This window comes from Cryptomeria japonica, chromosome 11, assembly GCF_030272615.1.
Source record: "Cryptomeria japonica chromosome 11, Sugi_1.0, whole genome shotgun sequence".
In the NCBI taxonomy this organism is placed as follows: Eukaryota; Viridiplantae; Streptophyta; class Pinopsida; order Cupressales; family Cupressaceae; genus Cryptomeria; species Cryptomeria japonica.
The window spans coordinates 176,992,130-177,064,218 of NC_081415.1; the positions used below are offsets into that span (position 1 = coordinate 176,992,130).

Here is a 72,089-nt window from a genome sequence, read left to right on the forward strand (position 1 = left end):
AAAATAATAGAGAGGTAGAGAGGAGATAGAAGGGAGATGAAACTAGAGAGGGAAGGAGAGAGAGGTGGAGAGGTAGAAATGGAGAGAGAGAGATCATAGGTGGAAGAGAGATGTACATGTAGATATAGATAAGTTTATAGGGAGAGTAAGAAAGATATGTAGAGAGAGATGAAGAGGTATATGTAGAGAAATATAGGTAGGTAGGGAGTGAGGGGAGGTGTGTAGAGAGAGACGAGAGAAATAGTAGAGAGTTAAGGATGTGTTTGTGAGAGAGAGAGAGAGAGAGAGATAGCTCCAGATTTTGGGAGAGAGAGGAGAGTGTGAGATAAAGAGGTAGAGAGGGGATAGAGGAAGGTTGATATGGAGAGAGATGGGTCTAGATCTCAAGGAAGACAAGGAGAGTGAGATAAAGAGAGCAATATTGAAATTTGAGCAAGTCTTAAAATTTGTAGGATCTTCTAAAATCTAGAATTTACATTATAAACCACTCTCAAACATAATGTCAATATATGCATGAAATATAACTTAAAGTAGAAGAAATGAATAAGACATATTGAAATGTGACTTATGCTTGAATGTTATATTTCAAGTATATATAGGTCATTTTTAATATATGAAAAAACAATATAAAAAGAAATAGGATCCTATTTTATTTTTGAAATGGGATCTCGTTTGAAATTTTGGCTCAAGACCCCAAAGCATAATAGGATCTTGTTTTGTTTGACACACTTTCATTCTTTTAGCTAAGTCTCAAAATTCCACTCCAAGTGGACTCAAATTTGTGCACTTACCCTTATCCCAACTCAAGAGTTTGTAGAATCAACCATAACTCGACATGGAAGAGTTTTTTTTTTTTTTTAAATTTTTTTGGAGTTGGGGGGGGCGGGGGGGGGGGGGGGTGGTAGAGACTTCCTTTTTGCCTATGACAAACAATAGTCCAAGTAATACTATTATTAGGAACATCATTGCAAGTGGGATGAAGTGGAGAAATTCCTCAAAGTGTTTATCTACATCTGGAGTAGACTCACCAGGAGTAGATTGTTGATCCAAAACAAGAGTAATAGGAGTAAAACGCCTAAGGCTTGAGGAGGCCACATCAATAGTATCTAGGGGGCTAGAGAAGGTCGCAACAATAATAAGGCACAACCTCTTCATGGGAGGAGGAGTCGTATGCATGTGAAGAGTAAACAAAATCATGAGCCTTGAATGTAAAATGATCAACACTATCATCTTTCCACCAAGTAGTAGCACCTTTATGGCATGAGACAGAACAATTTGAAGCTAAGTGACCCATTGACAAGCATCTATGATAATGAAAGGGGAGGCCCTCATAATTTAATGATTGAGTCCATGGCCTATCCCCAACCATAAGAACCACATACCCAGGAAGAGGCATAGAGATCTTAATGTTGATTAAAATGCGAGCAAAAGTAGAATGGCCCATGAAGGATGTGGAATTATCAATCGTCAAGAATCAGTTGATAGAGTTACCAATGGCCTCATAACAAGAATGCTCCCAAAAATGAAGTATTGGGAAGGTGAACCCATACTAGATGCACATTGAGTGATCGAATAAGAGGGTTAGAAGTTGTTCAAGGTTCGATTGAGAGAGATTCAAGCCCACAACTTTCCAAACACCAAGTCACGATCGTCAAAAGAAGCAAAGGGAGCAACAAAAAAACCTTTAGCATAGGAGAAAAACTCATTGTTATAAAAAACCAAAGGCTTCCAAGAATCACTCACCCAACAATGTAGATCAAGGAGAGAAGGCTAGAACCAAGCAAATATACACACCAACCCACAATGTTGGTAGAAATCAACATTTTCTACCACATCTTGCCCATAAACCACCATATGGGAAGTCTTGGCACAAGGAAGAGGATGAGATTTCCCCTTGGGAGGATGAGTAGTAGTAGATTTGGTCATAGGAGCAAAGCTTTGCCCACTAGCAGTGGAAAAGGTCTGGGAGGGGGGACCCCAACACTAGTAGAAACCCTGACTAGACCACCATCAGCAGCAACAACCGACCCACCCATAGCTCGAGGTGAAGGTGGAGGGGTAGGCGCAAGAGGAGGAGTCATCAAACTAGGTAGACCCATAGTCCTCGCATCCCCATTTGAAATAGTAGTTGTTGCAATGGTAGTGGAAAGGGAAATGAAAATAGTTGTGATTGCACACATAGATGGAGCTACGGTAGACGTTGATCTCGATTTCAAATAATTAATGTATAATTATCACAATTGTTGAGTAATTAAATTTATGCAGTAATTTGTTTGTTTTAATTTATGGCAAAGTTGTATCTATATGTTCATGTTATATTTTTTGAATGATCAAGTGCTAACAACCTTGCATTGACTGATATGTGAGAAATTTGAGTGGTTTTGAAAGTGCCAAAGGTGCAAGAAAAGTGGACCTAAAAAATTGTCTTGAGAATAACCCTGAATACTTTCAAACCTACCTTTGTAACCATGAGCGTGAATCACACTAAATGAATTTTCCAACTGTAAATGTATCCATTGATTGTAAATTGTGTCTTTGACCTGTGGTTGGTCACTTCACTCTAGAAGGATAATTGATTGAATCTCTCACATCCATACAAATATCCTACAAGAGCTATCAATAATTGGCCAATGAATTTCACGGTTCCATTGATCAAATATGAATTGGCTAATATGATATAAAAATAATGTAAGCCTAATTGACCAAGCCAATGAATGATATTGACAATTAAAAATGTGTGTATATAAATAATTAGATAGATATAAAGCACCTTAAAAATAAAATAAAACAAAAAAAAAAAGTAAAAGTAAAATAAATAAAATTTAGCTAGGTTGTGGCATTTTTCACTAGCAACAGGGTGTCATTAATGGGAGGAGACAATGGGCATGGTGTGGATATGCCGAATGGGGTGTTCGTGCCATTGAAAGGCATGGTGATCCTCCACTCTTAGACCCTAAAATAAATTGGGATGAAGTATAGACCCTAAACCCCCACAACCTTCAAAAAACTATGTTTTGGGTAGAGAATTGAAGGAAGAACAATAAAGAATGTGTTCATTGGTGTGCTTAGAGTGATTAAAGTTGGAACCCAATAACTTAAAAAGCTTCATTACTTGTAAAAATATGTTTTTTCCTAAATGACCATTTGGGAATGAGGATGGACCCCCAATATAGTATGGGATGCACCTAAGTCCTCATCCTACCCTTTTTCTTAGATTTCTCCCCTCACCTAAGTTTGCAACCTTGAAACTATCACTACAAGATTATTCTCTAGGATATCTTACACAATCCACTTGGTGGGGTGGACTAGACAATAACCCACCTAATTGTGTTTGTTGCACCCTCAAGTTGAGTAACAAGAACCCATGCATCTAGTTGCTAAGCATGACTAATTAAGCTCTTATTCTTCACTAGGTATTATGGAGTTATGAGGTTTGTTCTTTGATCCTCGCTTATAAATTATGGTATAAATTGAATAAGGTCACATTATATTTATGATATTGATTAAAAATTGCTTTGTACTTTACTTTTTTGGTTTTAAAAATTATTAAATTATGTCTATTCTTCTCATCAAATTTACATTGCTTGTACCTTGTAATCACTATCATATTGAGAAAAATAATAATTTTTTGAATAGGTGTTGGATGGTCTTTAACTCTCCTCTATGTAATAACTATGAGGTTCAATTATACTTTTTAAAATAACTTTACAGTGACTTTGTCTTTTAAGAATTCTCAATTATTTTAATATGAGAGTGTTTCAAGGTAGAGGTGGATGCTTTTCAAAAGATATATTATGAGCTCATTAGCTATTGAGCATTCCATAAAGACCAATAGCCCAAAAATCTATACATCATGTAATGGTTCCATTAATCATTGAGGAAACTATGGAGATGCCTACTCTTCATACCATTACTAATCTTGCACACACCCTTATATAGAATGACACATAGATTTTCCAACCTTGTGATTTAGCAGATGGTTAGGTTGAAGGACCATCAAGATCTAGTGTTGCTACCTCCCACCTAAGATATAGCTATTATCATTTTGATCTGGGAGCATCTAGTGGTGTAAGGGCAATCTTGCATCACCCAAAAAAGAATATTCTTTTGTTTTGTTTTGTATGTTTTTTAATTTTTCTTGGGAACCCATGACAATTTAGAGGTGTAGGATAGTCTAAATTTTGAAACAAGAAAAATTTATCACCGACTATTTTAGTAAGTCAGCCTTTTTATCTGTACATGGACATTAAACTTACCCTAAGGAGTAGAATGAAAAAATGAATTGAATGATGAAAGAATCATCTCAATATCTTGTGTCATTTTGGAGATATTGTTTTTTTTGTCACAAGCAATTTTTCCTATAAAGTTTTAAACTCAAATTTGAAGCCTTTAGAAGCCTCATAAAAAACTCAAAAATTGGATGAAATGATATTTAAATAATTTTAGATTGTAGACCTCTTTGCAAGATTTCCAACAATATATTATAATACTCAATCAGACACTACAATCAAAAGTTATGGCTCTTGAAAGTTTACTACCAAAACACAAGTTTCAAATGATTGTGTGTGTGTGTGTGTGTGTGAGATATATATATATATATATATATATATATATATATATATATATATATATATATATATATATATATATATATATATATATATATATATATATATAGGTTTTATATAGAGGGTCCCTACATCTACCTATAAATCCACATGGAACATTCTCAGGCTCTATGAACATTGAGAACTACTATGTCAGAGTTGGAGAATTTTTAACTCTTAGGACTAATAAAAGAGTTCCAAAACTATGTAATCCAAATGAACAAGACACCTAGGGAACAAAGTGGTTAAAGTGGTTCCTTCCCTAGCATTTATCCACTCACCTTGACATGTTGGCATAATTGGTTTAGTCTCACAAATGCGAAGAATATAAAATATGCTTCTTAGTCACAATAGACAAGAAAATGAGGCAATTTGCAAGAATGCATTTTTGTTAGTATGGTGTAATGTCTATGAGTTGACAAAAACTAAGAGAGGTTATTATGGAGAGACCTCACATCCATATGTAGGTCTAAAAAAAATCATAAGCTCCATGAACCTTGAGAACTACTTTGTCAAAGTTTGGTACTTTTTGCTCTTAACTCTTTCAAGAGACGTGGCTACAACCACGAAGCCCAAATGAATTAATACACTTAGAGATTGAAATGAGACCTCCCCTAGCAATCATCCACCCATCCTAGCATGTTGGCATAGTTAATTTAGTATCATGATGTGAAGAATGCAAAACATGGCTCTTGGAAACATTTTCAAGAATGCAAATGAGGCATTTTACAAAAACGCATTTGTTGTTTGCATGGTCAAACGGTTTTGAGATGATAAAAACTTAGAGAGGGTGTTGTTGAGGGGCTTTGCATCCTCTTATCTATCCACATAGAATATTATTAGGCACCATGAACTTCGACAAATACTTCATCAACATTTCATAGTTTTTTTTCTCTTGAATCTCTCAAAAGATTTTAATAGAACCATGTAGCCTAGATGGATCAAGACACTTAGTGAATGAAATGGTATCACCACTAGTATTCATCTACCCATCCCAATATGTTGTTGTAGTTTGTTAGGTCCCACGACATGAAGGAGGCAAAATATGTCTCTTGACAATATTATGCTAAACTTAAATGAAGTATTTTGTAGTAATGTTTTAGTTATATGCATGGTCAAATGATTTCAAGTTAACAAGAATTAAGGGATTTTATTGTGGTTTAAACCAACATCCAACTAAAGTTTCACACAAAACATTTGTAGGCCCCACAAATTTTCAAAACTACTTCAAAATTTGACAATTTTTTGCTCTTAGATCTCTTAAAGGAATTTTGGCAAAATTGTGTAACTTGGATAGTTTGAAACACAAGGGAAAAAAATTAGTCCTTCCCTAGCATTCACTCACCCACCCTAACATGTTGGTGTAGTCACTTTGGACCTATGATGTTAAGAACATAAATATGGCTCTTAGCAATAATACACTAATGCAACTAAGGCATTTTGAAAGAATGCTTTTGTTCTTTACACAGTTCAATGGTTTTATTTTCATAAAAATTGAGAGAGCTCATTTTGGAGGGACCCCACATCTATCTATAGGTTCATATGGAAGATTCCTTGACCCTTAAAAGGTCCAAAGACTACTTCGTGAAATTTTAGCATACTTTTGTTCATAGCTCTCTTAATAGACTCTTCTCCATACTAGTGTGGCATGGATAGATCAAGACACTTGGGGAAACAACATAGGGCCTACCCTAGAAACAAAGATATTATTATACTCACATACACGTCAATATGTATCAAATGTAAACAATAGTCTACATAAATATTTCTGTGTCTAATAGATTTTTTTATTTGTATTATTTAAACATTGAATATGAATATGTATCAAATGTGAACATTAATCAAAATATACAATAACATTTAAAATATAAAAGTCACAAAAACAATGAGACACAAAGAAATGTGTATTTAGATTAATATCCACTTTTGATACATATTAATATGTATGTGAATATGAATATTTTTTTGTCTAATTGTGTTTGTGACTTTTATATTTTGAATATTTGGAGTGTAAATGGAATGAAACTAAACAAAAGTGTCTTAGGGATTTTATCTCTTTTACTACCTAAATTCAAATATATTTTTAGTTGATGATAATTGAATAGTCAATAAATTGAATTAAAATATTGCTATTGTAACGTGAATAGACCTAATAATCAAGTAAAATTAATTAACAAGTGTGAGTATGATTAATAAAAAAGATATAGATTTTTTGATATTGTTTTTTCCTTTTATAAAATGAATATGAAATCAACAATGCAATTTTTCAAATAGAGAGAAAATTTGGTGAAAACTTTTTTTCCATCTATTAAAAGTTGGCCAGCTCAAGGGAAGAGGTGTTCTACACTAGAAACAAGACAAGGAGTGTCATCATGATTGTGTACATAATAATTTAAACCTAGTTGATAGATATTTTAAAAAATAGAATGTACACAAAATATTCAAAATATATGTGACAAAAACAATCAGACAAAGAAATATTTATATTCACATACATTTTAAACAATCACAAGATAACAATGTTTTACATATGAAATAATCAAACATCAAGCTCAAATTATTCAACAAAGAAGAAATAAAGCAAGTGACATCAACACTTTGCTTCTAGTTTAAACAATTAACAAATTTAAATTAGCAAAACTACAATCAAAACATTGAATTCAAACAACCAAGCAAAAATATTTGAGCATTAACACATCTCAACTCATCAATATTCAATCAAAGTAATTAAATCAAGCATCCAAACTATCCTCAAAGCATACAACACCACATAATTTGACCAACAAGAGCTATCTTGTGTGAGCCAATTTCAAATCATTGAGGCTCAATTTGATCTTATTGTCGTTTATGTAATGATAACTACATGAGAAGAGAAATTTCTACTAAAACAAGCACACAAACCAAATCTTACTCCCCACTACACTCATTCTTGGGACCAATTTTGATCGTCAATTTATCTATTTCCTACCTCCATTCAAATCCATAACTTGTAAGATTAATATAAGACAATGTTGCAATTTGTCAAATAAAATTTAAATATTCAAATTCAAAGTTGGGCCAACTAAACCCTAAGTAATCATTATGTGTCAATTGAAAGCATAAAACATTTCACTTGCCACGTTTACATTTCTCTTTAAAGACTAACCCTGATTCATTTCAAAACGTCTAAAAATAGCATTCAAGCTACATACATAGAATAATCAAAGTGTCATTCCTACATTAATTGCTTGTATCAAGATCTACAATATTCTCTACACAACTATCTTTTCAAAAGATCACTAAATCAATATCTTAACGATTTGAGCAAATGTGAACCAACCATTTCCTAGCAAACTCCTTGAAGGTGTTCCTCACACCACTAATTAGCTAAATCATATCAGACATTAAAAAAAGTAAAAAAGTAAATATCATAAATTAGTAGACATTCAAATCAATGCAACAAAGTATAGATTTGCAAGTCTAAATCAGATCTACAATTTTACCCACTCCAATGATCACAAATGTAACTTGGAATGACAAGCAAACAATTTTCAATTTTTGAATAATTCATTCAACGACACCTTATATTCCTACACACTATTGAATCAATCATAAACGCCCTATACTACATTTTTTAGAGATCAAATCCTAACTAAATACTATTTATTAATTTATTTCCACGATTATTTAAATACATTGATCCATATAGTTTTAAAAACAACCCATTGCTTAAAATATATTTTATTGATTTATTTATTTAATCCATCCTATATTTTTAGGAGTGTTTTATTCCCTTATAGATATCAAGGTTTATAGTCAAAGAGGTAGTGTAAACTTAATTCCACCATTTGGTTGGATCGAGGATCTTGTTCTAAGGCAAAATAAAAAGCAATTGCAAATCAAAATTGTGACTATCCAAGAATGACACACAAAAAACATTGGCTAAAACAGCATTCATTCATGACAAAGTCATCCATGACCATCCATATTTAAAGGGACACATGGAAGACGTCCCCCACTATGCAAGAAAGAAAGAAAGATTATTTTATAGTTCATGATATCAAGTGATCGAATGGTCTGTATATTGGTCTACAAAAGGCTTTTTCTTTGGAGCTACCCGTACTCCTTGTGAGAGGCACAATCATGTTCACATCCCTAGGCAAGTCTTAGAGATTGATTGGTCAACAATATAAATTGAAATAACTCTTGTTTGGGGACAAACAAACAAAAAAATTGAGAACCAAAAATATCACAACTCTAAATACTTATTGTGAGATGATTTTTTTAATACATTATCTAAAAAATTCACAATTATAAATAATATTTCATAAAAATATATTTAAATTTGTTTGAGTATTTAGCATTAATAGTATTGAATAACTATTTAAGTTTTGATTTATTATACAAATAAAACATAAAATGACAAGCAATGAAATATTACAACGATCGTAAATTTTTATTTGACAAACATCGTTACTTTGAGATTTGTAACTTCATTATTTCATTCTTCATTTGAGACAACAATACAAAAGCTATTATATGTATAATATACTCTTCCCAAAATTTCCCTTCAAAATAATATATCATTGTTAATAAACCTAAAGTCATTACATGTTTCCACTTATATCTTAGTTTCAACAATTGAGTGCATTGTCCACCAAGTTTACTCTTTTGCCAAATCATCTAATATAACAAATAAGCAAACAAAAACAATGACCAAACAGGTTAAACCTGTACATAAATCTTGTTCGTCCATAAAAACACCTCCTTATAAGTGATCTTGACATTTTGCTAAATGCTCTCAAAAATCTTGGTTTTTCATCACTTTACCACTAAATTGTCTAATATATCAATTTAAACTATTTTATTTAACTTAAAATTATTTTCTTTTACTTTAAATTATATTACATCTATATTGTTTAATTTTCCATAATTGACATCTAATATTTTATAATTAAATTTAAACTTCTTAACTTCTTATCATTATCCAAAAAAATCATTTAAAAAAAAATTATAGAACATATTTTTTAGAAAGAATGTTGTAATTATAAAATAGTAGACTTTTAAAAAATATCTTTATTTTTATTTTAAATTTATAATTTCAATGATGGTAATATTTTGATTTATATAGTATTTATTTTAAAAATATAGGTTTATAATTAATATTAATTCTGATATGTTAATCGTTGTCAAATTTAAAGTAAAAGGTAAATTACACTTCACCCCTTGCTACCATTGTAGAATGCCTCTCGACATTAATAAGTAGAAAAATTATGACAAAAAAAACAATCTAAATTTTAAACTTTGCAAAATCATGTTTGTCCATCTCAAAGCCTCCTATTAAATGCAGAAAAATTATGACAAAAAAAACAATCTAAATTTTAAACCTTGCAAAATCATGTTTGTCAAAAACAATCTAAATTTTAAACCTTGCAAAATCATGTTTGTCCATCTCAAAGCCTCCTATTAAATGCATTCAACATTCTGTTGACCAACCCACCAACATATGGAGCTTACAATGCCCTGTTATGTTGTGCACCCTAACTTCACGCTTCTCAAAATCGTATGTGGACATTTCAAAAAAAAATGGATTTTACACAATAGCTTACTTGTCAAGTCCCCTACTCAAAAACAAAATTTCAAGTCCATATGGTCAAATATGATGCCACGTCAGCATGCATTTTTGTTCAAGTGTCCAAAATGACCCCAAATTGTCATAAAACCCATAGGTGTGCACTAAGAGATGTTTACTTGTGCGTAGATATGGCATCACATCATTGGTTATTTTTTGAATTTTAGAGGTACTTTTTTGGGGAAAAGCATGAAATGACATTTTTAGAGCACCACTATTGGTCTCATTTTGTCTATGTACTATAACATGTATTGGTACCCGCACACGTATTGGCTCCTCTCCCCTAGTACTCATAAAAGGGCATATGCATGGAATGCAAATCATGATGTTTCTCAAATCAGCATATGCTAAGTTCGAGGCACGAGCAGAACTATAGAAGTTAATCAAATATTTGGATGTAAATGTGAAGATTTACATCCACTTCCACACTAAGATATGTCCGCTTGCTGAAAAACAGTCAAGAAAAGTGGATTTTACGCCAATTCCAGCACAACGATTGTGAATGAAAAATTTAATTCATTTTCAAAACTTCATGGATCCAAGAAAAATATTGTTCTTCCCATTCAAATTATCAAATTGTTGTGATTGGCTTGCAACCTGTTGACATCATGTTCTCGACTTTATGCAAAGCATTTGATTTGAAGAACTGTGTTCTATTGGATACATGGTTACACCATGCACATAATCCTGATGCTCGGCAGCAGCCTTTCTAAGCCATGAAGACTTTTTCAAGATTCCCCTTGAACGATATTGCATGATAGCACAGGACGCAAGAGGATCTCCTGTGCCTCGAGCATTCTTCCTGTATTTCATTAAACAAACCAATTACAAAGTGCAATTAGATGATCAAATAGACCATACAACTAGCAGATCACATATTTCTTGCTCAAAATTTAATCCAACGAGTTACCAAAAATAAGAGAACTTAACCTGAGAACCCGCTCAGAAGCAATTCTTGCAGCATAAAGAATAGTCTTGTCTGGAATATCCTTTAAAATGCGATCCGGTTCAGACCTCATTGGAGAATGAATCCTGATGAGCTGTAATTTGAAATCCATTAATCAATTCCATGCACAATTAAGATAAAACTATTGATCAAAGTACCTTCTCATAAGTTCTTAAACCTGGAACTGTAGTTAATTCGAAGGACCCACCCCCAAACATTCCATCATTTGATAATATGCTCTTCCTTGAAGAGGAGTATGACCTTGTCTTGACTCAGAAAAATATCTAGTCCTGAATAAAAAATATTTAAAACAGGGAACACTTTAGAGGCTTCCAAATGATCAAAATAGGTTCCTCTAAAGACATACCTGATGAAAATAAACATTAGATATTCTAGAGAACAGCCTTTTATGTCAGAAAATACTAGCTAAGCAGTTCTATGAGTAATTAAATTAGACTCTGCAACAGACTTTACCATTCTGTGTAACCAGGGTCCACAGTAAATCCATAAATATCAACCGAATCACATACAGAGAGCGCAAACTCAAGAGCTCTGACTCCAGTGCCTTTGGCTGAGGAGCCAAAAGATGTACCTAACATAAGATACACTGGATTGAGAATTGGAACTTCCTGTAAGAAAAAAAAATCTCACATTAGTACACAGGAAAGCTTGCTTAAGCAGCATTCCAAACCCATAAACCTTGATTCCATTGCATTAGATGACAGTTGTAACAAATTAACATCCTTTATTTGAAGCTTGTATAGACATACTTTAAGCTAAGACACCAATCACTTACTCGGATCATTTTACTCATAATGTCATGAATGGTCGTTTTGATAATTAGAACCTCCTTTCCAGTTTCTACAACAAAGATAAACAAGCCAAAATTATAAGACGGAATTTATCTCATGGATATGAAAGGTTGGGATCATAATTGTGTAAGGTCAGACTGTTAGGAAATTCCATCCATGAAGCATTACCATCCAGAGCTGCAACTTTATCAAGAGCCTTTGCAGATCCCCTGTTGAGCAGTCGGAATGTAGATTTGTGGCCCACATATTGTGTATAGTTCTGAAATGCACAAGAACGTACCATCAAAAAATGTATATAAATATTAAAATTTAACAAATGATCTCCTCGGCAATCAGCATGTCTGTATAGAGTAAGCTCAAGGACGTTCTCTCTTGTATCCCTATAATTAGTTTATTATCTTGTTATCTAATCTCGACTCTCTTTATTAGGCAGGTAAAGTATCAAAGCATAATTCTAGACATTGAGATCTTAATCGATGCTCACTGACCTGTATGGGAGCTCCATTCCCTCGTATAATAGCATCATGACTGTCGATCTCTTTTCCAAACTTTGTTTTCAAAAGATCACCTGAATTACCCACTACAGCACAACGCCCAAACTGTCTTGGCAGAAAAGGCGGTGTGTCTGGAAGTACTAATGCGAGCTTCTCCATACAGAGTGTCTTGTTTTCGCAATTATTACTGCATTATAAGAGAGATAAAACAAAAAAGATGTTACACACATTTATTAGCCTCAAAATGACTATATGATTAAATAACTAAGAAAATAATATATTCTAATTAGCAATTTTCTTATTACAACTAAGCAACTATTTGTTTTCAAACACTCATTGAGCTCTGCCACAATATCCAATTTCACAATCTCCCAAAATTCTTTGAAAAATTTAATGGCAAAAACATTGAAGCCCAGTGTTTTCCCCTTTTGCCTATGAAAGCTTACTTTTTTCAAGTTACTCCAAGGAGATAGAGCTCATGAGTGTCGCAATCATATGTGAGGTAACTAAGGAAGAATGCACTCAACGATTCCTTCTTTGCCACCCAAAGGGACACTTGCCTAAAAGAGGGAGGAGAAATGACGGGATATCCTAAAAGGAAGATAATTGAGTTCCTTGAGCCAAGAGTAGCAAGGAAAAGAAATTCCTCGATCTTCTATCCTTGACCATCTTATGGAAAAAGGAAGTATTTTGGTCTCGGGCTTAAAGCCAGTCAATTATTGATTTTTGCTTCCAAAAGATTTTTTCACACAAATCTCATTCATTAAGTTCATTGGACAGGAGAGATTCCGGAGTATGCTGTTCAAGAGTCATGTCATTCTCCCTGATTTGGGAGGCTACGTTATCCAATTTGTCTTGCACCTACTTCCTTTACTAAAAAAATGTTGGCCCAAATGGAATTTATTCCACCCTTTGAGCTTGAGCTTAACATATTGAAATCATTTTTAAAAAGAAGTACATGTCATCCCAAAAGGAAGCTTACAATCTAACCACAAATCAGCAATGAGATCATGTAGCAGTGCTCATGAAGCCACAACAACTGGATCTTGAAAGGGGTTTTCTTAGGTTGGAGAAGACAGAAGATGAAAGCTTGATCGACCAGATTCAATCCTCTCCATTGAAAGATTTCAAAAGAAGAAACCAAAGAATCACATAACCAGTCATTACAGAGCAAAAATCTATCAAGAGGCTTCACATTTTCTATTGTTCTAAGTAAAAAGACCAGATTTGGGTTTAATATCCAAAACATTAAGGAATGGAATATTATCTCTAAACATAGAAGAGAGGTATAACTAGTTCAAGCCACCTTTCTTTACTTCCAAGCTGAGAAAAGCATTAATATCACCTACTAAAACCCAAGAAGAAGGAAACGAAGAATGGACAAATCTAATATGAGCCCATTAAATTATAATTGTTCGATTGCTATATTAACAAAGGAGAGGAATACTCCTTACTATAAGCAATTATAGAAGATCTTTCCATAACGGATATGATTGAGGAGTAAAAACAGAATAGAAAGATATTAAATACTGACTGACTTAATGAATAGAAAGTTACTAAAACTAACAAAATGACTTAAACGGCCATTATAAGCTAAATATTACAATATTACTTTAATAGCCCAGAGGTAATTCTTCCTTTGAGAATCAAAAGAAGCATAGACATTGGAAAGGAAAATTGAATTGTGCAAGTCAAAACATGAGGTGATTAGAGAGAGAATTTCTGCCCACTCTCGAAACAGTTGTCAATCTATAGGGATCCTAGAGACAAGCCAAGCCACTGAAAGCTCCTTGAACGTCAATACAGTAGCAATGCTTGTATTTTCATAATTGAGAACAGAGAGAGCTCATTTCTTCAACAGAAAGTTTGGTTTCTTGAAGAAAAACAATGTGAGGGCAGTGCTCACAAAATCATATCACAAACAGCTTTTTGACAATGGGGCATTGCCCAAATCCCATGTATTCCAAGAAAAAATAATCATTTCAAGGGAGTGGAGAAGCAAGAGTCCAGGGTCCTAACTATAAATTCTTTCACTTAAATGATATTATAGTTTCTATTTTTCTCTGCTTAAATAATTTGATTGTTACACATATCATAACACCCATATTGGGTGGCAGCAAGTCTTGTCATTGTATTGTGACTACTATTTGGTAGAAAGATCTTGGTTCGGATAACCGATTCTTCATCTTATTTTGGGGCTCAACCATAAAAGACTGACCGGTTTCGTGATGAGGATTGCCATCATTATGTCGCAATAAGCTCATATTGAAAAAAAGTACAGTGGTCAGTCTTGCGGAGAAAAGGAGGTTGGAAGCTCTTACCCGGAGGATTGAGTCCTTATCTGGGGAGCTACATCATCATATCGACACTGCCAAGCTTAATAACAGCCATGTTTCATTAACATATTCCGCTCTTTATCGAGCTTATTAGGCAGTTAATAATAATCATTGCATCGAAAGGTTTCATTATAATACTTGTAAGGTAATTGATTGATATCAAATGAAGCTAGTCAAATGACCAACTTAATAGTATAACAATCTTTCCTTAAGTATGACTATATGGATACTTTGTGTTATCATTGTTTCAAAATAGTATTAATGGTAGTACAGAACTCTTGTTACAGTCAATTAATAGAGGCTTGACCTCGATCGTGTAGACAAACAAGTATGAGTCTGCAAATGGAATTCCATTTCATGATTGAGTTGCCGACAGTCGTGTTCGGCTTTCTAATAGAATGCCTAGGTTGAAATACCAATGATAGATCGATCTACAATAAGACTGTTATAGTTCTGTCTTTGTCTAAATTACACTATGTGAAAGAATTAATGGAGATCGATAGACCATTAGATCATATGGAATGAATCTGTACTCTGTTTTTGTTACAGCCGATAAGGCTAGAATGTTAAGATAGGAAATGATCAAACAGTTCCAATAAATGTGTAAAGAACATGAAGACTATGAAGCACATGCAAGTATGCACATACATGTACATTTGCATTGTGCCAATAAAGAAAGTGGCATATGCACGTATACATGCATGTGCATAGGTGCACACACACGTACACATGCATTGAGCCAAGCTATAATACATGCATACACCAATAACAATTCAAAAGAATGCTAAGTGCCAAGAAGAGAGTAGAATCTCTCGAGCTGAACTAAACTTACATAATGATTTTTTTGTCATTGAATCTAATAATTGACTTAATACATCCTTGAGTCTAGAGTAGTCCCCTCTAAGTAGTAGATAGAATGCAGTTGGCATGTCACAGTATTTAAATCTACCTAGCTAGTCAGGTCAACCCAAACTTGAGTTAAGAAGAATGAGATGAGTAGGGTGGTGAACATTGACAGCACATATAACATGCTCGCAACTTATAAACCTTGGCCAAGGTGGCACAAAGTTTTGCATGCATCCATCAGTTCACATGAATCAAATACATTTCCTGTTCAGAGGTCATACCACTCAGGAGGAGTGTGTGACCGACTAGAATCATGTAGGTTCTGAACACTAGTCTCAGATGACAATGAGACCTTGTCTTGTGTTTGCACCCTCGTGAAGGGTAGGGCCACTTCCGTAAGGAAGATGTGCAGAGGACTGCCAAATCTTTGGTTGGAGGTAAATTACCCTAATGATGCTCTCCCTCTTGCAAATTAAACTGAGACTTGTACGAGATTCCAGATTGGAAAGTAATTCATCAAAAAATTCTAACCCTCTTTTACTTATTGCATTTTATTTTATGAAAATAGAAAAGTACAATTGTTTTGATTACTTGTAATTTTTATGCAAATGAAGATAGACTACATTTCTATTCAAGTTTTAGAATAGTTGGAAAAGTTTCAAAAATTCTAACAAATGCCAGCATGGTAGTTTATTATTGGTAAAAATTTAAATGTATATTTCCTTAGTTTTTAGTTTGATTCTATTCACATGTTACACGCTTGTGGGCAAGGGGTGAGTTGTCTTGGTTAAATGCTGCATGCTCTTGGGTTTAATTGGGCTGAACAGTAACCAGGCACCTTTTATGGCTTTCCTCTCCAAACCCTACTGTGGTTGATTTAGGGGAATGGAATGTGCTTAATTTCTAAGATCAACAAGTTGCATGGTTTATCTAAGTAGGTTAAGATGACTACTGACGTGTATATATATATATATATATATATATATCTTGTTGAATCCCTAATCCTAATAGAAATATATATATATATATTTCTTGTTGAATCCCTAATCCTAATAGAAATGAATAATCTTACGAATTATATTTCAAGTATTATCTAACATGGTTGCAGGACCTAAACCAGAATTTATCTTGATAGCTATATTACAATCCTTATTTAAATTGAATTTTTTATTTTAGGGCAAGATTCAGGATCATCCCAAAAGGGGACATTACAAAACTAGCCTGTCAAACAAGCTTGGTAGAAGAAGTAAGCATCAATTGATCTTGCCAAACTTCATTGAAAGTTGAAACTGCTAATAAGTAATAACAGAATACAACATTTCCTGCACAACCTGCATGAAAATACAATTCAGACTAGTAATACTAATAATATAGCGTCTAGTTCACGGGACTCCCGACCAATTTTTTATTTTAAATTTTCATCTGATAAGACTTTGGCCTCAAAAATTCAAAGTATTACCACAAATTTATTAGCTTATCCAAATCAGTAGAAGAAATTTGCACTGAACCAGCTGACAATGAGGTGTGGCCTTGGATTTTAATATCTTCATTATTATAATATCAAAGTTCCAAAGTCACAGAATTTAAAATGTATCTTCCCTACACTTTCTGTGACGTGAGAATCTCTAAATTTCTAATTTACCTGAGAAAATATATTCAAAAAACACTACTAAAATGCCTTACCTTACTGCAGCTTACAAAAGCATGCATTGTTTATCTATATCTAAAGATAGAAGATAATGAGTGGCAACCTGAGTCACTCATCACCTCTTAATGCAAACTCTAAGGCAATGGCCTCAAGTATTCATTTTCACCAATATGTTCTCTAAATGACTGAGACAACGACTTATTAGTCACTTCTCTAAAACTGTGTAGTATATTTGGCCTTAGCTGATAGCAAAAATGAAGCCACGTGAAAGGTTTTCTAAATTCTTGCAAAGAGAATTCACGAGAAACCTAGCTTAAACATTCCTTGGAAGCTATTTTCATTCAATAACCCTTGGCAAACTCATAGTTATGGGTAGGTATATACACAATAGTTATGGGTAGGTATATACACAATATTTGTTTACAGTTGTACTACAATAAATACCAGGTGTAGCAAACTATGACCTTGTTTAATATATGGTGCGTAAATATTAAATTGTTATTCCTTCTGCTCCTGCTCTTAATGAAGCAAAGAGCTGACAAATTCTATTTTATCATACATACAATGTACAGTTTATCCCATTGACTACCTTTTGGTCATCCATGGGCAATAATGAAAAAATTTCTTTTGTTCATCAATCACCCTTTCTTTCTTTATTCTTTACAAAAAATATCAGACCATTATACATATATTCTAGTTTTGCATTTATCCTTTCCAAGCATCCCAAACAAAATCAATGTGCATGAATCTCCCAAATTATGAATTGGTTTCAAAGGTTTTAGAGGATAGTAGAAAATTGTTGCAAGCCAGAGACATTTACATTTCTATAATTAAAACATTCACAGAATCCCATTGCCAGGAAAACATAGGCCAAATAAACCACTAGCTTTTAAAATCTGTCTAAACTCCAAGAGCTACAGCCTACAGCAAAAGCTTAAAAGTTAAAACAACAGCTTTAGAAAGTCCTTACAGAAGAATCCCTTTGTTGATTCTACGCCATGCATATTCCTCCCACCCATTTGCCAATGTATCAATGTACTCTCGTGTGAGAATTGTGCTACTATTCCGGACCTGAAAATTTAATCAATCATAGGTGAATACCAGTATGAATTTTTAACAGAGAACTTTGTAGGCACATGTTTTTAGTAGAGTCAGTTAGTTACCGAAAGCTTACAAACTAACCTCCTTGCTTTCCTGAAAATCTACTCAAAGATCTAAAAACAATAGAAAAGTTTAGGACAGAATAACTTACTTGTTCCCATGTAGCTAAAGCTTCACAAAGATTAAATTCAAATGATAAGCATTCCAGCTCGCCAGTCTTGGGATCTTTCTGGCAACATTTTGAGATATACAGAATTGTAAATGACCAGCAGCTAACAGAAGTTGACCATATGTCTCTGTCCATTAAGAAAGTGAAGATGAACGACCTTGTAAATATCGACTGTAAGCACAAATAAAGTCCCTGCCACACAAACCTCTCTAAGAGACCTCAAAAACATACCCATTTTGGTACAGTATCCCTTGGAAATGTTAGAATCACCCGACAATAGTCTTTCCTCAGAGCTTGCAATCCCAATCCATTTGCCCTCTGTCATATGTCATTGAGAACATCCAGATGGGATCAACACAATAATCAGGGAAAGCATGTATCAATACTCAATATATTAACCCTTGATCCAAGAAATTGAGTGATATTAGAAGCTAAAGTCTCTTTCCCAAGTCTACCTTGAACAGTATATACAAAATTTAACATCGATAAGGAAGACAAAAGAGAACAAGGGAGCATCAGCAAACAAAACATCGAGTTGTGACTTTAAAAAAAACTGAGACCTGGAAGATTTGTTCTGTCAGGGGAGATAATAAGCTTGCATCCTATGGTACACTCCCACCAGTATCTTTTGAATATAAGGATATTTTACTACACATTTCACTATCCTTTATTTCTTCTGTGCTCAAAAGTCACAGACATTGTAGCAATTAAGTATTAGTACAAAAAATCCAGATTAAATAGCAAAAATGCAACTCTAACAAAATACTGAAGCGAAAAACCAATATAAGTCTACTGAAATAATGCTCACATTGATCATATTTTATTCTTTCCTACATCCTATTTTGGAAAAGCATTCGTACTTCACAAAAATTGGGTTACTAAACTGATTTTCCTTTGCTTAGGGAGCACCCATTTTGAGTGGCAAACATTATGTTTTTTGAGGAAACAAACCTAAAAATTTGTTCACTGATGAAAAACCAATTGCTGCATTAAGATGCAATATTGCCAAATGCATTTCAATTGTTGCTAGTAAGGAAGTTACATGTTGGAGGAGCAACCTTGGCAGAACACCTTGATCATGCATGTTCGAGCTCAAGCTGATTTGTAAATGGGTGGATACTTCACACCTCTGCTCATCAACAACAAATTACCTGTTGATGTCTGTTTGTGACACCTTACAACACAATAAAATACCAAGTTTCTTATCCTCTCTTGAACAAAATCTCCTCCAATGCTAAACTTCGTGATCATATGAGGTGACTCCAAGGTTCCGATAGTCAGGTCTGGACTTTATACGTGGATAGATTCAGTGTATAAATGTGATTGCTGCTAATCCAAGGGAACTTATGTTTTGCTTGAACTTTGCTGGAACATGGAAACTAACTCAACTTGGAAAAAAGGAAAAAAAAAAAAAAAAAAACAGATAAAGGGTTTAGAGAGACAAATCTATGCTAACTCCTAACTCATAAGGACAACGATGATAATGAATAGTGCTTTTATAGACAAATCCCTCATGAAACAACTTTCTTCTTAACCAAAGATAGCTCACAATGCCATAGAAAGAGTGTGATCTCCTAAGGTAGTGAAAGATCTTCATATTGTAAACAATTCATTCAAATACCCAATATCAGCGCAATCCAAATGAAGTAACTAACCATGCACTACAACTTGCAATCAACAAGGTGTAAATGGTATGAACCAAAGGATTCATCAGATATCATCACACTTCTCCATCATAATCAATGAACTTATCCAATTTGAGAGAGTAGACGCCATGCAACATGTAAAAGAACAACACATTCCACCATATCTTCAATGAAAAGCATGTTTATTTACATGCATTGGCAACAACTGTAGATTAATCTACAAGGGTCCTCGAGTTTCTCCTTTTGCTTTGCTTCCTATTTTTCATTTTTCCCTTTATTTTGTTGCAGAATGCACCAACGCCACGTGTTAATCTAGCGAAGATTTTAGAAGGCCTGTTGACGTCGTTTTGTGAACACACCAACACAAAATAAAGTTTTCCAACAGTCACTTTATCCTCTCTTGATCAAAATCAGATGTATACTAAGATTGCAAGGTCATACATTAACTCCAAGGTTCCAACTCTGTACTAGCGACTTTACCATGGGTATAGACTCGTTTGGCTTTGATGTTTGTTGGTAATCGAAGGGGACTTATGTTTGGATCATTCTTTCACTTCTTTGTTGTGGCTGGAACTTCATCATCAGATATAGCAATTTTGTGATGTTCTTGCTTCAAACGAACTAAACTAGAATGGACTGAAATTAAAGGGGAAAGGGTTTAGGAAGACTAAGCTAAATCCAAGAACTCAATAGATAGCAATGCTTCGGATGAGATCAAGCACGCTTTACTTCGCCACTAGTAGACAACTACATAAAACAGGTGCAATCTTTAAAGGATGCATTTAAAGATTCTAAACCGTTGATGAACAATCTTCATCCAACAATCCAGGTTAAGCATACACATAAAAATAGTTGAGTCCAACCTTGCACTGTTGATAGAAATCATCTACCAACAAAAGGTGTGAGCATTTGATCTTCACCTTAAAACATTACAATCAACTTTGTTCATCTAACTGCTTGGATAACAAAATTCTACTCTAAGTGAGGAAGGTGAAACCATGCAAGTTTTGAAAAATAACTTAAGTGGACACCATCAGAGAACAACGTTTCACTGTTATTATCTCAATAACTTGTCGCAACAATTTTGTACAAATCTCCCTTCTTTACAAATGAAGGGGTCACCCCCTTATATAGGCCTCCAACCTTGATTACATGCAAACCCTAATTAGGGTTTGACCCAAAAGATTTCACACACATGATGCAACAAGGTGGGAATAAACATTAATGACCCATTATCAATTAATTACATTCCTGCCAAAAATGGTGTCTATTGTGCATTAAATGCACCACTTCTTTCAAATTCGCCCAATGTGTATTGAATGCACCATCACTTCCTGGAATATGGTAGCCGCCATACATTAAGTATGCCACTAGTTGGTCAAGATGTCCACTAGCAATAAATGCGCCATCATGCTGCCATGCACTCAATAAATTCTCGCCATGCAAATGGACCCCACCATCATAGGAACTTTTATAATTTTCCGAGTTGTGCTTCATTAATACGAAATATTCTCTTTGCATGTCGCCAACTCATCCTTTACAAGAATCTTTCATTCAAGGCTCACAAAAGATATTTTGGAAGATTTTCCTGCCTTGGAAGAATTTTAACAATCTTCTCCACTTCATTAGGAATCTTGTTCATCTGGATTTTCGAGAGAGAAAATCTTTCTAGAGAGATTTTGTCCCTAAGGAAAATTGCTATGCACATTGTTGTCATTTTATGACACCCTTGGTCCATCAATGAGAACCGATCAGAGATATGTTCCATGGACCAGCGCTGCCCCAGTTGATCAAGGAGAAAAGCAATGGAATTATGAAGTGTGAAGTGTTGTCTTGTCAGAAGGAAGTTCCTAAGTCTTCCCAACTTCAGTGACCCAGGTCTCTGAAGTTACCCCAAAGCTCTGGAACCCCCAAGTTCTCAAGTTCCTTGTTCTTCTACTACGGTGACCTAGGTCTTCGAGGTTCCCCTCTCTTCTTCCTCTTTCCCCTTCTCCGGAATTCCGAAACCCCAAGGTTCCGGAGTCTCTTTGCCCAATTCCTCGGAACTCCGACGTTCCAAGGCTCCCTGCCCCTCTTCTTCTTAGACTTTCTCCCTTAACCCGGAACTCTGGAATCCTGAGGTTCCGAAGTTCCTTGTCCCTTTTCCTTCTTCCCTCTCCGAAACTTCGGAACCCCAAGGTTCCGAAGTTCCTAGCCTTCCTTCCCTTCGCCTCTTCGCTTAAAGCTTCTCCTAGTCCAGAACTTTGGAACCCCGAGGTTCCGAAATTCTTTCCCTTTTCTTCCTTCCCTTTTTCTCCCCAGAACTTTGGAACCCTGAGGTTCCAAGGTCCCTTGCTTTCCTTCCCTTCTTCTCCCTGGAACCCCGAACCCCCAAGGTTCCGAGATCCTTCCACTTCGAGAGTCCAGACTTCCGAAGTTCCCGGGCTTCTCTCCGGCTGGCGACACTTTCTGATGGCGTGATCGACACTCAAGGCCTTTAATGCTCCAACAATATGGTAACCTTTTGGTGGAGCCACAAGGGTGTACTAGATGTTTTGGCAGGATTTCCATCAAGGGAGGTACGGGGGCCACACTGGGTGACTTTTGTCATGTCTGACTTTGGAAGGTCAATCAATCCACTTTCCTCAGAATTGCCTTTGGAGGTATGGCTAGGTTGCTTGCATGTACAAGCCAAGTGCATGCACTTCCCTACACTCCCAGACTGACATGCAGGGGTCATGATCACCATTGTAACCCATTTTTCTATAAAAAGGTTGTTTAGCCTCATTGTAAAGGGTTCTCTCCCTGCTGCCTTGAGCTTTCTTATGCTCTTCTCTTCTCTTGAAAACTTGTAATCTTTTGCATTTCTACGACTGTAAGATTGGCTTTTGGCCTTGAATTAATAGATCACCATTCTTGCCTTCTTTCAACTTATGTATGTTGTGTATGCTTTCTTACCTTCATCATAGGTGCATGTCTTGTGGCTTTTCTCTCCATATGTGTTGTCTTAACTTGTTTTCTGAGTGTGACTTGTGGGAATCCTTCTCCCCTCTTGACACTTAGCAAATTCTAATCTCCATACATGCTTTTGGGCTGAAGTTTGTGCATTTCCAGGGTGTTTCAGTTAATTACTTGTGTCATTTAGGTAGGGAGAGGAACTATCTCTTCTTGGTGCATCACCTCCCTTTGTTTCAAGCAATTTCTCTCTTCTCTTTTCCTCTGCAAGTTGTTAGGATAGGCTTAGGAATTAGCTTTGAAGTGTTGAGTTGGTTCAACACCTAAACCTAGATAGAGAAGGAAGCCGGTCTTCTCCGGAGATTCAACCCCCTTGCGCAAGGTCCCACACTTCGGGGTTGTTTCCATGTTTCACAAGGTTGTTGAGTTGTGTTGACGTGTATTTTGTACACAACCAAACACAGAATAAAATACCCAAATGGTACCTTATCCTCTCTTGATTAAAGCCTCTGAATGCTGAAGATATCGCGGAAAAGGATCAATCAGGATGGCTTCAAGGTTCTTCGTTGTAGGATGTCTACATGTGGATAAGCACCAGTGGTATGATGTGATTTGCTGGAATAACAAGGGGACTTACACTTGATGACCTAAACATCTGATTTGCTGGAATCACAAGATTTTACCGGCTTAGATTTGAAAAAAAAAAAGGACAAAGGACGAGGGCAAGGAAAGGATCTAATTCTGATCCTAAGAATGTAGGAGCAATGAATGACCTTTGATGAAATTCTAACTAAGTCTCGTTTTGACATCCCAGGACCATCTCCACAAGGTTAGTGCGATCTTCGAAGGAAAGCTTTATGATGTTCAGATCATCACTACAAGCATAGACACCATCAGGCTGATGCATATCAATGAAGAAGCAACAATTGAAGTTAAGCTTAAGCTGAATGATTCCAGTTGACTACACAAGGCAAGTCTGCAATCAACAAACTGCTAGTAGTATGGATATACGAATTTCACCATCAATAAAACACATTTCTTCCACTCATCTAATAACATGAAATCAAATATGAGAAGTATAAAGACCATGCAAATTGTTGAATCGACCCATAAATTTCACCATTTCTTCAATGAAGTTTTACAAGCCTTTTACAACAACATCTTGGCAACAATCTTTGCCTTCTCTTTCTATTCTACTCTAATTGCTATTCTATCAACTGACTATCCACTATTAGCTAACTATTCCTCCTCTAACTACTCTCTATTAGCCTTTACAAATGAAGAGCCGGGGTTTATATAGTGCCCTTAATACAATTCAATGGCTAAGATCAATTTGAGATCAATGGCCAAGATTCTACAATGAAAACCCTAATTAGGGTTTGTTACAACAAACTCAATTCTGACCAATGAAATAATTGTATTAATTGGACACATGTCTTCTCTGGAAAATTCGACCAATGGATAGCTGGGGTAGGTACATCGAAGTTTGTGCCACCTTTAATGAGTCAGATACATTGAATCTGGACATGCTGAGGTGGACCAATCCGACTGGAGGAGTGATGACTGGGATGCCACTTTGTCTGATACTTGCAACTTGGTAGATATCCAATTCAATGATGCTGAGAAGCTAGCTTTAATTAATTCATCTGAAACTATCTGCTTCTTCAACGAACCCTTGCTCTGACTTCTTTTGTCTTTGATGTGCAGGATGATGATGTACCTCGCCTTGGAATGTTGGATTGGAAGAGGTTATTCCTGATGATGCTTGACCGAAGAAGGCCGTCCTTGTTGATGCTAGATGGGAGGAGGTCGCCCTTGTCGATGCCCGATCTTCTTTGTTGAGAGTCCTCCAAGTAGTTGATCTTCCGACTCCAGGCCCGCCATTTGATGCCTACACAAAAGATTTAAACTTAGTCTTTGAGCATCAAACCTTAAAGCATGAAATTTAAGCCCTTTCGAGGGTATAACTTAAGATATTAATTTGAAAAAGACATGATAAATCAAGAATTATACATTTTCAAACTAATTATGAATGGAAATTGGATTTTCAAGACTTAGACTTTACAAAATTGCTATGAAATCACAATAAGTCTTGAATAAGAACTTCAAAAAATTCTTCATACCTCCTCCTTTGAAAGCCTAACTACAAAACCTTGAAAAATGATGAAAGAAGACCGGATTTTGATGGACAAGGCTTAGATTATAGTCCTCCCTTGGATGAATTACGCCTCCATTAGCCTTCAAAATGAATTTCACCCTCCTTGGTCTCCACACTTAGTAGAATTTCGCCTCCAACATACTATATTTCGCTCCTCAAATTGCTCCTCAATTTCGCACTTAGAAGGATGAATGAATGATTAAAACTTGAACAAAGCATCCCCATTATATAGAGCACTCACCTCTTGTTTCCCCAAGGCCGACTTGCTAATAAGGAGGTAAAAAATAAATAAAACCTTTAAAAAAGGTGGGCCGACTTGCTAATAAATGCAAAAAAATAATGTCTTGAGCGCTCATTGATAAATTTGAAATTAAAAAATTAATTTTAGACGCCTCTAAGATGCCCTTTTGATTATTTCAAGGTCAAAAATTAATTTATTAAATTAAAAATGCCCCAAATTTAATGCGCATTTGATTTAGTCTTTCCAAATGTCTCGAACTTAGCAATTTTGGGGGATTTGAGGAATATCAATGTTTGATTAAGGCCTCAATGAAGATTGACAATAATTTCGCCCTGGACCCTCAGCAAGGGTCAGGAGCGATTTTCCAAATTAGGCCTTGAATATCCTATTTTTGCAAATCCGAAATATCACCAAGGCACTCCAAATGGCATCTTTTACTGGAGTTTGGGTTTGATTTCACTTGAATTTTAGAAGAAAAGTGCATTTAGGGTTTTTTCGCCCTGGACCCTCTGCAAGGGTCAGGAGCGATTTTTCAAATTTGCTCTTACTCCTCCATCATTTTAACCCCAATCTACCTGACAAGGTTAGGCAATGATCCTCCTCATTCATCTCATCCAAATTTGCTTTGTTTCTGCAAGGTGAAATAAGAGTTTTTCAAATTTTCGCCCTGGGCCCTCAGCAAGGGTCAGGAGCGATTTTTCTTCCCTGGCTTAGAATCATCAAGTTTTGGAAGCAAATCTTTATTCATCATGTTTTTGAAGGGCATTTTCACCCTAGTGCATCCTTGCCTTAGCCAAAACTCAAAGGAAATAGGTTGATTTTGCAATTTTCGCCCTAGGCCCTCAGCAAGGGTCAGGAGCGAATTTGAGTTTTTTGAGCAAATTCTTTCATTCTTTTAGCTCCAAATTATTTCTAAGGCATAACACACGTCTTTCTCCCATCCAAGTCATAAAAACCAAAATCCAATCTTCAAATGCAAGGAAAATAGGAGGATTTGAATATTTCGCCCTGGACCCTCAGCAAGGGTCAGGAGCGAATTTCCCTTTGGACATCAAAATTTGCATCTTTAGCCATCCAACCCAACTTCAAGGCAATTCAAATGTCATTTCACACCCATGTCTAAGCTTGGCCCTGCTCAAATTTTGGAGGAAAAGATAGGTTTTAGGATTCTGCCCTGGACCTTCAGTAAGGGTCAGGAGCGAAATTTTGGTTTTAGGCAAAATCCTTTATTCTTTTAAGTTAAAACTTCTCCGGAGGGTAGAGGGAGTTGTCCTTGTTTCATTCATGCCCAAGACTTGACTTTTTTCACTACAAAATAAGGGAAATTCAAAATTTCACCCTGGGCCTTCAGCAAGGGTCAGGAGCGAATTTACCTTAGTAGCCCAAAATTCACCATTTTTCATGCTTTCAAACCCTCAATTGCATCAAGTGACGTCCAATCTTCCTTTTGGGAGACCCTGCACAAAACAAGTTAGCCAAAATTAGTGAAAAATAAGCTCATATAAAATTTTCGCCCTGGACCCTCAGCAAGGGTCAGGAGCGAAATCTTCATTCCAGGCTAAACTATTCAATTTTTTTGTTTCAAATCGTTTCACAAGGTAAGGTTAGATCATTTTCCAAGTTAGGAACAAGGTTTCAAGCTCAGACAAGGTGACAAATGAAGTTTATAATGAATTTTGCTCTGGACCCTCTGGAAGGGTCAGGAGCGAAATTCCTCTTCCAGGCTAGAATACATCATTTTTTCAAGGTTTCCAAACATTTCCAAATTTCCCTTCAAAATACCTTGCAAGTCAAAATTTGGTCAAATAAGGCAAGAAATGAGTCCTAGGTTGATTTTCGCCCTGGACCCTCTGGAAGTTCAGAGGCGAGATTCGCTTTGGACACTCTGGAAGGGTCAGGAGCGAAATTCGCTTTGGACCCTCAGGAAGGGTCAGGAGCGAAATTTGACTTTTTGAACTCTCCGTCAAGATAATTTTATGGAATATAACATTTAAGTATAAGTACTTTAAGTTATATTCCATATATACTTTCAGGATGTTTGAGAGTGGTTTCAGACCTCCAGGAGCTACATTGCAAAATCTAGTTTTTGGAGGATTTTCAGTTTTCCAAACTTAGTCAAATTTCAGGATCAAGACATTCCAGACTTAGCCAAATTTCAGGATTAGGACTTTCCAAACTTAGCCACTCACCAACTTGACCTAACTCAAGCAGAACCTGCTATCCAGGTGATCCCCCTGGCGACACTCGAAAGCTAAAGGCTAACAAACAAAAGCCTAAAAGACCTAGAAAACAAATCCTAGAAAGCAAAAAAAAGCAGGGGTCCCCATTTGCAATGGGGCGATGTGTGAAATGGTCACAACAAGTTGATAGCTCAGTAAGGGTGCAAGCTTTTGTGATAACACACACTTCATCTGGTAGGGAGGTTTTTCAATCAACTGACCACTTCTTACACGCTTGAGGAATTTTATCAACCTAAGTCCTGGAGAGAGAAAGTTCTCCCACTTAGCCAATTTTCTTTATGCCTTGAAATTATTCACCTTGGGGACATTTCTTCCTTGAGGAAGGAAGTTTTTGAATTTTGAACATTTTTTCCTAAATCTTGATTTTCACGTCCTACTTCCAACCTTGGGCACATTTTGCAATTGGAAAAGAAATTTTGGAAATTTGTTCCTTGAGGAAAGAATTTCTTCATGCCTTGGACAAATTTTACGTTTTCCATTAAAGGAAGGAAATTTTTCTTGTCTGGAAATTTCTTCTACTTGGGCGCCAATATCTCTCCTTGAGAGAGGTTTTTTTGTCTTTGCTATGAATTTCCTTCTCAATTTTGTCCCTAAGTGTCATTTATTCCTTATGGAGGAATTCTTGCCATGGAGGAAAATTCCTCCTATACCTCACTCTAGCGCTCCTTATCCTCCTTGAGCGCTGATTTCATGTGATGGAGGAATTTTTTGATTTATTGATTTTTCCTCCTGAATACCCATTTAGCACTCTATCACCTATCCTAGGCGTTGATTCTTTGTGCTGCAAGAAAAACATGTTGAGGAAATTCCTCCATCACCCTAATCCAGCGCTCCTTTTCCAGTCTTAGGCTCCAATCTCACCATGTAGAGATATTCTTCATATGGAGGAAAATTCCTCCATGACCACTTTTTCAGCGCTCTTGACCTCTCTTGAGTGCCAATCAACTAGGATGGAGGATTTTGAAAGACTTTGGAAATTCCTCCATCACATCACTTTGGCGCCCATCCCCCTTGTCTTGGGCGGAAATTCAACTTGATGCTGGATTTTGCTTTGCACATGAAAATTCCTCCTGTTCAACATTCTAGCACTCTCCTTCAACCTTGGGCGCTGATTTCATAGTGTGCAGGAATTTGGGCTTGGGAGGAAAATTCCTCCACAATCCCTATTTGGCACCCATCCTCTAACTTGGGCGCTAGACTCACCTTGTGGAGGAAAACTTGCCATGGAGGAAAATTCCTCCACCTCCCCTATTCAGCGCCCATCCCCTCTAACTTGGGCGCTATTTCCATTTTGTGGAGGATTTTTGGCTTCTTCATGAATTCCACCTAAACCTAAGTTTGGCGCCCTCCATTTAGACTTGGGCACTTAATCCACCCCATGTAGGAATTTGGTCTTTGGAGGAAAATTCCTCCAAGACCCTCATTTGGCACCCATCCACTTTTGGAATACGATTTTGCCAATGTAAAGATTTCCTTGATTCTCCACCAGACTTAGCCATTTTTTGCTCATTTGCCATTTCAGGATTTGAAGTGGATTTTTCTTTGCCTTGAAAGATTTTTCGAGCTTTTTCCACTTCAAGAAAGAACTTGTACACTTGGCCATTTTTCTGATCAAAAGCCTACTTTTTCGACTTTCCAAATTTAGACAAATATTTTCAAGAACAATTTGTCTTCGATGTCCGGACCTCTGTCTGTTATGGACCTATCAAAAATAGTAAGTACTTCAAAACATCATATCTAGGCAAACCGGGACAAGGTGACACTTACTGAAAATAGAAACTACTAATAATAGTTAGTTTGCTTTGGCCAAATAAAGACAATCCAGGACATAGTGAAACTTACTAAAAATAGTATGTGCTCAAATTTCACTAGTAGCTTCCTTGAAAGGCTTTGATTTCATTGCAATGCTCAGTTTTTCCAAAACCCTAAGGAAAAGACTTCAAACCTAAGTTTGAAGGGAAAAAACCCTAAAATAGACCAAACGAGTTCTAGACTTAGCCAAATTCACTCAAACGACTTGTAGACTTGATCAAATTTCATCAAAAACACTTGCATACCGAGAAGGATCAAAGAGATTGTTGCAAAAAAACCCAAAGAAACAAAACCAGAAGACCCAAAAGACCCAAAGGACCTAAAAATTTAAGGGTCCCAATTTGCAATGGGGTGATGTGCGAAAATGTCACAAGGCCCTCAGCCTAGGTTTTCCCCTAGTGATGTGTAAGGTCGCCACATGTCCAAATGGTGCGTAAGTTCGTGATAGCATGTTCTCCAAAAGTTGCTCTAAAATGCCACCACCTACCACCTTCTCGCAGTTTTTAGATGTTCAAAAGGGAAAGGAATGAATGAAGCCTCGCTGCTTTGCCACACGTCCAGAGTAGGCTCTCAACCCTGATTAACAAGCATGGAGTTTTCATTCTGCAGCAAGCTGATGATTATTTTTGTCCTTGAAGAATCGGACGTTGACATTTGTCGAAAATCCACCTCTCCACATTTTGATTCCCTCACATCTTTTATGTTGCAACTAAAAGGTGAGAGGCATGCTAGAAAGTTCTTCTATCATGAGAGGTGGCGGGCCAATGATGGAATTCGAATCATTTTGCAAATATGATTGCATTGGCCATCATGATGATCAGTCACAGGGTGGATATGTTGGAGTCTTTTTAGGGCTTTACCAGTTTGTAGGATCAAGATTCTATAAAAGGCCTAGAGTTTTTTGTCTAAAGAAAAAACTTCAAGATAATTTGGGAAAAGAGGCTGATCTTCTAGCAATATAGTAATAGTCATTGCTCTAACTTTAATTTGAATTAATGATGAAAGAAAGAAACATAACAAACTGTGCAAGCAATTGCCTTTGCTGTGCGTTTCAATCTTCAGGAATGTTTAGAATTCTATGTGCAAAGTGTACTAGTATGAAGAATTTCTTGAATATTGCATAGCTCTTATGATCTCCATTTTAACTGTATGGTTCTTGAATCATGTGTTTTTCCACTCCTTCATTTGCTTATATTGATTAAATGGATGTTATATCATGCTTATCTGTAAATATCAGTAGAAGACCCGGAGATTCCAAAGTATATGTTATTCTCTTTAGCCTTAATAGATACATCTCACAGAGGGATCTGAATATTGTGTTATGTGTCTAAATGACCTTATGCGCATTGTTCTTTCTGTTGAAATTATAGCTAAGTTCGGATTACATGTAATTATAGCTTGCTATGAATATTGGGCAAGACCTATATAATGTAACTTGTGGATAGGGCAAGACCTATATAATGTAACTTGTATTAAAACGTGTTGGAGCTGACCTATATTAAAATCACTTGTAATGTGAGGGCTATTTCAGTTTTGGCGCCAACCTTAAAGCATTGAATTGTCATTAAATATGTTCTTCATGCAAGCCGACTTGGGAGAATTAAAAGGCTAAGTCTCCTATATATACAAGGCTATCAATCATTGTATGATATAACACACTCAATTACTTCTCTAATCTGCAAGTCATCTAAGTATTCAGCGAATCCTTCTAAGAGATCAGCGAATTCTTCTTGAAGACAGCAACCATCATCTAGAAGACAGCGAACACCACCGAGTGACTGCGAACTGGTTTCAAGTGGCAGTGGTCATCATTTGAAGATCAGCAAACTATTCTTGAAGGCTGTGAACACCATTCTAGGATCAGCAAACTTCATCCTTGGGACAACAACTTTTGTATTGCAAATAAGTTCATCATTTCAGCATGCCCTAGGTTAGAAGTATAACTGTGATTAGGTTGCTGTCAAAGAGTGAAGCTCATTGTAAATTAAATTGGGGTTGCCCAATAAAGATCTGAGATTAGTGGCTGGGTTTTTCACCTCCAAGAGGGAGGTTTTCCCAGGGTATCTGTGAGTTTTGTGTTTGTTTTTCATTTCATTCTGATTTCTGTTGTTTATTGTTTAATCTGATTGCTAAAATTAACATGGTATCAAAGCAGGTTCCTTCTATAAAGCCTAACAGCTTGAAGGTAGATCTTGTATTACTTCTTTTGCAGGACTAGGGCTAGCATGAATCAGCAACGAATCTAGACAATATACCTGCTTGTCAAATTGAGGGCATCGATGGGGCCATAACAAGAATATGAAGACTTCAACCTTTGTATACAGTTGTTCTTACTCCTCTACCCTCATTTGCTTATCTCTGTTAAGAAAGGTTTGGAGACTTGTATTTACTTGCCTTGTCGTTATTGGTATTAGTTCTTTTCTACAACCCTAGTTTGGATCTTAACTAGTGCACAGGGTTCTCTTGCTTGTTAACTATTTCATCAAAGAGTGCCTTCATATGTTGGTTTGTGCACTTGTTTCCTTCTAACTTCAGATCTTAAGTATTTATTTTATTCCATTAAGGGCGGTATAACTGTCATCCTAAGGTTTGTAACTGTCACCCTAGTTCGAGCTTTGTTCTTGCTTTAAGAATTTGTTCTAATCCTTAGTTCGGATTGTTGAAGTTGGTATTCGGATTGTCTTACTCTCTATTTTGAGTATGTTTATCTCTCATCCTTCCTGATGTGATTTGCTATGAATATGCAATGATCCAAATTGATGCGTTGATCTATATCATCCTTGACACTTAATATTATCAGCATCTATTGCAGATATAAAACTAGGAGTATCCTGACGGATATACCAGCAAGCATAAATAGGAAGATTGAAAGATGAATGAAATTTATAGGAGATTTAGAAATATGGAACATTAGTTGAAAACATATAATGAATAGTGTCCTTTAATCATTGGTGTTATAGGCATGTAAAGATAAGATGCCTTAGTCATCCTATTCAATAGCTATGCCTAATGATGGCCTTACTATCTTCATATTATGATCTGATCCTTTATGATACTTGCTGCATAGTTCTAATGCACCGTATTCTATCTAAGTCTTGAAATGCTCAATAGTCTTGCTGCTCTGGAATTATATACTCTTATGGTGTGTCTCTTGATTTACATCAAATCTTTTAACATCTTATGGACTGTATTTTCTGTTCTATGAGTGTTTTATGTTTGTTAAGGTTGTCATGTAGGGTTGTGACTGTGCAACTCTTGGTTCTCATCAGCTCTTCGTAAAGCTCTCATGATCTTTGTTAGACTTTTATTATAACCTTGCTCTGCTCCTCTTGTGTAGAGGATTGCCTTTAGCTCTAATGTATTTTCTGTCATGGCTTTCACTATCCTCACATAATATTCATTGTGATATTATCTCTTCAATTTGAGCATACTGCCTATTACATTTTTTGAAGTAAGTATTCTCTTGATGATGAAACCTAAGATGAATGAGGTATCTGGCTTATTGAAGTGGTCTTTTGATCATACGCTTGTGCTCAACTACAATGTGAATCCTTTTGAGTGGTTGATACTCATATCTGATTTTACGCATTGGCTGGAAAGACAATTTGGCTTATATACCTTGCTTATGGATTTTGTAAAATGTTTTCCGAAGTCATACACTTGCCTTAGTTTTAAGATATGATCAAGCACAGCTAACTCTCTGTTATTCAACTATGAAAAAAAATCAATTTTAGATTTAAAGAATGTCGTGTAGCTTTACACTATGATTGAAGTTGATCATAGACTGGCAATATCCTTTTGAGCAATCTTGGCATATATTGTCAATGGTGGAAGTCTAGTGAATAAAGAGAAGTTATTTTATATGTTAATTCATTCTATTGGGATATTTAATCATGTTGATGCTTCTCTTCAAGAGATTCTTGAATTACCATGCCTTCAAGCTTAAGAGGGGGCTTGGTTTCTTCACTTGAAGGTATGCCATGATCATAATAATCGTGCTATGGGTCCATTTCCTAAAAGTGAAGTAAGGTAAAGATTGGCATTTCTCATCTTTGATTTATGGTAACTTATGTTGGCTGCCTTCCTTGATTGATTCTTATATTATGCAATCTTCATGAAACTTGATTACCACAATTTTATATTAAGAATCAAGAGGGAGTTTCATATGGAAGTTTTTGAGAAAATATGAAGCTAGATGTGTAGCTCATAGTTAGAAGGAAACATTTGCTCTTGCTGCTAGATATACTAATATTAGAACCATTATAGCTAATGCTGCAGGCTGGAAGTTCGATATAAAGACTGTTTTCTTAATGTTGTCTATATTGAATAACTAGAAGGTTATGAGAATCTCATGTGTGTAGATTAAAGAAAATCTCTTTACGGCCTCAAGCAAGCTTCTTGAGCTTGGTATGAGAAGATTGACAAGTATTTGATTAGTTTAGGATCTTGCAAGAATAATGTTAGACTCTAACCTTTACTTTAAAAGTTTTTTTTTTGTGAAATGTTAATTCTGGATGATTTATTTCTAACTGGTGAAAATAGTTTCATCTCTACATGAAGAAAGAATTAGCTTCAGAGTTTGAAATGAAGGACTTAGGCTTAATTCATAACTTTCCAGGGTTAGAAGTATGGCAAGATCTAATGAAATTATTCTAAGTCAAAGAAGTATACTGAATAGATTTGGAATGAAGGATTGCGAACCTACGTCTACTCCTACGGAAACTAACTTGAAAAAATTGAGTTCATTTTTGCAGATCCATCAGAGTACAAACAGTTGATTGGATCCTTGATGCATTTGTTATCAACCAGTTTATGAACAAACCAAAGCATGATCATCTTGTTGCAACCAAGGATATCCTGAGATATTTGCTAAAAACAATTGGCTACGGGCTAAACTATCCAATCAACACTGTCATTTCCTTGGAAGACTACTTTGATTCTGATTGGGAAGAATGTATTACTGACAAGAAGGACACTTTAGGAATCTGGTTCAGGTTGGGTTCAGCCGTGATTTCTTGCGCCAGCAGGTATCAGTCCTCAATTGCATTGAGTACAGCAGAAGCTGAGTACATTGCAAGTGTGAAGCAATGTGGCTTCACAAAGCTTCTTGCTAGGTTGTTTGGGCAACCTTGGGAACCCACAATCAGAATTGTATTAAGATGTTTGTTAATCTTGTGTTTTTATGACAGGTCAAAACATGTGGAATCTCATTATCACTACATTTGTGATATGAAACAGAAAAGTGCAATTCAGCTGAAATATGTCAGCACTATTGCAGTTGTTCTCACCAAGCCTCTTGCTTGGGTGAAGTTTGTGTACTTCAAAGAGACTTGGAGTTGTGGAGAACACAGCTTTGGCTGAGAGGGAGTCTCAGTCCTAGTGATGCATTAAGTTGCATCTTCCAACCTCTGTGGGCAATGCAAGGTGGAGTCACCCTCTACGGACAATGCAAGGTGGCATTGGATCCTTCTCTGGGAGAAGATTGAGGTGAAAGACCTCCTCCACCCTCTGCGGGCAATGCAAGGTGGAACCACCCTTTACGGAAAGCAACATGGCAGGTTATTCTTCTCAGTAGAGAAGTTTTGAGGTGTAAGACCTCTTCTCACCCTCTGCGGGCAATGCAAGATGGATATCATGAAAGAAGTTTATGATGTGCATTTATATATTTGTGTGTATTCATTTCTTGCAGGTGTGCATAATAAAGTTTTGAATCCATCCTTTGTGGGCAATGCAAGATGGATATCATGGAAAGGTCGGCTAGAATCCTCCCTAGCTAAGAGGGAATGTTGAAATTATAGCTAAGTTCAGATTACATGTAATTATAGCTTGCTATGAATATTGGGCAAGACCTATATAATGTAGCTTGTAGATAGGGCAAGACCTATATGATGTAACTTGTGGATAGGACAAGACCTATTGAATGTAACTTGTATTAAAACATGTTGGAGCTGACCTATATTAAAATCACTTGTAACGTGAGGGCTATTTCAGTTTTGGCGCCAACCTTAAAGCATTGAATTGTAATTAAATATGTTCTTCATGCAAGCTGACTTGGGAGAATTAAACGGCAAGTCTCCTATATATACAAGGCTATCAATCATTGTATGATATAACACACTCAAGCGAATTACTTCTCTAATCTGCAAGTCATCTAAGTATTCAGTGAATCCTTCTAAGAGATCAACGAATTCTTCTTGAAGACAACAAACACCACTAAGTGACTGCGAACTAGTTTCAAGTGGCAACAGTCATCATTTGAAGATCAGCGAACTATTCTTGAAGGCTGTGAACACCATTGTAGGATCAGCAAACTTCATCCCTGGGACAACAACTTTTGTATTGCAGATAAGTTCATCATTTCAGCATGCCCTAGGTTAGAAGTATAGCTGCGATTAGGTTGTTGTCAAAGAGTGAAGCTCATTGTAAATTAAATTGGTGTTGCCCAATAAAGATCTGAGATTAGTGGCTGGGTTTTTCACCTCCAAGATAGAGGTTTTCCCAGGAAATCTGTGTGTTTTGTGTTTGTTCTTCATTGCATTCTGATATTTGTTGTTTATTGTTTAATCTGATTGCTAAAATTAACACTTTCTCTAACTATGAAGAGGTTGTGTTATTATGTGCTCTTGTTGTGAGATCATATGTCCCTTGCTTTTGGTTGATACTTTAGATTATTTTAAGTTTTGGTGCATCGCCTTAGATTTATGTTACTTTTTTAAGTTAAACCTTTCCCCCTTTTCCTCCCCCACTTTTCAAAGAGACAGCTTCTCAAATCTCGAAAAGTGCAAATTTCAGAATCAACAACAAAAAATTTATGCCTTCCTTCTCTTACTCTACTTCTACTTCTACCTACTAACTATTAACCTTTACAAATGAGGAGAGCAAGCCTTTTATAGACTTCCCTTTACAACTAAATGGCCAGGATCAAATCCAAATCAATGGCCAAGATTACAAGATAAGATTACAAATAACATTGCATTACATTTTACACCTGACTAATGATTGATTACATTTTAGGACACCTCTCTCCTTAATGTTGACCAATGAATGATGAGGTTAGGTACATTGAACTTTGTGCCTCCACATGTGGTAGTTATCCTCCTCGTTGGATGAGTCAAGTACATTGAATCTAGATGCTTTGACTTGGAATGATGTGATTGGGTTGATGATTAGGTGCCACCTTAGCTTGCTCATCCTGTAGATCATCACAAGTTTTTGTGCTTGAGCAATATCTCTTGATACTCAACACTTCAAATTGCTCCTTGATGAATGCGATGATGGTGAGAGATATTCCCAAATTGCATCATCTTATTTGATTCAATCATTTTCACTTATCCTTCTTCATACTTGGGAATTCACCTTATGATGTGTCTCACCTTTTGGCCTTGGAATCCTTCACCTTGACTGCTCTCGACTTGATCCTTGTATTGATGTAGGGATATCTCCATGGTGTACTAGCCTTGAATAAAGGAAATTCAAGATAATTGCAAAATTTCCTCATCTCATGGATATGCCTTGAAACTATCTTGAATCTTGATGTGGAGATTTCTTCATATTGTAGTGTTCTTCTTTGAGGCCTTCTTCAAATGTAAATGTTCATGTTGCTCTTCTTTATGTTGTAATCGAGCCTTTATGATGCAAATCCTGCTTGTCAATCTCCTTGAAGTTCTTGAGCTTGTCTAAATCGATCTTTAATTCATGATGCAAATCCCCTTTGCATTGCTAACGAACCTTCCACGTCGTAATTGCATCATTGAGGTTGTGAAGTCCTTCATAGTTGCCTCTATCTTGAGTCTTTCCCTTCTTGTCATGATGTTGTCATTGCAAAGCTTCTCCATGATATGAAGTCTCTCTCTTCAATGAATCTTCTTCATGTGATCCTCTTGAATCTTGATGATGGTGATGATGCTACCTCTTAACTCGATGACGTTGATGCAATCCTTTCTTGCATCGGTAAGCTATTTCATGTTGTTTGCAATCTACACCTTCGTCCTTTTCCTCAATCAAAACAACTTGCTACAGCTGTCAAGTGCATGCCAAAACAATTTGTAGGCATACTAAAACCTCTAAACCTGAAAAATGGCAATGAACCTATGCAACAATACCCACCTAGATGTCATCATTAGTATACTGTATAATTGTAATAAAATTGTATGGAAAAAGTGATTCCACTTGTTATCACCTTCGAATTTAGAGAGTTCCTCGTACCTAAAATCCTCCAATACCCATTACTTTCTTTCACAAATTGAATTACCTTCCTTTTCAAATGAACAATTGGAATTGAGACATGAATTAAGGAACAACAACAACCAAAGTAATCCTTCAACCCAAACTTAAAGGAAAAACTTCATGCTAGTACTCTCTTAAATTATGGATTAGGAACCCTCTTTGGGCTTCTCCTAGAGGCCTTAATTCTAGCTTGGTATCCTCCTCTCCTTCGCTTTTAAACGAACTTTTCCCTCTTACAATTGTTTAGAGACTGGACAGAATTGTGCATGACGTCCCCAACATGCCTCTCGTTTATGCCCACCCTTTTTACAATTAGCAAAATGCCTTAACTTTCTTTTAGGCAAAACATCCTTCCTCTTGGAAGTCTTAAGATCTCCATTAATAAGATTATTCTTCTTCCTACAAAAGGCCACATAATGATTATTAAAAGTTAAAACCACAAGACATACATGGATGTGCTTTCGAGAAATCCTTAGCTATATACCCTTTCTTTTCCCAATAATGGCAAACTGCATTGGCATAGCTTGTTGGTCTTGGCCTTCTTGAGCTCCTCATTGGGCTACCCTTTGGCTCCTACTTGTCCTTTCCATTTTGGAGAGTCCATTTCTCATTGGAGCTATCACATTGCTTTCTTGAGGTGTCTTTCCCTCCTTAGCAACTTGCACGTCAACTTGGGGTAACAAACCATCCTTAACTTTAACAAAAGAAATTACTTTTATACTTGGATGGACTCTAGAACTTGGTGTGTTAGGCTCACTGTCCTTGCAAGTTCCTTTCAAGCCTACACTTTTGGAACATTCCCCAATCCCAAGCACATCACCAAAAAAACCCAAACTTGCATGTTAGGGTCTATCAACCAAAGAAGCAAAAGTCGGCATTGAGTCACGATTAATCGTGAATAATCGCGAATCGTCAGAAATGCCGATTTTTTCCCTTAAGTCGGGCCAAAACATCGTTGACTATCAATCAATGACTCTGGCTGATTAATTGCGGGTAGAACTTTGCAAAATCATGTTTAAATCGTGTTTAAAAATTGCGAAATATCTGCTCGGCTGAAAAAATGACATAAACCCTAAAAATCACTTGTGAAAATAGACGGATTCTAGGTATAGTTTGTATGGAATCAGTTAGGGTTCGAAATTTTTGTCCTTAAATTTTTTGCCGGACGTTTTGACCTCTGGAAAACCTTAATGACTTTCTGTATCGCTGAAAATTGAAATTTTAAATATTTTTGTTTGCATTCTGAATAAGAGCCTCACCTTGTCTCGCTGTTTCACCTGGGAATTATAAATAAAAAATCGGAAATAACATTTCTGCAACTGATAAAGCTCGAGAAATACGTGAATAAGCTTTCCGTGGTTTCCTTATTTTTGAAAACTTTATATTATCGAGAACTTTAAATTAAAATCTGAACTCTAAATTAAAAACTATGACATCTAATTTGGGGGATTATAAACTTTATATATTTATAAAAAAAATTATAAGCGACAATCCTTACATTCATTTATATTATTATTTACTATATGTTTAATATATAATTAAAAATAATTTAATAATTAACATTATAAAATAATTTGTAAATTAAAATTATTATATATTATATTAGTGTGTCATTTATTAAATTATATAGAATAATTATATAATTTAATAAAATTGTAAATTAGAAATATAAATAATTTAAAAATTATAAATTATAAATTCGTATCTTTATAGACCATTTGTAAATGTAAATATAATAATATTTATTTTTAATTTATAATGTATATTATTTCATTTTTAATATATATTTAATTTATACTATATTCAATTTTAAAAATATATTTATTTTTTAATATATTTTTTGTACAAGAGTTCCTCCAAACAAAAAAATTTGACATACCGATGTATTGTACCCACTTACCCCGATTCTGATTCCAATTTGGCAACCTACCTACATCTTTGTGCTATGGAAATGCCCTTAAATATAAAAAGAAAGTATTCTGTCTCTTTTTCTATAATTTTTTACTTTTTTTTAATCTGATTTTTTGCCGATTTTTTCCCGATTAATTCCCGGTTTTTTCAAAAAATCTTATACTTTTGTTTTGCCAATTAATTCCCCAAACGATTAATGCTTCTTTGCTATCAACCACTACTATGAGATTGACCATGGATGCAATCCTTTCCAATCCCTTGTCAAGCATACCACAACTTGATTAACATTTTAAACCGATTTTTTACTGTCTCTCAAAGATACCTCTTGTTTATGCCCAGCATGCCGTTTGTTTATGCCCATTCTTTTTACAGTGGAAGAAAAATGGCTTACACTTGCCTTTGGGCAGCACATCCTTCCTCTTGAAGGTCTTAAGCTCTCTATTTATAAGTTTATTCTTCTTCCAACAAAAGGCCACATAATTGTTATTAGACCACAAAACATACATTGATGTGCTTCCTAACAATTCTTAGCTATATACCCTTTTTTCCAACAATGGCAAACTGTATTGGCATAGCTTGTTGGTCTTGGACTCCTTGAGCTCCTTGTTGGACTACTATTTGGCTAGTTCTTGTTCTTTTCATTCTAAAGAGTGCATTTCTCATCAGAGTTTTTGAATTCCTTTCTTGAAGTGTCTTTTCCTCCTTAGCAACGTCCACATCAACTTGGGGCAATAAGCCATCCTTAGCTTTAACAAAAGAAATGATTTTTATAACTTGGATGGACTCCAACACTTGGTGTGTGGGCTCACTGTCCTTGCAATTTCCTTTAAAAGCTGCACTTTTTGTACATTCTCCACTCTGAAGTACACCACCAAAAAACCCAGAACATACATCTTAGGGTCTCTCAACCACTACCATGGGATAACCCATGGCTGGGCCATCCTTTCCAATCCTTTGTCAAACATACTACATCTTGGTAAACATTTTTAAACCAAACCCTTGCTGAGACTCTAAAGGATACCAAATGATTCTTGATACAACGCATACCTCTGACAAAGTTTGTACATCACACATGGAGGATCTTCCAATTCTTCACCATTGCCTTGCCATTTGGCTAGCATCTCTTCCTTTGCTTGCAACTCTTGTTAAAAAATCTCCACAATGCCTATGAGGAAGTCTCCATGGCTTGAAAACGAAATTTACAATTCCTCACACTTTTCTTGTAGTCATTGCATCACCAACCTCAACTTCTTGCTCTCCATTTATGCTAGTTGACTTACCTCCTTGTAGCTCTTCAATTCTCACAATCTTGGCCTTTCCCACAGCTGTTGCCTTGCAACCACTAGATCCCATATTTTTCAATGAAATTTGGAGAATAGCATACCATCAAACGACAAGGAAAATCACACTGATACAATTCCTCACACATTGCAACACCAACCTCAACTTCTGATCTCCATTTATGCTAGTTGACTTACCTCCTTGTAGCTCTTCAATTCTTGCAGTCTTGGCCTTTCCCACAGCTATTGCCTTGCAACCACTAGATCCAATATTTTTCAATGAAACTTGGAGAATAGCATACCATCAGAGACAAGAAAAACCAATGTGATACCATTCTGATTTGTAATAAAGACAGAGGCGGATACTCCTCACTATTGCTTGTCAACAACCGATTATCATAGGACAATGTTACACCAAACCAAAAGGAGCAACGTGCAACACTGAATCATTAGAACAGATGGAATTTTAACAGCCACATAATGGAAATCACCCTAACAATCCTTTCACAAACTTGCAATGTCTTCGCATGCTCATGCTACATGCTACATTCCTTGCATAATACTGCAATGTCAAGTGGAAGCTACGAAAATGCTCTACTACCTTGTAATGAAACAACACAAAAAAGAACATCACAGCAAACACCGTGACAATATTGTTTAACTTAGAGAAACCTAATTTGGAAAGAAAACTCCAACGATGAAACCACTTGAGTGAAGTTTTACAAGTAACAATCCCTCTAGGACTAAGTTGGATGCCAATCAAATCAGGATGATCTCAAAACCTTGTAAATGTCTTCTGCAAATACTATGTGAAAGTGTCATAAAGAGACACGGAGCATCAGCTAGTATTCTCCATTAATAATCTAGCTGATACAATCTACATCTCTGCTCCTCTCAAGCTATGATCCCTGAAATTTGTCAAAATGAAGTAGTAAATGAAGTAGTAAATGCAGTTTGACCACCAACCATCCCTCCAGAACTTAGTTGGATACCCATCAGATCTAGATCATCTTAAAAACTAGTAAATATCTTCTGCAACCACAATGTAACCATGTCAAAATGAGACATAAAGTATCAACTAGTACTATGCACCGTCAGGTGTCAACCGAGCCAATACAACCTTCATCTTTGCTCCTCACAGGTTATGACACCTAAAATTCCTACAAATGACGTGGGAATTGCCTCTTTCGAATACCTCCTTTCTTTCTTCCCCCTTCACTGGCTAATCAAAAGCTGATCAACATTTCACATATCCCCAGCAAGATCAACTGGTAAAGAAAACAATGTACACTCCCCAAATCTCAAACACCCATGATAACTTTTTAACCATTGGCTGACTCACACAATAGGATCAAACGTCCTCCAGCTCATCCTTAATGGTTGCCAATCAAAGACAAACAAATAACATCTTCTGCAAAAGGAACAGGAGGCCAAGCACTGTTCTACTCTGCAGCAGTCATTGATAAAAAGAATAAAGCCTACCAAGTGTACATAATTCGCCACAGCTCTCAGATGGGGGTTGACAGTCATGGCTTTGACAGAATAAATACCTGCTCAGAATGATGTTCATTTTCGAAAATTTGTCCATCACAGGAAGACAAAAAACATGGCCTATCATGAAGACAAATGACCACCTAAATGGACAAAACTGCCGTCACCATACTCCTCTGATTCATTCTGGCACAATTACTGTTTATGCAGTAACAAAGAGAAATACAAGTGCATCCAAAAGACAATCGTACACAATCACTAAATTTTTGTTGTGCAGAAAGTAAGCCCTCGCACAACAACTAGGATATGTTGTGCAGTACCCTGATGATCCAAATGTCTACTCAGTCTGATTTTTCAGATGACACGATGTGACTATATCTTTCTCATGCAGACAGAATTTTTTTGGATAAAAATGTAAGTGTATTATATTTATATAAAGAATCCAATTGTCAAAACAGAATTCGGGAAAAGAAACACCTCAAATCAGGATAGCTTCCAAGGTTCCAGATTCATGTGGATAGTCTCAGTTGGTTCGTTGTGATATGCTGGTAATCTCAAGGGGGACTTACATAATTGCATAATTGTTTGAGAAGTGAATCAATCAAAGGATTCTGCTTATTCCCAACACTTGTGAAAATGATTTTGCAATAAGTTCTTTTCAACCCTACTTCTATCAAGACTTGGAAAAAAAAGGTAAAAGGATGAGGGTTTAGGAAGATAGTTCTAACCCTAATCTAATCCTATGAACTCCGGAGACAAAAATTGCAAAAGTGGAATCCAAAACCAATTCTTGTTTCGAAAAAATTCAACAACTAAACAAGAACAGTGCTATCTTTTAAGGAATTCAAAAGATTTTCATATCACTCTATTCACCAACATTTAGAACAATGAATAAAGCAATAGAAGTTAAACTTCATTTACTGGTTCAGGCTAACTTTGCACAATAACTGAAAATCATCCAATTATCAAAAGTATGAACACATCATTCCACATTAAGCAATTCCATCAAATCCTTCATTCAATCTAATAACTTGAAAATAAAACCTATTCTATTGAGAGCCAAGAAACCATGCTAACTTGCAAAAGTAGACAAGATTCACCAACAATTGAACAATGAATTATCTCTTAGACACCCCAACAATTTCTCAGAAATCTCTCCCTTTACAAATGAGGAGGGTTTATATAGACACCCCATTACCAAGCAATGGCCCAAATTGATCCAAGATCAACGACCAAGATTACTAGATAACACCCTAATTAGGGTTATCTGAAAAAAAAACTCCTTTTGGCCAATGAAAAAAATTACAATATTTTGGATAACCAATGAGAAAATAGGAGCCATTTAATATCTTCCACTACTTGAGTCTGGTTCATTGCACTTGGACATGTCGGACTTGAAACCCTAGATTGGTTGATCGATGACTGGGATGCCACCTCAGCTTGCTTTGCAAACTTGATTCCCCATCATGAAGAAGTGTTGATACCTTAGGCAATATCTCTTGATACTCAACAATGTTCCAATTGCTTGATGTGATGAAGCACATTCCCAAATTGCATTATGTTGGATGATCAAGTTTCTAACTTTGATTAACTCTTCTGAAACTATCTTCCATCCTTGATTATGAAATTCCTTGCCTTGGACTTGGATTCCCATGTGGAGTTCTAGACTTCATGTTGCAATGTTCCTCAACCAATATGGCCTCCTTGTATTTACCCTTACTCTAGGATTTCTGAAGGAAATTCAAGATGATTAGAACATTTTCTCCATTCTCCTTTTGTCTTGAACTTATCACTCCTTGGTGTGGAATCTTTTATGTTCACCATCATTCTAAAGTTTTCTTTATGTTTCAAACTAATCCTCATCTTCACTTTGATCTTGTGCTTCTTGAACAATCCTCCATATTGACAAGTTCTTTCTTTTGATTTTGGATTTCCTAAAGAAATCCAAGGTCAATGTAGAGCCTAAAAATCATGAAGGTGTTTGATGTTGATTTTCAAAGGATAAAAATTTTTGGAAATTGAAGCATTTGCCCCGAAAAAAGCATAAAAGAGAAAGATGATTTGAAGTGAAATCTGTTTTGCAAGTTTGGAAAATTGGAAATCCGACTGAAGGTTATCCTTAAGTCTGAGGAAAATTGGAAGAATCTGCCTTCAATCCTTTGTGAACCTGAGAATTTTGATGAAATTCCCTAAATTCTTTAAAAAACCATTTTCAACTTCATCTCCAAGCGTAGAGATTGGCTTGAATTCTCCTAAAGATTGTCTTGCACCTGCAATTTGCTTAGAAATTTGTCTTGAAGTTTGGAAAGGAATTGTTCCTTGAGCTTCAACTTTCAACCTCAAGAAGCAGTGGAAATCTCTCATGTTTTTCTCTAGAAGCTTCTATTTATGGAAAATTTTCAACTTTCTAACACAGCCAAATTTTATAGAGTTTTGGATTCTTTGACACTTAGCCAAATTTCAGCTCATCTCCCTTGGGTGGACTTAGTTGGCAATCAGGAAATTCTCCTTGATTGGAATGGACTTCACCTTTGAGCAAAGAATTTACTTATGTATAGAGGGCACATTTGGTAGTTAAATAAGGTGTAGTGTCAAGAATTGCATACCCCTTTGTAATTCGACCTACACCTTTTGTAACCACTTTGGTGTCCATTCCCCTAGCACCTAAGTAGGCTCACTTCATCCCTTGCATCAACCTTTCCCCTCTTAGGATGCTCAAGGCAGCTTTTGGCAGCTATCCTTTAGCTTCTGTTTCATGTTAGCCACGTGTCTCTTGCTATTTTCGAGCATGATTCATTTGGACACTAGCGCATCGCACAGACATCCACACGCCGCGCATTCATCCCGAGACATCTCAACGTTCCAATGTTGGTTCTGGGCATGCCTTTCCACTTGTCACCTACGTATGTCGATGGAAATGGCTCAGAATCTTCTAGATGGCTCACCGACCTCTTCTTTCCCTCCTCTTCTCTCATTTTAAATCCATCTTTTCTCTCCATTCAAGCTCTCTTGGTTATTCAACCTTTCTTAGACACTCTTACAGCTGGCTCTTTCTCTCTCTCACTCACTTGCTACAGCAGTGTCTACTTTCCTATAGCACTCTCAAGCTCTCACGATATCTCTTGCAACTCTTTTGGCTTTTGTCAAGCCTATTCGATAATGTCTATCTATTTATCCTATCTTTGAGCATCTTGGGATTTATCACATACCTCTTCTATCATTTATTTTATCTTGCATTTATCTTTTATTTATCTATCAATCTATTTGGGTTGTCTGTGGAGGTGGAAACACTAAAATGGGGGTCTGACTGAGGCAGACTTCAAAACACAACCCCCAACATTTTCCTTCTTGCTTGCGTGCAGGTTGCATTAGCGAAGATTTATCTGGTTGGAGGCTTCATAGCGTGGACCTATTGTTTGTCTATTTTCTTCCCTTTTCTCCTTCCATTTTATCTTGGTTATTTCGTTTATCGCATTTACTAGCTTAGCTTCATTACCTTTAGTGTTTTATTGAATTATGATCGCCCCTGGAGCTTCTTGTGCGAATTTTGTACCTTGCCCGTACAAGATGATAGCACACCGCGCTGGTGCCCCAGACCTACGCAATTGTCCTTTGGACAGAGGCTTGACAGAGTCGTCCGAGAACCTTGGATTGCAATTAACTTCTTAACTCTATTATTTTTATCCCCTAGCTCACCTTAGCGCCAGTTTGAGTGCAGTAGCGGTGGATCGATTTGTCCCCTAAGATTCATCATCTTGGAGGTGACAAATCCCCTCCTCTACATAAGGAATTTTCCATATGCTTGAGCAAACTTGATGTTGGGTCAAGGAATTTTCTTATTCCTAAGGTAGAATTAATATTTGGACAACGAATTTTGACTATTCTCAAGCAAACTTGGCACTTGATTTCAATTTTTCTTTCAATCCACCAACACTTAGCCGAATTTTCCTTCATCTTCCTTGGGCAGATTTGCTTCTCGCTTAGGGAAATTCCTTGACACTTAACCAGATTTTCCTCCAAGGTATCAACACTTAATTTGAATTTTCTTTCTCAATACTTAGGCGACTTTCCTTTTAATTTTCACTTTTTGCTTTTATTCACCTATACTTGACCAGATTCTCCCTCTCCTCACCTTGGGTGGACTTTGCATGTGTTTGAGGAAAGTTTACCATACTTGAGGGCAAACTTGATAGTAGGAAAGGGAAGTTTTCCACAAGGCATGGGCGGACTTTATCATTGGTTAGGAATTCTTCAATCATGCCTAGGGCAGACTTGCTATGTGGTTGAGGAAAATCCATCATGTAAGAGGACGAACTTCAAACATGGATAGAGAATTCATGCTTTGAGGCAGGCCAGACTTGGTGATTGATCAAGAAACTTACCTTGCTAGGAGTGGACTTGACATGCCACCAAGGAAAATTCACCAAGGCTTGGGCAGAATTGGTGCTAACACAAGGATTTTCCCTTCTTGGCTTGGGGTGGATTTGCATTGAACTCAAGGAATTTCCTACCATACTACGGCAGACTTCATGCCTCATTAAAAAAATTTCACCAAGCATGGGCGGACTTTATGTCTAGACAAGGAATTTTCCATGGTTGGAGAGCAAACTTTACTTTAAAGCAAGGAAATTCCTTCCTTACCAAGGCGGACTTTAATGCCACCAAGATTTTTCCTCCTGTCTAGGGCGGACTTCATGTGAGATCAAGGAACCTTCCTATCTAGAGGGCGGACTTCTCTTGGAATCAAGAAAATTTTCCATGGATAAGACAATCTTGATGATTGAACAAGGAATTTCTCGATCCAAGTTCCAAACTTAGCCATTTTCTTGTGATCTTCAATTAACATTATGGAAATCATCCTCTGGATTCAAAGAAGGTTCCAGGCCTGGTTTTGTCCTGGATGAACTCTTTTGACTTGACACCTTTCCTAACTCGATGACCACCTGTGATCCCAGAAAAAGCAAAAAACAACTTTCTATTTTTAGAAAAAAAAGCAACTTTCTATTTTAGAAAAAAAGTAAGCCAAAAAAGCATGTTCTTGAATTTGCCCCAAAATGTTGATGTTATAGCTAGGTCGGATCCCTTCTAGGGCCGACCTAGCACGTTTAAGTGACTAATTGGCCCTTGGCCTTAGTCACGTTTCATATGCATAATCATAACTTTTATCAAAACGTGTTGGGGCTGACCTATATTGAGGTCATTTGTAACGTGTGGGGCTAATTCTGTTTTGGCGCCAATCTTGAAACATTGAATTGTAATTAAATGTATTCTCCTTGCAAGCCGACTTAGGTGAATTAGGAAACTAAGGCTCCTATATATTCAAGGTATCAATCATTGTATCAACACACATTCATACAGCGAATACCTCCTATTCTCAGCGAATCATAATTCAAGTGCAGCGAACTTCCTTCAGGACAGCGAATTACCTTTAGGGACAGTGAATTCAATCAGAGGCTGCATTTCCTTCAGCAAATAAAGTTCATTCAAGCATAAGTTCAATATACAGCTGTGCCCTAGTTGTGATTCATCTCTCTGCTGCTGTTCTGATTGCTTCAAGTGTTGACGCATATTGTAAAGATACTTTTGATTATTGCATAATAAGATTTGAGATTTATAGCTGGGGTTTTCACCTCCAAGAGGGAGGTTTTCCCAAGGTATTCTTGGTGTTACTTGTCCACATTGATTTGTTTTCTGTTATTGGTATTTATATTGCTACAGTCTGATTCAAAATTAACATTGTATTAGAGTTAAGTTTGACTCAGTTGTGATCAGACTTTGTAGCAGCACTCCTTCACATTCTTCACACCATTTCCAGCATTCAAGATGGTGTTTGGTCTGAAAGTTGAGGACAGACTTGAAGGAGCTTCGAATTTCACTTCATGTAAATTCAAAATCCTTGTCACCCTTGAAGAAAATGATCTTCTGGAGTTTGTACAAGGAGAGGATCAGCCTGTGCCTGAAGACAAAGATGAATTACTTCAGTTCAAGAAGAATGTTGTCAGAGCCAAGACGATTTTGATTGACTCCGCGAAAGATCATCTTGTTCCTATAATCTCGAAGATGTCTTCAGCCAAAGATATGTTCAAGGCTTTGGAAGGCAATAATGAGATCAACAACACAAGTAGAGCACCTGCATTGAGGCAGCAACTTCATCGAGTCAAGATGGCAAAGGGAGAATCAATCATCACCTACTTCATGAAGATTTCAGAGTTAAGAGATCAGCTCAGCGCCATTGGAGATGAAGTTGTGGACAAGGATCTTGTCATACTTGCATTAAATGGTCTTCCTCACTCTTGGGAGCCATTTATCCAAGGCATAAGTGGGAGATTCAAATTTCCCAAGTTTGACCATATCCGTGCTGATTGCATTCAAGAGGAATCAAGACTGGCTACAAGAGGAATCATCAAAAGCTCTCATGGTGAAGACAATCATGTTCTTGCTGCCCAATCCATCAAGAAGAAAGGAGGCTATTGGAAGAAGAACAATTTCAAGAGAAATAGAGACCAAAGGTCTGATCCAACCCTTGATTCAAAGAAGAAGAAGAAGGATCTTTCACGCATCAATTGTTTCAGGTGTGACACGTGCAGTCACTATGCTAGGGAATGCTTATCCCAGCCAAAGTAACAAGGAGCAAACATAAATGAAGTTTCAAATCAGAATGATGCTAAAGACTTCCTCTTCATCTCTCCCTTGTCAAGCAATGTTCCTACAGACAGTCATACATCAATAATTGATAGTGGAGCATCTAGACACATCACCGGCTACTGGGAGCATCTTTCAAACTTAGTGGAGAAAGAGTTCAACCTGCACATGATCATTGGAGATGATGCACACTATTTTGTAAGAGGGTTTGGTACTACTTCCCTTAACTTAGATTCTGGAATCTATCTTCACCTCAGTGATATATTGTTTGTGTCGGGAATCAAGAGGAACCTTATCTCCATATCAGCATTGGAAGATAAAGGTTATCAGATTGCATTTTCTGAGGGAAGAGTTCTTGCATGGCCTAAGAAGTCCAGCATCAAATCAGCTCGTGTCATTGAGAAACGGTATGAAAGCCTATATAAGCTTTCAGCTCATCCAGTTCAAGCTCTCATTCATGAAGCACCTGAGTCAAGCGAGCCATGGCATAGAAGACTTGGACATCTTCATTTTCGAGCCCTTCCTACCCTAAAGAAGATGGTTAAAGGTATGCCTAAACTTAGTCATATTCATGATGATACATGTAAAGGTTGTGCCATGGATAAATACACTAAGAGTCAATTTCGTCAAAGTGAAAGTAGGTCTAAAGAGAAATTAGCTCTTGTGCATTCTGATTTATGTGGACGTCTGTTGCTTCTCCAAGTGGATTCTTGTATTATGCAATCTTCATAGATGACTACTCTAGGAAGACTTGGATTTATTTCTTAAGGTTTAAAGAGTCTAATGAAGTCCTAAGTAGATTCAAGGAGTTTAAGGCCTTAGTAGAAAACTTATCTAGGAAAAGGTTTAAAGTATTAAGGTCTAACAATGGAGGTGAATACACCTCAGGTAGTTTTCATGACTTTTGTGTTGAGGCGGGGATCAAGAGCGAGTTCGGTGTCCCTTACAATCCACAACAAAATGGGGTTGCAAAAAGAAAGAAAAGATCTATTGTTGAAGCTGCAAAAGCCATGATTCATGATCAAGATCTTCAGACTCTTCTATGGGTAGAAGCTTCTAGAACAGTTGTGTACATTCAGAACAGATGTCCTCATCGCATATTGCAGAATATGACTCCTGAAGAAGCCTTTTCAGGGATCAAACCTGATATCAATCACTTGAGGAAATTTGGATGTTCTATATATGTTCATGTGCCTAAAGACAAGAGGACCAAGTTGGAACCTTCTGGCAAGAAAGGAATATTTGTAGGCTACAGCGAGACTTCCAAAGCTTACAGAATCTACATTCCACGTCAAAGGTACATTGAGGTCAGCAAAGATGTCACATTTGAGGAAGATGTTGCATTCAGAAAATTCAAAGGTTCATGCATGGAGACAAATGATGAAACTCATCCTCAAGACATGGATATTGATCATGATTCTGAGATTCAGAGGGAGACTTCAGAACCTAAGGTGCACGATGATCCAGTTGAGCCTATGGATCCTACTGATGGGCCTAGGGATATTGTTGTAACTCGGAACAAACCTCTTTGGGCAAGGAACACTATGCAAGAGGCAGAACAGTTCGCGGCTCCTAGAGGTACATTCAGAGAAAGTAAGAGACCTCAGAAATTCTCTTGTTATGTTGCTTCGATGTGTAATCTTATTGAGATTGAGCCTTCCAGTGTTGAGGAAGCCGCAAATCAGCAAATATGGACAGAAGCCATGGACGAAGAATATCAATCCATCCTTAAGAATGATGTTTGGGATATTGTGCCAAGACCTAAGGGCAAGTCAGTTGTATCTTACAAGTGGCTATTCAAGATCAAACATGCAGCTAATGGAAGCATTGAGAAATACAAGGCTACATTTGTGGCTCGTGGGTTCTCTCAGAAAGAAGGGGGATAGATTATGAAGAAACATTTGCTCCAGTTGCTCGATACACTTCCATCAGGACCATCATTGCCATTGCAGCAACTAAGGGATGGAAGCTACATCAAATGGATGTGAACACAGCCTTTCTCAATGGTGTGATTGAGGAAGAGGTCTACATTGAGCAACCTAAAGGTTTCGTGATTCATGGGAAAGAGTCTCATGTATGCAGATTGAAGAAAGCCTTATATGGTCTTAAGCAGGCTCCTCATGCTTGGTATGAAAGAATTGACAAATACTTGACAGGCTTGGGCTTCTGCCAGAATGATGCTGATCCGAACCTTTACTTCAAGGTATTCAATGGTGACATGTTGATCTTGGCACTATATGTTGATGACTTATCTGTTACAGGAGAAGATCATCTCATCCATAGGTGCAAGGAGTTGACTTCAAAATTTGAGATGAAAGACTTAGGACTCATGCACTTCTTTCTAGGATTGGAAGTATGGTAGAGGCCTAATGAGATTATCCTAAGTCAAGGCAAATACACCATTGATATCTTGAAGAGATTTGGAATGTTAGACTGAAAGTCCATGCCTACTCCGATGGAAACTAATTTGAAGAAATTGAGGGAAGTTGCAGCTAATTCAGATCTTGTGGATCCTATTGAGTATCGACAGTTGATTGGATCCTTGATGTATCTAGTTAACACTAGACCTGACATTTGCTATGCAGTGAGTGCTCTTAGTCAGTTTATGTGTGAACCTAGACAGGTTCTTCTATTTGCAGCCAAGCATATCCTAAGATACTTACGTGGCACAGTTGGATATGGATTGAAGTACTCTTCCAACATAGTACTGAACTTGGAAGGTTATTCTGATTCTGATTGGGCAAGAAGTGTCACTGATCGTAAGAGCACTTTTGGAGTTTGCTTGAGCTTGGGATCCACTATGATTTCCTAGTGTAGCAGGAAACAGTCTTTAGTGGCATTGAGTACTGCACAAGCAGAATACATTGCAGCATGTGTGGCAGCTAGAGAAGCAGAGTGGCTTCAAAAACTTCTTGCAAGATTGTTTGGACAACCTTGGGAGCCTACAATTATCCATAGTGATAACCAAAGTTGTGTGAAGCTTTCTACAAATCCAATATTCCATGACAGAACAAAGCATGTGGAAATCCAATATCACTATATCAAAGATATGGTGCAAAGGAATGTTGTTCAGCTTAAGTACATCAGCACTGATGAGCAAACAACAGATGTTCTCACCAAGCCTCTTGCTCGAGTGAAGTTTGCATACTTTCGAGACAAGCTTGGAATTGTGGAGAATGAAGCTCTAGCTGAGAGGGAGTCTCAGCATGAATGATACATTGAGATGTATCTTCCACCCTTTACGAGTAGGCATGGTGGTAATGCACTCTTCCCTGGGAGAAGTTTGAGGTGAAAGCCTTCTTCCACCCTCTGCAAGTAGGCATGGTGGATCCACCCTCTGTGAGTAGGCATGGTAGATGTCATGGAAGAAATTCCATGACTTAGCACTTGTGCTCATTCACCCTCTGGGAGTAGCTATGGTGCACATCATGTTGAGATGACGACATCACGATTGCGTGATGGGCACTAGTGTTCATTTGTTTTCATCCATGGGAGTAGCCATGGTGGTTGTCACTATGTGACTCAGATCTTGAGAAGGTCTCCTCCCTAGCTAAGAGGGAGTGTTGATGTTATGGCTAGGTCGGATCCCTTCTAGGGCCGACCTAGCACGTTTAAGTGACTAATTGGCCCTTGGCCTTAGTCACGTTTTATATGCACAATCATAACTTGAATCAAAATGTGTTGGGGCTGACCTATATTGAGGTCATTTGTAACGTGTGGGGCTAATTCTGTTTTGGCACCAATCTTGAAGCATTGAATTGTAATTAAATGTATTCTCCTTGCAAGCCGACTTAGGTGAATTAGGAAGCTAAGGCTCCTATATATTCAAGGTATCAATCATTGTATCAACACACATTCATACAGCAAATACCTCCTATGATCAGCGAATAACAATATTCAGCAATTACATTCAGCATTCATCAGCAAATTGTCTCCTAAGTCAGCGAACCATAGACCAAGGACAGCGAATCATAATTCAAGTGCAGCGAACTTCCTTCAGGACAGCGAATTACCTTTAGGGACAGTGAATTCAATCAGAGGCCGCATTTCCTTCAGCAAATAATGTTCATTCAAGCATAAGTTCAATATACAGCTGTGCCCTAGTTGTGATTCATCTCTCTGCTGCTGTTCTGATTGTTTCAAGTGTTGAAGCATATTGTAAAGATACTTCTGATTATTGCATAATAAGATCTGAGATTTATAGCTGGGGTTTTCACCTCCAAGAGGGAGGTTTTCCCAGGGTATTCTTGGTGTTTCTTGTGCACATTGATTTGTGTTTTGTTATTAGTATTTATATTGCTACAGTCTGATTCAAAATTAACACAAAATACCATAAACAAAACTTTCTAAATTTAGAAAAAAAGCAAAAAAGTAAATTTCCTAAAAAATAGGAAGTTGTCATAATTGATCTCGGGAAATTGTGATTTTACTCCCTCAACCTATCTAAGCACATCTGTAGCATCAAAACACCCTTTTGACCACTCTTTCTCCTTATTGATTTTGGTGACTCCTCCAAATTTCAAAAAAAATTGACTCATTTGTAGAGGGTAGAGACCGGAGACAAAACCCTAAGATGCCAAAACACTACCCTAAAAAGCGAACGCAGAAAACAAAGGGGGTCCCCATTTGCAATGGGGCAATGTGTGAAAACATCACAACACTTCCATGAGAGAGCAAAAGAGTTAGATAAGGGAAAGGGAAACAAACAATCATTCAAAATGGATCTGATAGCAAAGAGCAAGTAAATTGACAACATCTTAGTAGATGGTAATAAGACTTCCAAAACATCAAAACCAAAAATTGCTATACACAAAAAATCTCTTTTTTAATAGCAGGCCTTAGTTGCTGTAGCAGATTGGCATGATGGAAGCCAATTGATCACTCCTCATTTCATTTCTCTGAGTGTACTTGTTACAACAGGGCAGAGGCACTCATGAACTTTGACTTGAGGATTTATGATGAAAAAACCTCAGCAACTTGGGCAGCTTCTTAACAGTGCTGAGTATGATGAGCTGAATGACATGTGAGGCTTTCTTGCCAACATTTTTGTTGTATAACATTTGCAAGAACGTGTTTTCCTTTCTCATTGGAAAGTATTTTCTCCAATGTTTCAATTAGAATTTGTAGCTGCAGCTTATTTTGCTGGAGAAGTTAAATAAAATCTACTTGATGCCTTAAGCCACTGCTGCGAAACAATTTGGCTTTCTTTTTGCCTTTGAATGGGAGATAAAAGCAGCAAAACACATTGCTAAAATAGAACCGTGTGAGCCCTTTCTTCTTCCAATTTCTGCATGGCTCCTTGTATGCTCTCATTTATTTTAGCAAGAGAGATGTGTAAGGTGGAGGTACTGGAAGTGCCAAATTTTGGAGTAATTTTCAATGGTGTGAGTGGGTAGCCTAGAGAAAGTCTCTTTCTTTCTAAGCAAACCCCAAGGATTTGAGATGTGGGGCTGAATACATGGCCCACATTTTGGAGTAATTTTCAATGGTGTGAGTGGGTAGCCAGAGCCTTAAGAAAGTCTCTTTCTTTCCAAGCAAACCCCAAGGGTTTGAGATGTGGGGCTGAATACATGGCTGTTTTGCTGAAAAAAGAGGAAAAAATTTCATCTCAATTTCATCTTGGACATGAACCAGAAGAGGCTTGTTTGTGAAGAATTTACAGTATGAGAGAATTTAAGAAGATCGATAAACTTGGTGCCCTCCTCAGCCTACTTACAAGATGTCACAAGGAGATCACCCACATAACATTCCACAAGATTATGAATGAGATCATTGAAAACATGTGTCATGGCTGTTTGATAGTAGCTCCATCATTCTAAAGAATGAATCGGATGACAGCATAACAATATAACAAAATAAACCAGAGAGGGTAGTGAAAGTCCTCTTATTCATAAGGGAATACACAAATCTGATTGTATCCCAAGAAAACATTCATAAGAGAAAGTATCTCAAAGCCAACGATATTATCAAAAATAATATCTATACAAGGTACAAGCAAAGTGTTCTTTGGGGAGGCAAGGTTGGGGTTACAAAAATCTATGTTCACAGACTCTCCCATTTTTCTTGAGAATTGGGAGAATATTGGAGACTCATATTGGTAATCAATGGCTTTAATGAAAAACACAAAAATAAGCCTTTCGTGGAGCATGAGCCATCCAAAAAAATTATGCTCGACTTAAGGCCATGATTTCCAATTAGTCTGGAAACATTTTTACCATCATGCTTCACAACCACTCACCCCACAACACTTGTTCAAATGTAAAATGTCTCCTTTTGCAATGTATTATTAGATTCATGGGTTCTAACTCAAATAGATGTGTTAGATTAGAGCTAAAATTTCCCACAAAATGTTTCATTTAATTGGTAAGGCCATGCAATTATGAATCATATCCTGGTAGAAGCTTCAAGCTATCCCCACCTGAATGGAGAATCTAAAATCATATTGCAATTGTACTAAATCTCTATCAAGGATAAATTTAGGTCTTACATATTTTAGCTTAGAGGATGTTGTGTACCTAGGGAAAACATATTATTAGCTCTCTGATATTGAATCTTCTGATCCAAGTCTATTGTCTTACTACTATTATGAAGTAATGTTATGTTTTGGGTCCTTATGATTAATTAAGGGGTTTATTCCTGACTCGATTATGATTTCCATTCTCATTAAATTTAAAATGGCAGCAAACCCTAAGCAATGTAACTTTTCACAGTCTCAATTCCTAATGAAATACACTGTGCTGCCACTATGAACAATATCTTGTGGATTTATGACTGGATTCGCAGGTGCCTTCAATTTCATGTGAGCAGCCACCTGCATTTCTCTGTTAGCTTTGTTCTTTTATATTTTATAGTTTTTTTTCTTCTGGTAGTTTATGAATGCAGCAGAGTGGAAAAACTCTTTGCATCTACAACTATTATCAACTACCAACCACTTATGCAGTTCATTGCAGAGCCCATGATAGTTATGAGAGTGGTAATCAAGGATTGAGTTTGAGGGACGAAAATTCCACAGTTTGTATGGAATGCTTGCATGCCCATTTCTAAGGTAGTTCTATTTGTCTTTGGTTCTATTAAATTCCCTATTCTTGCAAATTGTTTGATTTGATTTATCTTTCCATCCAAGGTAACGTTCATGTTCTGGAGTATGAATTGCATTGTGAATATGTTCTATAATTCTATGCTTATAAGACAGACATGAGCAAACAGAAAAAATAGGCAAGTAAATTCTTGATGCTGTGTCTGATTCTTAGAGCTCATCAATGTCTTTACACGGTTCAAAAAAAAATGAAAATTAAATTATTACAAACAAATGAATAGCTCCAAAGCTTTATTTTCAAATTAAATAATAAAGCAAAGATAGAATAAAGAAAACAGCAGCTGGTCAAGATTTACAAAGCAGACATGAAAAGATGATTAACAAAATAGCTGTCCTAAAAGCGATGGCTGAAAAACTACATTGTAAAAAGGTTGAAGGTATGTCGTACAAGCAATGAGTAGTTGGAAAACCTATTTTGTCAAACAGTTAAAGGTTTGCCCTACGACAAACTGCTGAGCAAGTTTTTGAGCCGAGTTCAAGTGAGAAGCAGGATTTGATGTAGCCAAGATTGCATGTTATTCAATGACAAATGAATGCATCATAGATGTCATGGAGATAAAAATATGCCTCTACAAGCTCGTGAACTTGATTTCTTCAACTCCACCATACCCTTTGTTAAGCAAATAGAAATTGTAAAGGAATCTATTTAATGCTGTGAAGTCTTAAAGATACAGTCTATTGTACTTCTGAGAGCTGCTACCATGAAGCTTCTGAGGGTTAAACTTCTCGCTAGAACTGGATATATGATATGATAGCAATAATAAAATAATAGACAGCTTCAAAGGTCCAAGAACGAAAGTTTAAATGCAGATGCCAGAAACATCTTCTAGTAATCTAAAAATTGATTCCACATTGGTTGGAGGGTTGGGTCCCTGGCAGCATATGCAATGCAATATACCATGATCCTAATGTAAATGGCCCCAAAATAGAAATGGCCCTCCTACTAACATAACAATTAATTGGTCAAGTAAGGCCTCCCTTTTTCTGTGTCTTCCAAAAATCCCCTTCACAAAAGCTTCTAAAAAATGCCTTTCGCCTCATTTGCATCCGCATATTCATTTAGATCCATATAACATATAGCAACCAAAATTGCTCTAACCCATGATGAAGCAAAACCTATTCATTTAGATCCATATATTGTGTAGTAACAGAAATTGGTCTGACTCCTGATGGAGTAAACTGCATTCACAATTTCCATGATCTAGTAATATACAAAAATTAAGCGTACTTCCGATCGCCATCATTCTTCATTTGCATCTGAGTAATTTATACGATAAGATAAATAAAAACCCAGTGGCAAACACAGCATTTGAGCACATGGATAGGGTATAAATACCACGCATTGCTTGAAGCTTGTCTGTAAATACTCCAATGCATTGATATCCTCCTCTGAGATAAGGGGCTGACCATCTAGCAAGCCAACAAAATGAATATCGTGTGAATTCTGAAAAATGTAATTTTATGTCCTATACATAATGAAGATGACATCTGGTCGGGAAAATTGAAAGAAAAACATTACCAAATTTGGTGAACCCGGCGATGTAGAGAAAAGTTGCTGTCAATCCGCTTGAAACAGCCAAGGCTAAACACCAGTGAAGTGTCTTCATTCCTCGCCCTCCCCTCTCAAACCACCTCCACAGAGTACAAGTTATAGATCCAAAAAAATTACTTCGACAGATAAATTTGTGAAATCGGGAGTGCCAAAAATTCATAGAATAAAAAGTTATACTGGTTAAATTTAGGAAAACAATGGATTCGATCGTGTTTTCAAATACAAATTTATTAAGGCCTGTCGGTTCTTGAAAGTAGATCCCAAACTGACGAAGATATGATCGAGCGTGTTCGAAGAACTTCGAGTGCGAGTCGTCGAAGTTTGTGATTGTAATGGTGAGATTTATTTTATTTTTATTTTTATTTAGTTTTGTGCTTAGAGTTATTCAAACTATTTTATTTAGTTTTTTTTTCCTCACTTTTGGTCTATTGAATGATTCACATAGAGTTTAGCAAAGATCAAGTTTTGTCAAATATAAAATTCACAATGCTTTCAATAGATGGGATTAAGATAATGCTTCAAGTGACTTCGACATAGTGATGGTGTTGTTATTCTTGCCATCAAGTTTCGAACCCTAAAGGGATGAGGTCCTCCATTTGTGACCTCATTCATAGCTTTGAATCAAAAACATTTACCCCTTTAGAAAAAAATATAACCTAGTCCTTGATACTAAGCCAAAAGAGGTTTAGTACTCATGTGCTCTAAGCTCCCAATACCAATCAAATGCTAAAATGATACAAGATGTCTACTCTCTAAACAAAAACAATAAAAAATTATGCATCTACATTGATCTGATGGTACCAATAAATTTTTCACTAGAGTAGGATATGTATCCCTTTGTATTTCAAGCATGATTAGGTGTCTCCTATATATCATGAGTATGAGATAGTTTCATATCCTATAAGCCACATGTAGATCCAAAAACTAGGTTTATTTGACATTATAGTCTATAAAAGGACCTTACCTTATTTTACATTACATAGACATGTAGATAAATAGCATACCTTTTGCAAAGTCAACTCCATTGTCCTATGTTATATACCTACTTTATTACACATTTGTCTACACACCTACAACTTATCCATTTTCCCATGTTCACAGTCCTTTAAACATTCACCGTGTCTACTTATTTATTACTCCCATACTCACATGTATTCCCATGCACACATTATCCATACATTATTTAGTATCATCATATTGTATGACTAGTTTATAGTTACAAGATCGTCCTTGCAATTGCAAACTTGTCCCGCACTAATTTTAAATTTTTCATTAAAATTTGATCAACTTTCCATCTATACCCTTCTTGTGAAAGGTTGACTAAAAATAGGTTTGAATGGTATATGTTGTTATATTTAAAGGCATCCCACACATTCATTCTAATCATCTAAAATTAGAAATTATGGAATAAATTTGCATCCATACACTTCAATTGGTGTTGTAAAAGGAAACTACCATTATATAGTTGTTTTAGGAGCATTTGTTGATTGGAGAGTGTTGTTTTCAATATTACTCAATGTTAGTCAAGGTGAGTTCTCTCCCAACTCAATCATATGACAACCAAACAAAGGTATTTATCAATATTGTCAACCCTTATAAACATCAAGAAGAACAAAGTAGAGTAAGATGTCTCAAGAAAAGTATAAAAGAACAAACTACAAATTACATAGGTTGAGTTTGCAAGTGAATGACAAGTTTCAAATTGCATATATGTCATTAATAATCAAACTTATTCCTACACTATTATAAAAAAATATTTTAATTCCAATGCAATTATTAGATTTTCATTTATTGTTTAAATATTGACCCACATTTAATTAAGATCCATGTCAATTTTGGAGCCATCTTCAATTATTGAACAAAGTTCATTTATTTTCTATGTAGATGCCTCGTATTTAATTAGAATAGATTAATTAATATCCAACTTGTTTTTTATAATATTAAGCAACAAAACCAAGGTGTTGGCCTTATAGAACAAAAAGCTCATTGCTACTTGGTCTAAGTTAATTGTGATTGTGCCTATACCTATGCATCTCATTAGCTTAGCCCAAGCTATATTTTGGAAAAGATTCGTTTCCTTTTCATTTTAGTGAACTTATTTAATCTTGCACTTCCCAAACTTCTAAGAATTCTAATGTACATTTTTTAGATTTGATATTTATTTTTTTCATATTTTTTTATCCTTACTTGGGGTTTGATCTTTATTTGCTTCTCATTGGGTGAAATTTTGAAAATGCATAGTGATTAGTCTACATTCCACTCTCACCCTACATTTCCCTATTGTTGTGGAACCTGTTAGGGTTTTCTCCATCACTAATGTATATGTAATTATTTAAAATTATAACATGTTTATAATTTTCATAATATATGGTGCATCTACCACTAATACGCTCATGAAATTTTATGCTATAGATACATGTGTCTTAAGTAAGACGTTGTTTTATTTGTCATTGCCTTTTCCTTCTTACTTTGAGTTGATTAGTGCTTATCCTATGTTATCATGGATGATTAGTTCATTTATTCAAATGCATTGTATGTTGATCATATGCCTTCTAACAATGATGATCATAAAATAAGCAAATATCGATCACATGCATGAGGTTAGTGTAACAAGAAATGATATTTTTTCATTCTTCTACATCTCATGTTGAGTGTATGGCAACTTAACATTCACATGACCTTCTTTCACATAATGGTAGCTTATGTCTTAATGATACTTTATTAGCTCATCATGTGATATGTCATTGCTTTATCATGTACATTATGATGGCATTACGGGCCTTAGGTATTTTTCATGATGACTATGATGGGTATAGTGATGTTTTGTAGCATGTGAAATCATGTTTACTTGTTAATTATATGCACATAGTTGATATAGTATCAATTGGTGAGTTTATATGGGTAAAATTACAAACTTGTGTCACATTTAAGGCTAGCTAGATATGTTTGGTCAAACTATTGGCATTTGCATGAAGATTGCATTTATGAAATGTTATGTTGTCATTGATGTCAATTAACCGGTAATGATGTTGTTATAATGTTGTTTTGTAACCAATAGGAAGAGCTAGTGAAGGGAACTGCAACCAATAGGTGAGTTTGTGGAGGAAACTGGTATTGCTATGAAATGGAGAGGTGAACCGGTAAACCCTACCTATTGATATGATAAACCCTAACTAATGAAGTTTGGTGAATCGGTTGTATTGGTTTATGATCCGATGATGAGCGGTAATTATTGTGACACGTATGCATATTGTATGAGAAGAGTTTCAAATGGTTTTTATCTTGGGAATGAGCAAGTTCATTGCATGTAATGTAAACTGTGTGATGAGTTACAATGTTCGATGAAGTGGTGATCAAGAAGCAGTTGAGGTTATCTTGAATGATGTGCAGTGATTGTTATGCAATCCAGCGATCATACTTGAACTGATTTGTTTGTAATCTTTATGAGATAATTAGGTTTGTGATGTGTTACCAACCTATTGTTTTGTTTATAAGGTCGATGAGTTTTTTTGTTTAAGTGTTGGCAATTTGTAGTTGAGTATGAGAGTGTGGTTGCCGAACTAGATGATGTATCTGCAATATGTGTAAAGGCATATAGGAGCATGAAAAGGATCTGAACAAGCAAGTGTAGTGCTATTCAAATAGATCAACAAACCCCTAATGTTTTCTAACAATTACAACAGTCAAATCCCCTAACCGGGTAAGCTCTAACAAGCTTAGTGTTATTCAAATCCTCTAACTAGGTGATCCATTAGCTTGGATTTCAAATCCTCTACCGAGGTTACTCCTTACAGGGTATTGGTTCTAATAGGGCATTATAGTCAATCCTTTAACTGGGTGGTCCCTAACAGGATCTGTTCTTAACAGGACTTATTGTAAAGCTTTAACAGGCTTGGCTCCTAACAGGGCGAACTTCATAAGAGTTCAGAATACTTGTGGGTATTCATCCCCACCGTGGTTTTTCCTATTTGGGTTTCCACGTCAAAAATATCGTGTCAAGTGGTGAATGATTTTGTGGTTATGTTTACTATGGTTGAATTGTTTAACTACTAAATCCACTTTGATATATTATGTTAACCGACAACAATATGAAATGAGGTTTTACTCAGGTCAATAAACTATTTGAATGATTCAGTTAAATGGTTTGAGATTTTCAGAGATGTTTTATGGTTAGTCTTTTATAACAGTCAACCGGTTTAACTTGTTAGTATTATTGCATTTGAAGTTCAGTGTTTAAACTTGTCAGTTTAGAGTTTGCATTGAGAGGTTGATTTTGAGATTAGTGAAAGTTTATATCAGTTTTCCATCTACTGATTCACCCCCCCTCTTAGTAGTTGACCGGATCCTTATTCTTTCATCATACCATCACAAACAACTTCCAATCAGACATGTTCTAGTTAGAGGGGTTTCAATCGAAACTATGTGGAGAACACATGGCACCCTCGTGGCAATACTATTTTGGCCAAAACCTCTTCGATCGAAATATGTTTGGCCAAAAGTTGTTCGACCAAATTGTTAAAAAATAAATATAGAAAAAAGGGAGGCTCAAGAATTTCCCCTGGAACCCACCTAAAGGAATCATTTTCAACCGAACAAAAGCGCCTTGGTTGACGTTGCCTGTGTAACCCTCGCCACCATCAAATTCATCCTACAATCATATTTGACACCCTTGTATTAATCCTAAAACTAGGTATGAGTTTCCTGCCACCCTCTTTTTTTATTTCTTTGTCATGATTAGGGTTTTGATTTCTTGACATTCTCGTGTTGTATGTTGCTCCATTGCAACATTAAGTGGGTTAGTAGGCAAATAATCCAAACATGCCTTAAACAATGAGTTATCGAAGGATGTGTGTATTTATGATATAATCCTATTTGTATGAGTATTTTATGTCCCAAATATTCATCCTAAGTTGTTGGACACCTACTATACATGTTATCAGTTGCATGGAAGCCCTATATACAATCTTTATCCACTCAATTTGAGAATGGAAAGATTTTCTTCTTGGATTTTGATATTTGTCCTATCCCATACAATAGTCCAAAACCTCCCTAAATTTTTAATATCTATCTGAAACAATAGACTTAGGCAACCCAAGTGCAACCAAACTTCAAAAATCAAAACAAAACAATTTGGTTATGTTATGTCTTATTATGAATTTCTTGTATGGAATCAAATCACATATTTTTGTTGAATCCATCTACAATAACATATAACATATAGCCACTCTCATGTCTAGATTTTGGTAAATATCTTACACAATCAATAAAAAAAAATAAGGCTTACTTGTGCGACATTGTTTACATCCTCTATTGAATATATCTATATATTGTTGTATATTGGACCAACATGTATGCCTCTACAAAAGTACCATGGTTTTACTAACCCCAAAATGGTCCAATTCTTAGAAATATGCGATGTTATTGTCAAGAAAAGTCTTTGTTGCCATGGAATTGTAGTTATCATCCAACTTGTAGAATAGTCAATCCTTCAAGGAGCATTTTCCTTTTTGTTCAATATCAACATATTCCCAAAATCTATACCTTTTGCATATTCTTCTTCAAATGCATTTTCGTGAAAGGCTCAAGTTGTGGAACTATATCTAAAATGATTACCTAGTGTAGACACCTAAAATTGTCATGTCTAATTAAATAAATATTATATTTATTTAATTATCTAAGCCTAATTCTTCTATTAATTAAATAAATCTTTATTTATTTAATTAATTCATTATCTTTTTCTACATATGACACATGTCATTCATCTCTTAATTCCTACACTACCTACCTCTTTCATTATTTTATTATTTCCTCTACCTACCCTCTAATCCTAGCCGACCTCTCTTTTTACACCTCTCAATCTTATCCCTCCATTTCATATTGTGTCTTCTATTTAAGAAGATGCCTTCTTCATTGTCAGACCCTAATGACTAATCTTGAAGACTGGGCTACACTACGATCCTACTTGCAACCACATTTCGTTCTTTGTTGAGCTCTTGTGCATATAAAAATCTGAGAGCAAATATATCAAGCAAGATCAATGGAGATAGGAAGAATGGAGATCAAAACCCTATTGGACATGTGATGGTATAATCTTTATGATTTTGTTTTATTTTGCATTGTCTTAGGTAATCTTCATATGTTATGGTGGATCTTTGTTGATTGTTAGGTTAGGGTTTAGTGGTTGGATTCATTTAGCCTTTCAATCTTGTTATTATTGTTATCCATTTTCACCATACACACCTAGTTCACGATCGGTGGCTTGGAACATATTCATAACAACTTGTGTGCTTCTCTTCTTACTCTTTATCATTGAAATTGTTGAAAAAAATTGTATACTTATAGTTGTAATGTATGAAAATTAGGAACTAAGGTTTCAATAGGTAAAATCACTAACTAGCCCAATTAACCAAATTACTTTGAAAGAAGAGGCTAAATCCAATAGATATAGCTGCAATTTGATTAGAAAAAGGGTTGAGAATACTGATCAGATTTACCCAATTGTGTGAGTGGGAGCCCCCTTCTTCCTAAGTTGAATTGTGATGTAATTTATGAAATTAGGGTAAAATGAGGGATTATTGAAATTATCCAATATAAATAGTAAGATACATATGTCTTATAGAGCCACTAAAATGGATTTGAGAAAAATAAGATGTTTAACATACGTCCTTTGAAGTTTGGCCTAATGTATTGGGACCGAGTAGCATAGATCCGCCTTGGTCTTTTGATTTTTTTGTCGTTGAAAGCTAACATATTCATCACCATTGACTATGTTAGATTTCCCAAGTACAACTCCACACTTGTTTCCTATACACAGAAAGAAAGAGAAATATGTTGGGATAGGGGTTTGCCTCAGGTCAAACCCCAATTGTGAAATTAACCATGAATGAAAAATGCAAATACTGAAATAAATGTTAAGGAAATATACCTCAAATCTTCAATTGTTGATGATCATGCAATGCTCTTTAAATGTAATAATAAACATTGAATGTAATAGCATGACAAACAGATGAACATGAAAAACGATAATCACACAAACATGCTTCCATGAACATTGATGTAACTTTGCTCCACAATGCTTGAATGATGAATATCCAACCTTGCTTAATATTGAATGTTTCATGGATGCATAAATAATAGGGATGGAGAGTTACATCTAAAACAAATTGATAGGATGTCTTTATATAGGGTTTCTTAGGTAAATTACTAATTAAGGTTCAATGCAAGAAGTTGAGTCCACTTTTTGGCCAAAAATTGGAAGTGTTCTTGTTGATTTTCAAAATTTGCCACATTTGACTTAAAATTTTTAAAGAACTTGAGATTGAATGTTCAAAAATGTCAGCAATAATGTAGCACTCAAAGTCTAGTTTCCAAATATGTAATTCATTTTAATACCTAGATAATAGAAATTGACTTTCAAAAGCAGTTTCTAAAAACCACTTTTAAAAAATGCTTGTTTCAGAACCATACCATGCATGTGTACGACCACCACTTTTTGACACAAATAATTCTTTTTCTTCAAACCCTCTCGGGAAATTATCAGTAGCACATTGAAGATTGATGAAGATTTTTTTTTTTAATTTTTTTATTAATTTTCTATTGGCCCTAATTGTCATTTTTTAAAACTTCTTGTGTATGACCAACATATTTTGACCTAAACTTATCTTTTTTTGAATTTATTTTTAAATTGAAAATATTTTTGTGTAGATTGATGACATATAATTTATTTTTCAAAAAACATAAAAAAAAAAGTTATTAAATAAATTAAATTAATTAATATTCTAAGTTTATGGACTAGATTTAGTACAAATTAATTGAAAAATAGAAAAAATAATTGTATCTTTAAAAAATTACATATTCGGAATCCATACTGTGTAATCTAAAATGGTTTTTAATTTCATCAAAAAATTATGTGATAACAGGTATAAAAATAATGTCAGAAGTCAGTATTTCACCATGTCATTGATACAACCTTGCACTTGCAAGTCTAAGGATAAGGGTTGGGCATTCCATTCTTTTCCTGAACCAAAACCTAATGCACATGGCAAGCTTTATTTCAAAATATAAGAAACAAGGCCTCGTTATATTTATTGACCGTTAATTTACATAACAAAGCCTCATTTTATGAACGGGGACCCAATAGATAAAAAACGGTTACAAAATGGGGACCCATTACAAAAATAGTCATTACTATTAAAAAGAAGGACAAAATACAATGATCACAAAGCTTCTTATTGGGATCCATACTGACAAAGAATACTTACACTATTTGGCTTATTATCTGCTTAGTCAATTTGAATTTGCAAAAAGTCAACAATTTTGAATTTCAATTTTAAAGGAATCCTTTTTTTTAATCAAGAGGGCTTTGTAAAGATGGGATAAAAAAAACATCAACATAGAAAAATGAAGGTGGTGACAACTAAGTAAATTCAAGCACAAAGTGAGGAGGAAAAACAATAAAGAGACACAAAATTGAATATACGACAATTGAAGAATATTGAAGCATATAATTCAGTGATTATTAAAGATGAAATTGTCGTATGCTAAAATTCATAATGTAATCAATCATAAATCAGAGGGAAATCATGAATCCCTATCCTAATAGAATTCAAATAAAACTCAATAAAATATAGATGCATATAGAATAATTCTAAACAATGTAGAACTCTCTATTGTGCATCATGACTTCCATTGCACTTCTCTTCTTTGTGGTATGGTGGCTCTTAGATATCGCGCCGGCAACCTGCAAATGACACAAAGATTCGAAGTTCGTGATTCAGAGAAATTGTGAGGAATTGAATGCTCAATTTATAGATAATTGGAGAGCATTGATTGAAAGGTGGAACATATTGATTAAGAAGTGAAACTCAGGTGAGCTCACATGTTGATTGATAGTTGAAGTGTTGATTTGGAGGTGAAATAAAATAGATTGAATAGATTAATGAGTTAACTGATTCAAAAAAATGCTGACTGAAAGATGAAAAAGGGTGATTGAAGGATAATTAATTGATGACAAAGAAAGCTTTATTTAGAAAAAGCTAACTAGAAGATAGAAAAAGAATGATTGGAGAGAATTAAAGAAATGATGTAATTAATCAATTAATTGAAAAGATCAATGAAAAATAGATGGAATAGTTAACTAATTGAAGCTTTTTGAAAAAAAGCAAAGTGGAAGATAGAAATAGAGATTGGAAAGATAATTGAGTTAATTAATTGATTGATTGATTGAATTGATTAATTTAGCATGTGCTTGCACTTTGACTTTGATTTTCAATTTAATCTTTGCATGAGATTTAATTCAAATATTGTATTTATTTTAAATTCAATTTGTTATTTGAATATATTTAGAACTTGACTTTGATTTTCAATTTCATTTTTGAAATCATGCACATGTATTGGAAATTAGAAATAATTAGAAGAATAAATTAGAATTTGGATTTGAAATTAGAATTAGAAGAATTAATGTAATTAAATGAAATTAGAAGAATTAATTAGTTAAGTAAATAATTTAAATAAAGTATTTAATTATTTAAAAATTGAATTTAATTAAATAATAAAGATTATTTAAATTAAAGGATTAAAATCATAATTTTTTTTTTTGATCAGTAAGAGGCCGAAGCCAAAATTTTATTAATCATTATTAAATTTTACATCACTCCACTCGTGCGAGCGCCGGTAGGAAAGAGTGGAGGTGCGAAAACCTCTGGCCTTCCTCGGGACCGTAGTCCAAATAATCTCTACATCTATTTACAAATAAGCACAGATTCTAAATAATACAATAGCACCCCGAGCTAGGATGAGTAGGTGGGAAGATATTTTCTTTCCCTTACAAGCCCTTATTACTATTTTTTAATTATCACTATTCTCCTTGAGCTTTGTCTTTGAGTTTGAGCATTGTTTGCATATAGTCAGCTTTCATCCTGTTATTTGTTAAAGATGGCCCTGATCCTCCTGCATGGTTAGTAATCAAATCACTTGCCCAGATTGTTAGTAACATTTAGTATTCCATTTCAGATAAAATTTTATCTTCCATGCTAGGATACTTTCTCAGCCAATTATCTTATTGGACCTGTCATCCCAAAACTTAAACAAAGAAATGTAAGTAGAAAATTATAAATGACGTGATTTGACATCCTTCTATGATGTTTCTAAATTCTTAGCCTCATTTATCTAAAATTATAAAGTAGTCGATATGGCATCTTCATAAACAGAGTTTCTAGATAATTTCCTTTTTTGAAAAATATTCATCCAGAGTTATGAATCACTTGTTTACCACCTTTTGCTTATGTACCCGGATGCTATCCCTGATGATGGATGATATCCAGGATACAATAACAAAAGGGGTTAAATGGGATTCTGTCATGCCTGAGTCCAGCTTACATGCTCATCCATGTAGATTATACCTAGAGAGGGTAATAGAGGTAGATGAGTTTTATGGCAGAATTTAACCTACATTCTTACCCATAATATTTGCATGCAAGCCACATATTACCCACAGTCTGTGGAATGTCAGATAACCTTTCATTTATAGAAAGCTCAGCAGCAAATATCAATTGAGTATATGGCAGGGCACTTAAACGTTACCAATGATTTTCTTAGTTCATATAGGCCAACGCATGCAGAAATTGAGGGCCTTTATTTCCTTAACAGATCCCTCCCTGATTATGTATCCACCAATGTGAATATTTACCTATATGAGTAAATCATGTTGCTTATAATCATATATATGAGTATATATTCATATTTATGAATATCAAAACAGAGTACAAATATATTGGCCAGTTTTCAACATATGTAGACCTATATGAACAGAAACAATCAATAGTAACTGAAAACGACAATTTTAGGCTAATCTTATGATGTTATCTAAGTGAGCCATAAAATTAACAGTTAATGCATGCTATTTTAATATAATTTAAACCGACTATGTTTATCTGTAAGATTTGGTGAGATTATTATCTCCTCCGAAGTCTGTATTTGATCAAAAGTTAACATTGTTTTACTTGATATAGTAATAAGCTAAATAACCAGTCCATGGTGACAAGGAAGGGACAAAATTGTCACATTATCTAACCAAGAACCGAAGCCTCCTTATTCTGAGGGTCACAACTTCACTCTCGTCCAATTCCAAGCCTTCTTCCTTTAGGAAATCCTCGAACCAAGTGGGCTTTGGTGGGTTTCTCACATGAAATAAATGCAACAGAAAATTAACATTCCTGTTAATTGCATTACTCCTCTCCCTGGTAAAGGCTGCTTCATCCATAGTGATAATGGGGTATCTAGGTACTCGCCTATTGTTTCTTATGAAGACATCATAGTCTCTTGGCCTTGGAATTGTCCAGTCATTGTCAATGTTGACAAGAACCCTCTCCAAATCGCATAAGATCAAGGCAATGAAGACCTCCTTGCAGAGAGCACCTATGTCATCTCTTTTCTTGGTGGAGGTCACCGTAATAGCCAAGAACATGGCCACCACATCAGATTTGGCCCTAGTTCGGTCAGTATTTGTGAGATAGTCCGAGCCGAGGATAGTTTCTACAACATCTATAACTAAGGTATGATGAAAGCGGATAATGCGTTTGAGGGGATCCCTAGTAATAGCTCCATCAAAGGCCATCTGCCTCTTTGAAATACTCAGTTTGATCGGGGTGTCCATCTTTGGTTTTACTTCAGTCCAGGAGGTATCAATATCACAGAGCTATACTGATCTAGATTGGTTTAAAAGCTTCTGAATTTTAACATGAAGGCTTAGTTTAATAGTCGTGTAGGGTAATTATGTTAATGACTGAGCTATCACATCATTTCTTAATTCACGTATACCATACATCCACCTCGGGCATTTCTAATTGATTAATATAAATACCAAATCACCAAATGATGATCTGGCTGTGGGAATATATTTTGAGTTGCCAAACTTAATTTTGGCGAATGATCTTTCAGGTTACCGATTCGGACAGCCAGCTAATGCCCTTCTCATCGGGACACTAACCTGCCATAATGGCCCAGATCTCTCTGAGATCAGATTTATAATGATGATCGGGTGCTTTTAATTAAGAGTTTGATTTTTTTACAGTTGTATATATTTGGATATGAGTATCCCCATCCTAAGAGCTAATGATTAACATATTCTTAGGAAGGCTAAATGTTTTATCATTTAATAAGAAGGTAATAAGCAGAGTGTGTATAAATATGTGATGACTTATATAAATATTTATATATGATTATAAATTGTATATTAGTATATTTGAATATATATGAGGATTAAAATCATAATTAATTAAATAATAAATATTTAATTAATATTTAGAAAAGGGTTAATGATTAATTGATTAGAAATAGAAATTGAGAATTAATTTATTTAAATAATAAAGATTATTTAAATTGAGGATTAAAATCATAATTAATTAAATAATAAATATTTAATTAACATTAGAAAATTGTTAATGATTAAATAATGATAGAATTGAAAATAGAATAATTAGAAAGATGACAAAGAATATGAATTTAGAAGAAAAAGATTAATTAACTTAATTAAATAATTAAAGAATTATTTAACTAATTAGAGGAATAATTAGTACATGAACAATGAGACATTTTTAGGTGTCTACATTTGCCCCTCTTTGAGAAAAAGTCGTAACGACATTATTTCAAAGAAAACAAAAAATTTCTGCCCTAATAATACTTAGGGTGTAATACCACAAAAAAATTTGCCCTGGTATGCCCGAGTAATACTTAGGTTGTAATGCCTCCTCGGTAGTTTTTTTATGCATTAAAGGTATGAATGATCTCTCGAAAAAAAGAAGAATGTTAGATAGAAGAATAGTTAGTTGATTAGAGATAGAGATAGGTGATGCGAAGATGATATTGAGATAGAATATGAGAGAATGAACCTTAGAATGAAATATAATAAATTAGAAGCAATTGAGGACAATTAATATGAGATGATAGATTGATGATTTAGAAAGAGATGATGAGAAAAGAATCGGCAAACTAGAAATAAGCAAATGAGGTGAAGTGGGAATGATTGATTCATGGACCTCTGTCATTTTTTATTGCACAATATATATGCATCACTGAGCCTTATTATTGAACAATGGAGCTTAGCACATTAGGGTATAAGGAACCAAGATGTAAATATATCTCATTGAAGAACACATAGCAGACAAGGAGTGAACCCTCCATTTTGGGAATAATGGCAGGGGTCGATGTATGTGTGATAGTCACAAGCATAACTATCCTTGACTTTTGCATAGGATATTTGCCGAATGAGCGTACCAACACAGACACCCACTCAAACTATTGCCCCAGAATTTAATTGGTTCATACCACAAACATCAAACAAAAAAGATAATGCCCATCCCAACTCCTCAAGTCAATTGTGGACATCCTTGAGTAGCATAGGAAGACAATCTGTGGCCAAATGATAAAAGATAAAGACTGACCCAGACAAAATTCAGTAGCTATACTGATCTATGTCTTTGTTTTGATTGTTTGATGTGATAGTTGATAATGTCTAATCTCATAAAGTTGCAGACCCCATTTAAGGTTGACCTGTTTGATTTCAAGTGTATCCTCTTCTGTTTAAGATAAGATAATGATCAATTGATATGGATATGATACGATTGATAAGACAGTTTGATCAGTTGATTGCATATGTTTGACTGGATAGTCATATCCTTTGTTAACTTTGTGTGAAGCGTTTGTTGGATATCTGCTAGGGTATTTGTTTCTCGCGAGACATTTTATTGCAAGGTTTTTGATTGATTGATATTTGAATGTTTTTGGATTTTGTGGATTGATATTTGGATGTTTTTGGTTGATTTTTTCAGGATCATATTTGAATGTTTTTTATTGATTTTTTTCAAGATCGTAATTGAATGTTTTTGTATTTTTTCAGGATCATATTTGAATGTTTTTTATTGATTTTTTAGGATTTTGTGCTTTTCAATGTTTTTGGGTATTTTTTCAGGACTTTTTATGATTTTTAGGATTTTGTCAGGACATTATATGGATGCTTTTGGTACTTTTTGCTTTTCAATGTTTTTTTGTATTGATTTTTTTGATTTTCAATGTTTTTGAATCTTATGTTTTTCACTGTTTTTGGATTTTTCAGGACTTTTTATGATTTTTTAGGATTTTTTCATGACTTTATTTTATTTTTAGGATTTTTTCAGTTATGCCCCCAATGTGCAGACCTGTATGACATGATGATCTGTAGAATGCATGTGGAGACAATGAATTTTTGACATGACCTATGTTAATACAATATGCATGATGAAGATGCATTTCCTAT

At 35.7% G+C, this 72,089-nt stretch overlaps 1 protein-coding gene across 1 annotated transcript; it reads right to left on the bottom strand.

The window, feature by feature from the left end:
- Positions 1-10,138: 10,138 nt before the first annotated feature.
- Positions 10,139-58,119, bottom strand: LOC131036956 (sialyltransferase-like protein 2). Its single transcript, XM_057968990.2, has 12 exons — positions 57,767-58,119; positions 57,584-57,657; positions 18,802-18,888; positions 18,553-18,630; positions 18,271-18,371; positions 12,465-12,657; positions 12,145-12,235; positions 11,961-12,025; positions 11,639-11,793; positions 11,373-11,454; positions 11,149-11,258; positions 10,139-11,020 (listed from the first exon to the last, which is right to left on the bottom strand). The coding sequence occupies exons 1-12, from the start codon at positions 57,957-57,959 to the stop codon at positions 10,825-10,827; spliced, it is 1,425 nt and encodes a 474-aa protein (XP_057824973.2). The 5' UTR covers positions 57,960-58,119; the 3' UTR covers positions 10,139-10,824.
- Positions 58,120-72,089: the final 13,970 nt, after the last annotated feature.

Bases quoted from the DNA above. Each gene is read 5' to 3' on its own strand.
- LOC131036956 (XM_057968990.2), bottom strand. From the start codon at position 57,959: ATGAATTTTTGGCACTCCCGATTTCACAAATTTATCTGTCGAAGTAAT. The intron at 18,889-57,583 runs GTATTTATACCC...GACATATGACAG, and splicing joins CAAGCTTCAAGCAATGCGTG to AGGGCAAATGGATTGGGATT. The intron at 11,794-11,960 runs GTAAGTGATTGG...TTTTTCTTACAG, and splicing joins TTATGAGTAAAATGATCCGA to GAAGTTCCAATTCTCAATCC.